Source organism: Thamnophis sirtalis, unplaced genomic scaffold (assembly GCF_051295495.1).
Source record: "Thamnophis sirtalis isolate CommonGarterSnake01/CBP01778 unplaced genomic scaffold, rThaSir2_p1.2 scaffold_3, whole genome shotgun sequence".
NCBI lineage: Eukaryota > Metazoa > Chordata > Lepidosauria > Squamata > Natricidae > Thamnophis > Thamnophis sirtalis.
Genome location: NW_028261383.1, coordinates 22,005,512 through 22,066,459, shown reverse-complemented (window position 1 = coordinate 22,066,459; position 60,948 = coordinate 22,005,512). Strand labels below are relative to the sequence as shown.

Genomic DNA, 60,948 nt, shown 5'->3' with positions numbered 1-60,948 from the left:
GCTTTCTAGGGTGAAGAAGACAAAGATTGCGGCTAAGGTCCTTTTGGATCATAACCCAGTTTGGATGGAATTGGGAAGGGTAGTGCAGGCAAGAAGGTCTTGGAGATTGAATGAAAACTTATTTAGATATGAAAAGTATAGTAATGATTGTAAAAAATTGTTATCTGAATACTTTGTTTTTAATATGAATAAGGGTACACCTATGGAATTCGTATGGGATGCAAGCAAAGTTTATATGAGAGGAGTGCTGATGAATATAAAATTTCCCAAGCTTCTTGAGTTGTTTTCCCCTTGAAGATTCTCATCCATGGAATTCTTCCCAAGCTCTCTCTAAGTTTATTGAAATTAGCGCTCTCAAAGTCCAAGACACTAGTTTGACTTTGTTCTACTACTTGTGTTTGCATAATGTTGAATTCCAATATTGCATGGTCACTTGCCCCCAGGGTTCCTGTGGCTTCAACACCTTCTATCATTTCCTCTCTGTTAGTGAGAATTAAGTCCAATATGGCTGATTCCCTTGTTCCCTTCTCTAATTTTTGGGAAACAAAGTTGTCTACTAGGTTTGTTAGGAACCTGTTGGATCTTCCACGGTACAGAGTTTGTTTCCCAGGGTAGTTAAAATCTCCCATTATTATTGTGGTGTGCTTCCTACATATCTTAGTTAGCTGGCTAGCAAAAAGTTCATCTACTTCCTCTGCTTGTTTGGGTGGCCTGTAGTATAGACCTATGGCAATGTCATTTCCCCCACCCAACCTTTAATATTGACCCAAATGCATTCAAGATAGTTCTCATCATTGTTGTGCTCTATTTCTGTAGAGATGTAGTTATTTCTTATATATACTCCACCTCCTCTTTTGTTTGGTCTATTTCTTTTAAATAATTTAAATCCTTCTAGCTGTATGTTCCATTTGTGGGTTTCATCCCACCAAGTTTCTGTAATGGCAACAATATCGTATCTGCCCTCATTTACTTGAATTTCTAATTCACCCTGTTTATTCCTCATACTCTGTGCATTGGTGTATAGACGTTTGAGTCCATTCTGATTGACCCTGTGTTTACTGTCTACATAACCTGTGTTGTGCCTGACTGCTCCTATTTTCTTGCTACTTGTATGATTCATGCGCCTGGTATGGCACTCACTATTAAATGCTTGGTTTTGCTTGACCCGCACAAACATCTATGTTACATGCACTGATAACCCTATGAATTTTAGATTTAGTATTGGTAAAGTCTGAAAGAGAAATGCATCTTTGGTAATTAGGGTTCTGGAGGCTAATGCATAAAAAGAATGGTTACAGGAATTGGGTATATCTAGTCTAATGAAAAGGACTAGCGGAGACATGACAATAGTGTTCCAGTGTATGAGGGGCTTCTATGAAGCCAAAGAAAAGTCAAACTATTTTCCAAATGGATGGAAACTAACCAAAGAGAGAAGCAACCCATAACTAAAAAGAAAATTCCTAATGATTATAGCAATCAATCAATGGAATAGCTTGCCTTCAGAAGTTTAGGTGCTCCATCACTGGAGGCTTCCAAAAAGAGATTCGAAGTCCACTTCTGAAGTGGTAGAGCAGAGGGTTGGAGTAGAAGACCCTTAAGGTCCTTTCCCACTCTATTATTCTGTTATATATTGCATTCATCTTAATTACAGCAATTCTATCCAATAATTGCTATACTAAGAATTTGCATTGATCCAAGTCAACAAGATAGCAATATAGCAATAGCAGTAGACTTATATACCGCTTCATAGGCCTTTCAGGCCTCTCTAAGCGGTTTACAGAGAGTCAGCATATTGCCCCCAACAATCTCATTTTACCCACCTCGGAAGGATGGAAGGCTGAGTCAACCCTGAGCCGGTGAGATTTGAACCGCTGAACTGCTGATCTAGCAGTAGCCTGCAGTGCTGCATTTAACCACTGCACCACCTTGGCTCTTGGCTAAGATAATTTCATGGTTGAATGCAAATGTGAATTTGGATCTCTGTAATCTTCAATGTGTCAAATAAATCATAAACAATCTAAGGTAATTTTAACATTGTGGAATATTTTCTTTTTACCTTTCATATATATAGTGTTGTTTTTTTTACATCTTCTGCAACCATTTTATAAGCGATTTCTTTGAATCTTACAGGCAAAGAGGATGCCAATAAGAGAACTCTGGACAACTGAGAATAACAAGCAGTGTTAAAAAGAAAAGCAAATCAAGCCAGAAATCAAAACATTTCCGTTTCCTTCAGAAAACCCCAAACTTCTCCTTCTTCCCCAGCAGGCAATGAAGAACAGATTTCGAACTGGAAAAAGTAGAGTATGCAGAACACAAGGATACATTACAGGTAGTCCTCGACTTATAATAATTTGTTTAGTAGCTATTTGAAGTGACAATGCCACTGAAAAACCTGACTGATGACCATTTTTCAAACTTATGACTATTGTAGCAGCCCCATGGTCACATGATTTATTTTTGAATCCTTGGCAGCTAACTCACATTTATGGTGGTTGCCCTGATTTAGGGCCACATGATCCCCTTTTGCAGACATGGCTATTGTGGGCAAAGTGCATATTTCAAATCATAACTGGGTGTGCACGAAATGATCCACATTGGAGAAAAGCAATATTAATGTGGCCAAAGCTTTAGTCAGAACTGCTCCTTGTGGTTGGTTCATGGAAGGACCCACATAGGGAAGGAGCCCTACATGTGCTCCCAATGAAGTGAGCTTGGCAACTTGGTGATACATTAGAGAACTCACACCAAGGAGAATCCTGATTGTGGGAAAAGTTTCAGTCTGAACTCCAGCCTGGTGATACACTAGATGATGCTCACAAAAAAGAAATCATATGAGTGTCCTGATTGCGGGAAATGTTTCACTGCAAATTCCCTCCTTCTTATGCACCAGAGAACTCACATAGGGGAGAAACCTTTTGAATGTCCAGATTGTCAAAAAAGTTTCAGTACAAAATACAACTTCACCTGTCACCAGAGAACACATACAGGAGAGAAACCTTTCGAATGTCCTGACTGTGGGAAAGGTTTCAGTAAGAATTCCCACCTAGTGATACACCAGAGGACTCACACAGGAGAGAAACCCTTTGAATGTCCTGACTGTGGGAAAGGTTTCAGTCAGAATTCCCACCTAGTCATACACCAGAGGATTCACACAGGAGAGAAACCCTTTGAATGCCCTGACTGTGGGACAGGTTTCAATCAGAATTCCCACCTAGTGAAACACCAGAGGACTCACACAGGAGAGAAACCCTTTGAATGTCCTGACTGTGGGAAAGGTTTCAGTAATAATTTCCACCTAGTGATACACCAGAGGACTCACACAGGAGAGAAACCCTTTGAATGTCCTGTTTGTGGGAAAGGTTTCAGTCAGAATTCCTACCTAATGATACACCAGAGGACTCACACAGGAGAGAAACCCTTTGAATGTCCTGACTGTGGGAAAGGTTTCAGTCAGAATTCTCACCTGAAGACACACCAGAGGACTCACACAGGAGAGAAACCGTATAAGTGTCCTGTTTGTGGCAAAAGTTACAGTTGCAATTCCAACATGATGATACACCAGAGGACTCACACAGGAGAGAAACCGTATAAGTGTCCTGTTTGTGGCAAAAGTTGCAGTCACAGTTCCAGCCTGGTGACACACCAGAGGACTCACACAGGAGAGAAACCATATAAGTGTCCTGTTTGTGGCAAAAGTTTCAGTCAGAATTCCAACATGATGATACACCAGAGGACTCACACAGGAGAGAAACCATATGAGTGTCCTGTTTGTGGCAAAAGTTTCAGTCAGAATTTCAACATGATGATACACCAGAGGACTCACATAGAGTAACCATGTTAGTGTTCTATTTCTGGCAAATTTTTCAGTCAAAATTCCAATATGGTGTTACAGCAGTGGATTCACAGGAAACACTTTGAATGCCCTGACTATGGCAAAAAGTCATTAGAAATGGCCAATCGTGAGACACCATAGGATATACACAGAAGAGAAACTCTTTGAATGTCCTATTTGTGGGAAAGGTTTCAGTCAGAATTCCCACTTAATAGTCATCCCTTAAATTTTATATAAAGTCACATATTGTCAATCAAGTATATTTGTATACATTATTATAATACTTCATTTGTTTGAGTGTCACTATTATTTCTTCATTTTAAAAAGGTATTCTAAATATGATTTCATTTATATTATAATAATTTGTTACATCATCTTCAACATGTCCAATAAGTGGTTTTTTAAATCATTCTATTATTTTGGTGTTGGTAACATTGTCTAATAAATTTTCAATTCCATATCATCTTTTTTTAATCTAACCACTAATTAAATAGATCCATGTCCTATAAAATTGTTTATCTTCTTCTAACCAGGGAGCCGAGGTGGCGCAGTGGTTAGAGTGCAGCACTGCAGGCTACTTCAGCTGACTGCAGTTCTGCAGTTCGGCTGTTCAAATCTCACCGGGTCAAGGTTGACTCAGCCTTCCATCCTTCCGAGGTGGGTAAAATGAGGACCCGGATTGTTGGGGGCAATTAGCTGACTCTGTAAACTGCTTAGAGAGGGCTGAAAGCCCTATGAAGCGGTATATAAGTCTAACTGCTATTGCTATTGCTATTCTTGTTCTCTAATTTCATATGTTAACTTACTCATTTTCACACATTCCATTGCTCATATAATCAATCTAATATATATGCATACAATTATTATGATTATTAAACATTCATTGCATGTAGCTATTATTACATCCTTTTTATGTGAAGCAAACTAAATTTAAAGTAAATTTATATTATGACATTTTATTATATCATCCTAGACTTATCCAATGGTGTTTGTATTCTGTTAGAAGATAGAAGTTAGATAGAGCAGCCCATTAACTTGCTTCTCGTAATGTGGCTTATATATATATATCTTATCTATGTTATATTTGTGCTGATAAATAAATAAAGGGAGACTAGTGTAGATCTATTTCAAGCTATTTAGCTCTCATCAGCTAGCCATACTCTTGCTGGGAATCGAACCTGTGCTCTATTGCCTCTCTTGCCTCATATTTGGGCATACCAGGGGTTGTGACTTTAAATATATATCTTATCTATCTATCTATCTATCTATCTATCTATCATCTATCTATCATCTTTCTTTCTTTCTTTCTTTCTTTCTATCTATCTATCTATCTATCTATCTATCTATCTATCTATCTATCTATCTATCTATCTATCTATCTCCCCCTCGTTTGCTAAAATTTGCATTTTGTGTTCCTGTGGAGTTAAAGACTACATTTAAGATATCTGACTGAAAAAATCAAGAAGCGGAGTCACCTACCAGAAAGAAGAAATTGTCAAAACAAAACTTGAAGAGCTGATTTTGACAGTGAGAATCTTGGAACTTTGGATTTGGCACAGACTGTTTGACTATGTCCTTTTACAACGAAATTTCTTTCCTTTTCTTTTTGAGGGGGAACATTTGAACTGGATTGGAGTTGGTGGATAAGAAGAAAGTGTGAGCGTTGAATTGTAAAGAATTGAGAGATGATTTGAAGAGGGAAAATAGCAAATCGGACGGTGGGAATTTAAAGAAATATGCGAAATTTTGAAAAACACATGCGAATCATTCGGGTTGAGAAAGGACGATAGGCAGGATATTAAAATGGAAGGAAGCGGAAATGAGAGCCAAAAAATAGAAAAAGCAAGAGAAGGTGAGGGAAACAATAAGCTCAGACAAATGATTTCATTGGATTTAATAGTGGCACAAAGAAAAGGGAGGAGAGTGTCCCAACAATAAAAGGGGGAGTAAAAAAGAAGGGAAGAGAATCGAGCACACAGGCACCAAGAAGAAAAAAGGAAGTTCACTACAGGGGGAAAATATAATAAAAAAAGAAAAAAGGGAAAATAGGGTGAGGAGACAAAAGGAAATCCTGAAGAGGGTACAACTAATGGCACAGCAAAAAGTCACAAAAAAGATTGGGAAGAAAGGATATATAGAGAGAAAGAGAAAGAAGAAGTTCAGAGATTGGGATAAAAGGCTCTCTAAAAATAAGTGAAAAGGATCAGGAAAGAACAAAAATTGGTAGGTGAGAGGAAGAAGGGAAATACACACATATATAATAATAATTAGGAGGGAAAGGTGGAGAATGTGAACGTTATTGTATGTTTTAATTAACTGTAACACTGAAATGTAACATGTATGTATGGTATAGAAAGGATTGTAAGTAAAAGTGAATTAAAGGTAGATTAATTAAGGTGAATAAGGATAGTAGGCCAGCTGATATGTATCAATAGTGGAATGTGAAACGATTATACTGGATTACAGATAAGAAAAATATCAGTTGGAAAAGTTACCAGGGGCCAAAAAAGAGGCTTGGGGGGGGGGGGAACCAATGGAACTCGTATATAGGTAGACCTTTAAAAGGAGAAGGTATGTAAAATTAGTAATAAGGAAAATAGTTTTTTTGAATATAATTATTAATGCCATTGATATTGAATGGGGTTTGCTCAAACGCTGAAATACACCATGCAAAATAGAGACTGGAAGGGAAAAAGAGAGAGGGAAAGCGAGAGAGAGGAAACAAGAGAGAGGGAAGCAGAAGGGAGGAAGGAGAGAAGGAAGGTGTGGAAAGAGGGCAAAGGAAGAGAGCAAGGGGAAGTAGAGAAGAGAGAGATCAGGGGAAGAAAGGAGATAGGGAGGAGGAGAGAGGAGAAAGGGTTGAAGATGAAATAGACTATAATATGGTGTATGGAAAGCAGAAGAGCAAATAAAATTGATGGGGCTTGATGGCAAGAGAAATTGATATATCACTGATTTTTTTAAAAATGTTTGTTAATATGTAATGGTATACTTTGGATTATGTGTATGTTAAAAAAGAAAAAGAAAAAAACTTTTTTGGACAAAAAAAATATTCAGAAAATTAATTTAAATTACAAACTCCCCAAAAAAGAAAGAAATTTTTAAAAACAAAAGAAGGAGAGAAACAACATTTAAATAGAAGGGAAAATGTGGCTCAAGAAGACAAAAACAGATTTACATATGTAATCCCCCCCCCCCGGTTGAGTATTAATAAATATATTGGAACAATATTAGTTTCCTCTCCTTGTAAAGCAAGCCCAAAATTTAAAAAGTAGCAAACAAATGTGACAGGAAAGTTAAAACATCAAAGCATTAACAATCTAGTTTTGTTTTAATTTTTATAAAGTCTAGAATGGCTTTTTATTTACCATGAATCACCATAAACATTGTCTCAGATCTGTCCGGGATGAAATATCTTTGTTTGATTCTTACGAATAAAACTTTTTCTTAATATTTTGGCTGAGAACAATAAAACAACTATTGTGCCTTATTCCTCAAAATCATAAACCTCTGTTGTCTCTTCATTTTCACCACAGTCCAGTCCAAATAGTTTTCCAGTTTGATATAGCAAGTCCATTTCCCAGCGACAACCAACTTCACTTCAAAGTGGTTCATCACACATCTAATCTGTTCACTCCAAATCTGTAGAATCCACATCTCCTTCAGCCTTCTCCAGCCAACCAGGAGTTTCCAAACCATGGCGAGGAATCTCTTAAGAAGTGGCTGATAGCACATAATCAGTGAGAGGATCTGGCCAATGCCATAGTTAGATAGGACAAGCCTGTTTTTCAGCCTCCTATCAGGAAATGGCAGCATTTGTGACTGAAGAGCCAACAGTAAAATTGCGGCCTCTCCAGTTGACTTTAAAGGAGTTAAAAACAACGAGTATTGTATTGCTAGAAAGGATGGGAAAAAAGGAGCACAGAGGAACTTCTTCCGAAACGGAAGACGAGAGGGGAGAGTGACATGCAGAGAGGCTCTGGTGCCTCTTCCAAGGATCAAAGCAGCAATCTGGTAAACCAACCTCCTCTTTCCTTAGCGGAATAATTTATATGTAATTCTAGGTTTCATCCCTTGTAATATAAACTCAGAGATCTCCATCTGCAATTGTCCAAATGGAGTATCACTTACAAGTATTTGTAAAGTCTAAAACAGAAAATGTATTTTTGTTAATTAGGGTGCTGGAGGTTAAAACGTACAAAGAATGGTTATAGGAATTGGGCATGTCTAGTCTAGTGAGAAGGACTAGGGGAGACATGACAACAGTGTTTCAATATTTGAGGGGCTCCTATGAAGATAAAGACGTCCATTTATTTTCCAAACTAACAAAAGAAACGATGGATGGAAACTAACCAAAGAGAGATGCAACCTATAACTAAAAAGAAAATTCCAAGTAGAATGGTGGTCTTATTTACAGATACAACCAAGGTTTGCACAGGATAGGAAGAAGAAAGGTATTACCAAAGATTACACAATATTAGATAAAGCTTTGATGCAGACAGAAAACAGGTTGATCAAAGTGTTATATAGATTTTTCTTGGAACATAAGCTAGAGGAGGAACATGTCAAAGAAACTATGGTCGCCTGGGTGAAATTTTTTGATTATAATGGGGAATCAGTTAAGTGGGAAAAACTTTGGATACGTAATCGGAAACTAACATTGGCTACGTCGTATAAAGAAAATTTTTATAAGATGTTCTACAGATGGCATCTCCCCCCAACACGACTCTCCAAAATGTTTAAAAACTGGCCCCAAATTGTTGGAAGTGTAAAAAAACACCAGGCAGTTTTTATCATATGTGGTGGACATGCAAGGAGGCAAAAAAATATTGGAAAATCATGGTTCAATCATGGTTAGAACAAATGATGGGATACCATATTCTGTTTAAACCAGAAATTTTTCTCCTAGGTATAATAGCGGAAGGGTTTAAGGAAGATACACTTTATCTAATTATACATGTACTAACTGCGGTGCGCATAACATGCATAATATTTGAAAAAAGAAAATATGCCATTTAAGCTAGATATAATCAGAAAAGTGTTCGCCTGTGCGGAAGCAGATAGGCTCACTCTTGAACTTAAAAATAAAGGGGAATCAGAATATTTTGAAGTCTGGAACAGATTTTATGACTGGTATAAAACAAGGTGACAAGACTGGAACAATGTATATATTGTGATTGGACAGAAGGATAGACAATGTATTAAATTGGCTAATTGTTAATGGTTGAGACTAGTTGTATATAATGTGAATGTATGTTCACTTCGACTTTGCAGTACTGCATTGTTTTAAATGTAAAAATAATAAAAATATACTCCAAAAAAAAATCCTAACGATTACTGCAATCAACCAATGGAATAGCTTGCCTTCAGAGGTTTTGGGTGCTCCATCACTGGAAGCTTTCAAAAAGAGATTTGACGGCCATTTCTGAAATGGTAGAGCAGAGGGTTGGACTAGAAGACCTTTAAGGTTCTTTCCCACTCTATTATTCTGTTATATACTGTAGTCATTTTAATTACAGTGATTCTAGCCAATAATTGCTATACTAAGAATTCGTATTGACCCAAGTCAACAAGAGAATTTCATGGTTGAATGCAAATGCGAACTTGGATCTCCCTAATCTTCAATGTGTCAAATAAATCATAATTAATCTAAGGTTATTTTAGCATTGTGGAATATTTCCTTTTTACCTTTAATGTATATAATTTTCTTTTTACGTCTTCTGCAACAATTTTATAAACAATTTCTTTGAATCTTACAGGCAAAGCGGATGCCAATAAGAGAACTCCGGATATCTGAGAATAACAAGCAACGTTAAAAAGGAAATTCAATCAAGCCAGAAATCAAAACATTTCCATCTCCTTCAGAAACCCACAAAATTCTCCTGCTTCCCCAGCAGGTAATCAAGCAAAGATTTCGAACTGGAAAATGTAGAGTATGCAGAACACAAGTATACATTACAGGTAATCCTCGACTTATAACAGTTCATTTAGTAACTATTCAAAGTGACAGTGGCACTAAAAAACCTGACTTATGACCCTTTTTCACACTTATGACTATTGCTGCAGCCCCATGGTCACGTGATCTATATTTGAATTCTTGGCAGCTAACTCAGATTTATGACGGTTGTCCTGTTCCAGGGTCACGTGATCCCCTTTTGCAGCTCCACAGATGTGGCTATTGTGGGCAAAATGTGTATTTCAAATCATAACTGGGTGTGCACGAAATGATCCACATTGGAGAAAAGCAATACTAATGTGGCCAAAGCTTTAGTCAGAACTGCTCCTTGTGGTTGGTTCCTGGAAGGACCCACATAGGGAAGGAGCCCTACATGTGCTCCCAAGGAAGTGAGCTTGGCAACTTGGTGATACATTACAGAACTCACACCAGGGAGAATCCTGATTGTGAGAAAGGTTTCAGTCAGAACTCCAGCCTGGTAATATATTAGAGGATGCACACAAAAAAGAAATCATATGAATGTTCTGATTGCGGGAAATGTTTCAGCAAGAATTCCAACCTGTTGAGACACCAGAGGACTCACACAGGAGAGAAACCCTTTGAATGTCCTGACTGTGGGAAAGGTTTCAGTCAGAATTCTGACCTAGTGATACACCAGAGGACTCACACAGGAGAGAAACCCTTTGAATGTCCTGTTTGTGGCAAAAGTTTCAGTCACAATTCCCAATTGGTGGTACACCAGTGGCTTCACACAGGAGAGAAACCCTTTGAATGTCCTGACTGTAGGAAATGTTTCAGTCACAAGTCCACCCTGTTGAGACACCAGAGGACTCACACAGGAGAAAAACCCTTTGAATGTCCTGACTGTGGGAAAGGTTTCAGTCAGAATTTCGAGCTGTTGAGACACCAGAGGACTCACACAGGAGAGAAACTCTTTGAATGTCCTGACTGTGGGAAAGGTTTCAGTCAGAATTCCAACCTAGTGATACACGAGAGGACACACACAGGAGAGAAACCCTTTGAATGTCCTGACTGTGGGAAAGGTTTCAGTCAGAATTCCTACCTAGTGATACACCAGAGGACTCACACAGGGGAGAAACCCTTTGAATGTCCTGACTGTGGGAAAGGTTTCAGTCAGAATTCCAACCTAGTGAAACACCAGAGGACTCACAGAGGAGAGAGACCCTTTGAATGTCCTGACTGTGGGAAAGCTTTCAGTCAGAATTCCTATCTAGTGAAACACCAGAGGACTCACACAGGAGAGAAACCCTTTGAATGTCCTGACTGTGAGAAAAGTTTCAGTAACAGGTCCAACCTGGTGATGCACCAGAGGACTCACACAGGAGAGAAACCTTTCGAATGTCCTGAGTGTGGGAAAAGTTTCAGTCAGACTTCCGACCTAGTGATACACCAGAGGACTCACACAGGAGAGAAACCTTTCAAATGTCCTGATTGTGGGAAAAGTTTCAGTAAGAGGTCCAACCTGGTGATGCACCAGAGGACTCACACAGGAGAGAAACCCTTTGAATGTCCTGTTTGTGGGAAAAGTTTCAGCAAGAATTCTCCCCTGGTGATACACCAGAGGACTCACACGGGAGAGAAACCCTTTGAATGTCCTGACTGTGGGAAATGTTTCAGTAACAAGTCCACCCTGTTGAGACACCAGAGGACTCACACAGGAGAGAAACCGTACGAGTGTGCGATTTGTGGGACAAGTTTCAGTTCCAATTTCTGCCTGGTGCAACACCAGAGGACTCACACAGGAGAGAAACCTTTCGAATGTCCTGACTGTGGGAAAGGTTTCAGTCGGAATTCCGACCTAGTGATACACCAGAGGACTCACACAGGAGAGAAACCTTTCGGATGTCCTGACTGTGGGAAATGTTTCAGTCACAAGTCCAGCTTGTTGATACACCAGAGGACTCACACAGGAGAGAAACCCTTTGAATGTCCTATCTGTGGGAAAGGTTTTAGTGATAATTCCAGCCTGGTGACACACCAGAGGACTCACACAGGAGAAAAACCCTTTGAATGTCCTGACTGTGGGAAAGGTTTCAGTCAGAATTCCAGCCTAGTGATACACCAGAGGACTCACACAGGAGAGAAACCCTTTGAATGTCCTGCCTGTGGTAAAGGTTTCAGCAGCAATTCCCACCTAGTGATACACCAGAGGACTCACACAGGAGAGAAACCCTTTGAATGTCCTGACTGTGGGAAAGCTTTCAGCAGCAATTCCCACCTAGTGATACACCAGAGGACTCACACAGGAGAGAAACCCTTTGAATGTCCTGATTGTGGGAAAGGTTTCAATCGGAATTCCCACCTAGTGATACACCAGAGGACTCACACAGGAGAGAAACCGTAGGAGTGTCCTGTTTGTGGGACAAGTTTCAGTTCCAGTTTCCGCCTGGTGCAACACCAGAGGATAGAAATCATGTCAGTGTCCATATTGTGGGGAATGTTTCATTAGAAAATTCTACCTCATGAGTCACCAGAGAACTCATATAGGAGCAAAATCGTATGAGTGTCCTGTTTGTGACAAAGGTTTCACTCAGAATTCTAACTTGATGAAACATCAGAGGTCTCACACGGGAGAGAAACCCTTTGAATGTCTTGACTGTGGAAAAGGTTTCACTACAAAATTACAGCTCACAAATCACCAGATGATACACACAGGAGATAATGCTTTTGAATGTGCTGACTGTGGGAAAAGTTTCACCAAGAATTCCAGTTTGGTTAAACACCAGAGGACACACAGAGGAGAAACCGTGTCCTCTTTGTGGCAAAAGTTTCAGTCAGAATTCCAACATGGTGATACATCAGAGGTCACATGAAAAACACGGAATGCCCTATTTAGGAAAAAGTTTTCAATGCAATTCCAACCTAGTGAAACACCAGAGGACTCACATGGGAGCGCCTTTCAAATGACCAGTCTGTGGATTGTCCTTTTGGCCAAAATGACTCCTTATCGCAGGGTTGTCAAACTAGATTTTATTGAGGGCTGCATCATGGTTCTGTTTGACCTGGGTGGAGGGCTGTGGTGGAAGTGGACAGGGGGGCATAGCTAACTTGACGTCACTTGTGTTGCATGCGCCTGTGGAAGCCCGAGTGCTTTACCAAGAAAAATGGGATTTCCAGCTCCATTTTCAGCTGCAGTGGTCTCCTGCAACCCTCTATCAATAAAAACGGAGCTCGGGAGGGTCCCCTGCGTCCCCCGCAACCTCCATTTTTAGTTGGAATGGCCTCCTGCAATCCTCTGCCAATGCAAATGCTGACAGAGGCACCATGGGCCAGTCCGATGTTTTCACGACAGCCCTGCGGCATGGATTTAACCACCCTGCGGCCCGCATCTGACCCTGGGCCTTGAGTTTGACACCCCTTCCTTATTGCATACAACTAAATATATAAGAGGCAAAAGTTGATGAGTTTGGAGAAGGTTTGAATTTCATTTTGAACTGCCGTTGAGAGTGTAGGTGAGAACACTGAATATTGGCCTCATCTGAATACTGGCTGATCATTTTGCTGCTCTTCCTGATGAAGCCGTCAAATGAACGGGCAAATTGTTAAGCTCAACAGTGGCTACTTCAGAGTTTGGAGAATCCCACCCTTGGGTCCTCCTAGCCCTTTCCCTTCCTCACAGGTCCCAATAGGTCAGTCGTCCCCCATAGGCTCCCCACATGGTTCCTTAGTCCTCCCACCCCCCCACAAACACAAAGAGGATCTCCACTTCTACTGGATCCCTGCAGTCCTTAGGCCTGACTCACAGCCTCCTCCATACCTTTTGAAGATCTCTGAATCTCATGAGGGGAAAGGGGACAGGGCATGTATCTCTGGGCTGTGTGACTGCCTAATAGAAAGAGCCATTCCTTTGACTGTGCCCGGGATTCATCCGTAGGCCATGCAGTGAACTTGTGGAAGCAGCTGTCATTTTGCCATGGCTGCCTGTGTCAATATGGTGGCTGCTTCTTGATCACTGGGAGTGGGACAAATTGTTCTGTTTTGCTACCTTAACACTTTGTAGACTATGTTAAGGAATTGTGGGTGCAATGAAAATGGTGTCTGCCTCTGGGAGATCTCCAAAAGGGCAGGCCATGTATCCCTGGGGTGCCTGATGAGTGGACAAGTACCTCTTGGCCAGCATTGTGCTGCAGTTGCCAATAACAGCCAATGTAGTCCTAGGTGGCATCAAGAGAGGAATAATGTCAAGACAACAAGAAAATATAGAATTGCTTTATGCAATACAACATTTAGAATACATAGTTGAGTGCTGGTCACCATGATATAAAAACGTTGAGACACTGAAAAATGTGCACAGAAGAGCAACCAAGGGGGACAAGATAGTTGTTTTCAAGTACTTATGCATCTGACACAAAGAAGAGCAGATTGACTTATCCTCTAGGGCACCAGATGGCAGGATAAGTAATTGGGGGAAGCTATTTAAAATGAGGCCCAACCTAGAAGATATGTATATCTTAAGAGCCAAGGTGGCACAGTGGTTAAATGCATCACTGCAGGCTACTGCTAGATCAGCAGGTCAGCGGTTCAAATCTCACCGGCTCAGGGTTGACTCAGCCTTCCATCCTTCCGAGGTGGGTAAAATGAGGACCCAGATTGTTGGGGGCAATATGCTGACTCTCTGTAAACCGCTTAGAGAGACCTGAAGGCCTATGAAGCGGTATATAAGTCTACTGCTATTGCTATTGCTATATGTATTTTTCCAGAGCAATTAATCAGTTTGCCTCCTGGTTTTGTGGGTCACTGGAGGTTTTCAAGAGTAGACTGGACAACCATTTGAGAGGGATGGTTTAAGTGTCCTGCCTTGAAGAGCAGGTTGGACCAGAAGACCTCCGATGTCCCTTCCAAGCCTATAATGCAACGTTTCCATGAATTTGGAGGCAGTTTAGAAGATAGGTAAAGAGCAGCCACATGAACTTCCTTGTGGATTTTTCGGGGGAAAAATTATTCAGAAAATTAATATAAATAAAATTCCAAAAAACCCCACAAAGCTTTTAAAGCAAAGCAAAAATAGACACAAGGTTTAAAAAGAAAGCAAAAAAATGTGCAAAAACAGATTTACATACACTATCCCCTCCCCTTGAGTATTCATACGTATGTCGGACCAATATGAGTTACCTCCCCTTGTGAAGCAGGCCCAAAATTTATAAAGTTCTGCCTCTATTTACAAACAATTTGACTTTCATCAATCTACTACACAGAGAGGCAAAGTGGTTAACAGGTGAATAAACAGCAAAATTAAAATCGCATTAACAATTTAGTTTTGCATTTAATTTGTATAAATCCAGAATGGCTTTTTATTTACCATAATCATTGTCTGTGATCTGTCCGGGATGAAATATCTTTGTTTGATTCTTATGAATAAAACTTTTTCTTAATATTTTGGTTGACTACAATAAAACAAGTATTGTGTTTTATTCCTCAAAATCATAAATCTTTGTTGTCGATCCATTTTCACCACAGTCCAGTCCAAATAGTTTTCCAGTTGGATATGGCAAGTCCATTTCCCAGCGACAACCAACTTCCCTTCAAAGTCCAGTTCATCACACATCTAATCTGTTCACTCCAAATCTGTAGAATCCACATCTCCTTCAGCCTTCTCCAGCCAACCAGCAGTTTCCAAACCATGGCGAGGAATCTCTTAAGAAGTGGCTGTGCTCCCTATGGAAGCTTCTTGGGAAGAGCTCGTGCTCACAAAGGGATTCATTTCTGTGCGCTCATAATCCCAAACGCTTCCATCAGTTTTTCAGGCCATTTCCAGGCTCTTTTTGGAGCCATTTTTGTGCTGTTTTTGTTTATTTTGGGGTTGTTTTTAGGGAGTTCCTGGGGTGTATTTTGGCCCATTTTTCAGGCCATTTACGGGCTTTTGGGGGGCTTTCTTTTGGCTGTTTTTGGCCATTTTTTCAGGCCCTTTTGGGGCATTTTCTGGGCTTTTGTCAGGCAGTAATTTGGGCTGTATTTTGGGATGTTTTGGGCCATTTTTGGCCTGTTATGGATTGCTTTTGGCCCAGTTTTGGGGTTGTTCTTAGGCAGTTTCTAGAGTGTTTTGGGGCCATTTTCAGGCCATTTACTGGCTGGTTTTGGGCCATTTTGGGGGCTGCTTTTTGGGCAACATTTGGACAATTTGTGGGTCATTTACCACCACGTTTTTGGGCCATTTTCAGACTGTTGTCAGATTGTATTCTGGGCGATATTTGGGGCTGTTTTTCAGGGTGTTTCCAGGGTGGTTTTTGGCCCATTTTTGGGCTATTCATAGCCATTTTGTGTGCTGTATTTTGGGATGTTTAGCTGTTTTCTGGGGTGGGTTTTGATTCTTTTTCAGCCTGTTTCTGGGATGTTTTTGGGGCCGTTTTTTGGCCATTTTTAGACATTTTCAGGGCTGTTTTTTGGACCATTTGTTTTGCCATTTCCAGGCCATTTTCAAGGTGTTTCTGGGAGGGTTTTGGGGGGCATTTTTAGCTGTTTTTCAGGCCCCAAAAATGTGTGGTGGTGGGACCAGCCAATGGTGGGATTAGCCGGTTCACTGAACCGAGCCGAATTTTAACAACTGGCTTGCCGAAACCGATCCAAACTGGCTGAATCCCACCTCTGCCCAGAGGCCACCTTGGACTCAATGGGATCTGATGAGCTCCCCTAGGCACTGGTCACTGCCGTGCCAGAGGTGGGCTGCCCTGCCGAGGGGGCATCCATTGTTTTCTACTATTAAAAAGTCTTGTTGCCTCACCTTGGTTTTGGCCAGAGCTTCTGCCAAACTCTGTCAAGGAGGGGCCTGGTCCCAGGTCCCCTCACCACTTGCGTCTCCTGAGATCTGCCATGACCATCATCTAGCCGGAGTTTCAGGCTGGCCAGGCAGAACTGGGTGGATGGACCCGCTGGCTTGACTGAACTGCAACAGGGCCCTCAGTGTGGCTGCTGCCTCCCCCCATTCAACTCCCCACGCTGCCAGGACCAACGTCGCAAAAATGGCCTCACCAAACCGCTCCCAAAGCAGCACCATTGTTTGACTGCCAGGCTCGGTGAAAAAACTCCACCCCCCATCATCATCACCTGCAGACAGGCAACTCTCCCGCCACCACGTCAAATAGCTGCCAGACAGAATCGATGTCAGTAGCAGGGTCCCAAACCACCAGCTGCCAATGAACTCCACCACCATTCTCCGGTGGGTCCCATCTCTTGTCCTGCATCCTGGACTGATGTAACGTGGGCCAGCTGTACATGTCCAAGGGCCTCAGACTCCTTGGGGCATATATCTAACTGGGAAGCCCCATCGTCCTGCCTGGAAGGACTGCCACTAGGGACAGGTCCACCCCCACTCCGTCAGTGGTCTCCATCACTGTTCCCTCAGCATTTCCCATGATACTCCCCTGCCTTCTTATACCCTGCAGGGAAAAGGTAGGAAACCAGCTGGAGACAAGGAGGGGGAGGAGGGAACACTGACTTACAGTCATGTTCCAAGCCTCCCGCACCAGAAAACAGCAAGTGACATAGTTCTTGGCATGAGATGTGTTTTAATGCAGGCTTGAAAACTCAGCACAAAGTATCTGCAAAGTTATCGCTAGCTGCTGCTGCTGCTTCACATCTGGTTTTAACAGCCCTGTATGCCCCTCTCCTCCCCAGCAGCTTCTGGATGCTAAGAATGGCGGAGAAGCTTTGGACCAGGGGTGGGTTCCGGCAGTTACAGCTCCTCTGTGCTCTCTTCTTTTTGGAAATTGATTGGCAGCCGTGGTGGAGGCTTCCTTTCGGTCGGCCCTCCTCCCCTTCCTCCTCTCGCAAGGGGGTGGCTGGCTGTGGGAAAGCCGGGGGGGTGCACGCAGGAGCAGGGAGATGACCCCCCCCCTTAAGCCAGTGCCAAAGGGCAGCAAAGGTGCCAGCGGGGCCACTGGCTGCTTGCTTAAGGAGGATCCTAGCAGGACGCAAAAGAACGTGGCTTCTCTCCTGCATTAAGGCCCCAGCCTTGCCGTGTCCCCCAGCTGCTAAGCCGAGCGCGGAGGGCGCAAGCGGGCGGCTAACGCTGCGTTACACGCAAATGTGGCGTGACATGATGTACGGGACCGTTTCTCTCGTGCGCTAAGGCTAAAGTGACCTTCCTCCTCCTCTCGTGGGGGGGGGGGAGGAATAACAGGGCAAGGCGATGGCTGGAGCCTTAGTGCAGGAGAGAAGCCGCGTCCTTTTGCATCCTGTTAAGATCCTCCTTAAGCGATCCTTTGCTGTTCTTTGGTGCATGCTTGAGGGGCGTCCCGGCTACAGAAAGCAGCTAGATGGGGAGGGGGTGTCTACCTGCTTTGTGCGATTTGTGTTTGTTGGGGGAGGGGCATGGATTGTTCGGCACTGAGAGAGAAGCAGCTGCGGCAGCGGGAAAACGAGGCTTCTTTGCCAGCCTTCCAGCTGAGAAAACAGAAATATTCGCCGGTTCTGTGGGCGTGGCTAGGTGGGAGGGCATATAACTGTGTGCTTGAGTGCCCCCAACTAGCCACGCCCACAGAGCCTTTAGCTTTAAAAAAAATTGAAATCCACCCCGTGACTGTTTCAGAAGAGGAAGTTCCTCTGGGCTTCTCGCCTGCTCCTATCCTTTCTAGCAAAGCAGTTCTCGATGGTTTTAACTCCTTTAAACTCAGCCACAAAGGCCGCATTTGTACTGTTGGCTCTTCAGTCACAGATGCTGCCATCTCTTGATAGGAGGCCGAAAAACAGAGTTGAGTCTTGCTGTGTGGTGGTAACGAAGGGGCTTTGGGCATTATGGCTTAAAGACTTTGTCCTTGTTTGGATCTGAATGAGGAGGGCTAATCCCATCACCCTGGAGCTGAAGATAGTTTGTGTTGCAGATGAGATGTCTTTCTGGAGCTATTAACAAAGGTGGGGGCTGCTTTCCAATAGAATGTGTCTCCTTTTCTCATCCAGGGAGGTATAATATTCTGCCTTTTTAATATTTCCTGCATTTCATTTTTCTAGGAGAGGGTGGGGGCTGTCTTTCTACCCCCCTTTCGCATCAACTGAGTTACATGTCCCCCAAGTTTAAAATTGAATTAGGCACAGGAGACATGGGACACCATAACAAAGCTCTACATCACAATGCCAACCTAACTGACGACATTTCATGCAAGCTTCTTTCCTAACTGATATCAGCATTTGCAATATTTTTTTCAAAAACAGATTCAAGAGGGATCTTGAAAATCAAGGGGAAGGCATAAGGTACAGTGTTTCCTTCCTGTTTGATTGGCAGCAACATATTTACCTGTTTGGTGCTTAGGGAAGTTTCAATCAGCTGTTACTTATTTTCATCTCTGTACCTGTTGGCACCTCTATTTGGTTGCTAATTGACACTGCACTGAAGCTCCCTACTGTTTGGAGTCTCAGGAAGACAAGTCTTGGGAGAAGCACACAGTCCTCAGGATTTCTGTTGATACCTTGGTGGTAAAAGTTTGGAACTCTACTCCTACAAAACGTGGGTTTTGAAAAGCATCTTTGGGACAGCAGCTTGAGCGCTAGAATATCCAGTTTGTTCAAACATGACTTAGATGAAGAGATTGGAAGAGAACTCATCAAATTTGCAGGTGACATTCAGTTGCAGGGAACAGCCAATGCTTTAAACCAGTGATGGCGAACCTATAGCACATGTACAAATGCAGAACCATGTTGGCTGGCACATGCAGCATCGCCCATTCCTCTTCTGGATTTCTGGCACACGTGCACTTGTGACAATCAGCTTTTCTTAACGTGTGTGGCAGTTCCGGAAACTGGAAGTGCTGGTCTTCTGGTTTCTATTGTGGCATGTGCAAAGGCCAGATGATTGTTGTGCATGAATGCACGCCAGTAACCGGAAGAAAAGCTTGCTGGTGCACATGCGTGTGTCAGAAACAGGAAGTTCATTTCCCAGTGCTTGTATGCCCACTTGGCACCTTCTGTTCCGGGTCACGTCCCTGAAAAGGTCTGCCCTCACTGCTTTAGAGGATAAGCCCAAGATACAGAAGGATCTTGACACATGTGAGCACTGGTCCCTTTCCAGTAAAATGCAATTCAGTGGTGAGAAACTAACACTTAGGCAAGAAAATCTAAATGCACATCTATGGAAGAGGTTGTACTTGGCTCAAGAGCAGAAATTGTGTCTGGGACCTAGAAACAATCACAGTGCGCTCTAATTGCCGAAAAAATCAATTCAGTCGTCCTCTGCAACATCACAGGGATAGTATCAAGATCATATAAAGTGTTAGTACTGTGTTATACTGTAGTAAGGCTACACTTTCAATCCTGCATCCAGTTTTGGTCACCAGAATACCAAAGTCTTGAGGCTGCAGAAAGAGTGCAGAGAAGAAGAACATAGTCATGTAGGGGACTGGAGGGTAAAACATACGATGAACAGTTGTAGGATTTGGGTAACAGAGAGAAGGAGCGGAGTGATATGATAGCAGTTTTTCAGTACTTATTATATTTCTCTTGACTCAGGTACAAATACAGGTTGCTAGGAGTCTGAACATGACTGATAGCACATAATCAGTGACAGGATCTGGCCAATGCCATAGTTAGATAGGACAAGCCTGTTTTTCAGCCTCCTGTCAGGAGATGGCAGCATCTGTGACTGAAGAGCCAACAATAAAATTGCGGCCCCTCCAGTTGACCTTAAAGGAGTTAAAACCATCGAGTACTGAATTGCTAGAAAGAATGGGGAAAAAGAAGCACAGAGGAACTTCTCCCGAAACACTCACGGAAGACGAGAGGGGAGAGTGACGCGCAGAGAGACTCTGGCGCCTCTTCCAAGGATCGAAGCAGCAATCTGGTAAACCAACCTCCTCGTTCCTTAGCGTCTTGGAATAATTTATATGTAACCCTTTGTTTCATCCCTTGTAATATAAACTCAGATATCTCCATCTGCAATTGTTTAAATGGAGTATCACTTACAAGTATTTGTAAAGACTAAAACAGAAAATGTATTTTTGGTAATTTGGGTGCTGGAGGTTAAAACGTACAAAGAATGGTTATAGGAATTGGGCATTTCTAGTCTAATGAGAAGGACTAAGGGAGACATGACAACAATGTTCCAATATTTGAGGGGCTCCTATGAAGACAAAGACGACTATTTATTTTCCAAAGTACCAAAAGGATGTAAACTAACCAAAGAGAGATACAACCTATAACTAAATAGAAAATTCCAAGTAGAATGGTGGTCTTATTTACAGATACAACCAAGGTTTGCACAGGATAGAAAAAAGGAAGATATTACCAAAGATTACACAATGTTAGATAAACCTTTGATACAGACAGAAAAGAGATCGATCAAAGTGTTACATAGATTTTGGTTGGAATATAAGCTAGAGGAGGAACATGTCCCCTGGGTGAAAAAAATTGGTTATTATGTGGAATTGGCTAAGTGGGAAAAACTTTGGATACTTAATCGGAAACTAACATTGGCTACGGCGTATAAAGAAAAATTTTATAAGATGTTCTACAGATGGCATCTCCCCCCAACATGGCTCTCCAAAATGTTTAAAAATCTGGCCCCAAATTGTCGGAAGACACTTTTTATCGTATGTGGTGGATAGGCAATGAGGCCAAAAATACATAGGAAAATGATTCAATCATGGTTAGAACAAATGGTGGGAGACAAAATTCTGTTTAAACCAGAAATTTTTCTCCTAGGTATAATACCGGAAGGGTTTAAGAAAGATACACTTTATCTAATTATATCAGTGACATGCAGTCAGGGGGAGGCAGAGCCTCACCACTGTCATCATGAAAAGAAAGGAAAAAGGCTGAGGTAGTTGCTTCCAGAGTCACAGTGGATGACTCTGCTTAGTGCTTAACTGTTTAAAAAAGCCTCTAAAAAAGTGCCCACTACAGGAGGAGGCGGGAGAACCACGTGCCTCATTTAGTCTGACTTTATGTTCACTCGAGCAGAGTTAAGCAAGGGTTGAAAGCCGAAAAATTCCTTATGTAGATGAGGTACGTGGTTCTCTTGCCTCCTCCTGTAGAGGGAGTTTTTTTTAGAGGCTTTTTTAAACACTTAAGCAGAGTCATCCATTGGGGACTCTGGCGGCCACTAACCCAGCCTGACCTCAGCAGCTCTTGCCTTTTTCCTTTTATATTTTTACATTTTCATGATGGCAGGCAAGAGCAGAGTTGAAATCCTCTGTGATTGTGAAATAGCTGGAAAAGGTATGTGGGTCGGAGGGAGGGGGAGGAATTCAAAATTAATGTAATTTTTTAAGTCATATGTCTGTTTGTGTGTGTGTGTGTGTGTGTGTGTGTGCGTGTGTTTGTTTCTTCACTCAAACAAACTCTCAATTTGAGAGAGAGTTTGTTTGAGAAGAGAGGGAAGGTGGTAGAAGAGGCAGGGAGAGCAGCTGGCCAGCTTTCTTTCTCTGTGTCGGGGCAGCCCGCCAGCAGAGGTGGGTCTTTTACCCACCTCTGCTGCCGGGCTGGCACTTTCTTTCTTTTGCCCAGAGGCGGGCAAAACAAATTAATCCCAAATGAAGATGAAATAATAAGAAAGATTATGGACTGTGGCGAAATGGACAAACTAACTAAAGAAATCCAGGGAAAGGAAGAATCAAGAATTCTACCAGATATGGGATAAATGGCATAGGTGGATGGAGGAAAGAAACAAAAATCAGTGGAAGAATATAACAAAACTCAAAAATAATAGTTCTGAGTAAAATAAGAGGGTTAAGAATGATGAAATCTAAATGAAATACAATACAAGGGGAAATAATATAAGGTGAGCGGTATCGATTGATGATTGCTATTATAAAAAACAGGAAGTTCCCGTTCATACTGTATTGTATAAATGTGGTGTACGTCTAATTTTTGTGTTTGTGTATTTTACATGTTTGTTAATAAAAACATTTTTTTTTAAAAGCGGTTTTTGCCCGACCCGCCGCTATGTCCGACATAGAGTTGGGACACTTCTATGTCAGACGTAGAAAGAAAACGGCTTTTTCCCACCCCGCCTCTATATCAGACATAGTGGTGGGGCGGGCAAAAGCCGCTTTTTTCTTTTGCCGCACTGGCAGCTTTCAAAAAGAGATTTGACGGCCACTTCTGAAATGGTAGAGCAGAGGGATGGACTAGAAGACCTTTAAGGTCCCTTCCCGCTCTATTATTCTGTTATATATTGTATTCATCTTAATTACAGTGATTCTAGCCAATAATTGCTATACTAAGAATTTGTATTGACCCAAGTCATGGTTGAATGCAAATGTGAACCTGGATCTCCGTAATCTTCAATATGTCAAATAAATCATAATTAATCGAAGGTTATTTTAGCATTGTGGAATATTTCCTTTTTACCTTTAATGTATATAGTGTTTTTTTTTACATATAGGAATTGGGCATGTCTAGTCTAATGAGAAGGACTAGCGGAGACATAACAACAGTGTTCCAATATTTGAGGGGCTCCTATGAAGACAAAGACGTCCATTTATTTTCCAAAGTACCAAAAGAAACGATGGATGGAAACTAACCAAAGAGAGATGCAACCTATAACTAAAAAGAAAATTCCAAGTAGAATGGTGCTCTTATTTACAGAAGAAGAAAGGTATTACCAAAGATTACACAATATTAGATAAAGCTTTGATACAGACAGAAAACAGGTTGATCAAAGTGTTATATAGATTTTTCTTGGAACATAAGCTAGAGGAGGAACATGTCAAAGAAATTATGGTCTCCTGGGTGAAAAAATTTGATTATAATGGGGAATTGGCTAAGTGGTAAAAACTTTGGATACTTAATCGGAAACTAACATTGGCTACGTCGTATAAAGAAAAATTTTATAAGATGTTCTACAGATGGCATCTCCCCCCAACACGGCTATATAATGTGAATGTATGTTCACTTTGACTTTGCGGTACTGCATTGTTTTAAATGAAAAAATAATAAAAATATACTCAAAAAAAAAATCCTACCAATTACAGCAATCAACCAATGGAATAGCTTGCCTTCAGAAGTTTTGGGTGCTCCATCACTGGAAACTTTCAAAAAGAGATTTGACGGCCACTTCTGAGGGGTGGACTAGAAGACCGTTAAGGTGCCTTCCCACTCTATTATTCTGTTATATACTGTAGTCATCTTAATTACAGTGATTCTAGCCAATAATTGCTATTCTAAGAATTTGTATTGACCCAAGTCAACCAGAGAATTCCATGGTTGCATACCAATGTGAACTTGTGTCTCTGTAATCTTCAATGTGTCAAATAAATCATAATTAATCTAAGGTTATTTTAGCATTGTGGGATATTTCCTTTTTACCTTTAATGTATATGGTATTATTTTTTAATATGTATGTCTTCTGCAACCATTTTATAAGCAATTTCTTTGAATCTTACAGGCAAAGAGGATGCCAATAAGAGAACTCCGGATACCTGAGAATAACAAGCAACGTTAAAAAGGAAAGTTAATCAAGCCAGAAATCAAAACATTTCCATCTCCTACAGAAATCCACAAAATTCTCCTTCTTCCCCAGCAGGTAATCAAGAAGAGATTTCGAACTGGAAAACGTAGAGTATGCAGAACACAAGGATACATTACACGTAGTTCTCGACTTATAACAGTTCATTTAGTAACTATTCAAAGTGACAGGGCCACTGAAAAACCTGACTGATGACCATTTTTCACACTTATGACTATTGCAGAAGCCTCATGGTAACGTGATCTATATTTGAATCCTTGGCAGCTAACTCACATTTATGACAGTTGCCATGATTTACGGTCACATGATCCCCTTTTGCAGCTCCACAGATGTGGCTATTGTGGGCAAAGTTCGTATTTCAAATCACAACTGAGTGTGCATGAAATGATCCACATTGGAGAAAAGCAATATTAATGTGGCCAAAGCTTTAGTCAGAACTGCTCCTTGTGGTTGGTTCATGGAAGGGCCCACATAGGGGAGGAGCCCTACATGTGCTCCCAAGGAAGTGGGCTTGGCAACTTGGTGATACATTAGAGAACTCCCACCAGGGAGAATCCTGACTATGAGAAAAGTTTCAGTCTGAACTCCAGCCTGGTAATATATTAAAGGATGGATACAAAAAAGAAATCATATGAATGTTCTGATTGCGGGGAATGTTTCAGCAAGAATTCCAACCTGTTGAGACACCAGAGGACTCACAAAGGAGAAAAACCCTTTGAATGTCCTGAGTGTGGGAAAGGTTTCAGGTACAAGTCCATCCTGTTGAGGCACCAGAGGACTCACACAGGAGAGAAACCCTTTGAATGTCCTGTCTGTGGGAAAGGTTTCAGTTACAAGTCCATCCTGTTGGCACACCAGAGGACTCACACAGGGGAGAAACCCTTTAAATGTCCTGACTGTGGGAAAGGTTTCAGTCAGAATTCCCACCTGGTGATGCACCAGAGGACTCACACAGGGGAGAAACCTTTCGAATGTCCTGATTGTGGGAAAAGTTTCAGTAACAGGTCCGTCCTGTTGATACACCAGAGGACTCACACAGGAGAGAAACCCTTTAAATGTCCTGTTTGTGGGAAAGGTTTTAGTGCTAATTCCAGCGTGGTGACACACCAGAGGACTCACACAGGAGAGAAACCTTTCGAATGTCCTGATTGTGGGAAAAGTTTCAGTAAAAGGTCCGTCCTGTTGATACACCAGAGGACTCACACAGGAGAGAAACCCTTTGAATGTTCTGACTGTGGGAAAGGTTTCAGTCAGAATTCCCACCTGGTGATGCACCAGAGGACTCACACAGGGGAGAAACCTTTTGAATGTCCTGACTGTGGGAAAGGTTTCAATCACAATTACCAACTGGTGGTACACCAGAGTACTCACACGGGAGAGAAACCCTTTAAATGTCCTGTTTGTGGGAAAGGTTTTAGTGCTAATTCCAGCGTGGTGACACACCAGAGGACTCACACAGGAGAGAAACCTTTCGAATGTCCTGATTGTGGGAAAAGTTTCAGTAAAAGGTCCGTCCTGTTGATACACCAGAGGACTCACACAGGAGAGAAACCCTTTGAATGTTCTGACTGTGGGAAAGGTTTCAGTCAGAATTCCCACCTGGTGATGCACCAGAGGACTCACACAGGGGAGAAACCTTTTGAATGTCCTGACTGTGGGAAAGGTTTCAATCACAATTACCAACTGGTGGTACACCAGAGTACTCACACGGGAGAGAAACCCTTTGAATGTCCTGACTGTAGGAAATGTTTCAGTCACAAGTCCATCCTGTTGAGACACCAGAGGACTCACACAGGAGAGAAACCCTTTGAATGTCCTGACTGTGGGAAAGCTTTCAGTCAGAATTCCAGCCTAGTAATACACCAGAGGACTCATACAGGAGAGAAACCCTTTAAATGTCCTATTTGTGGGAAAGGTTTCAGTCAGAATTCCGACCTAGTGTCACACCAGAGGACTCACACAGGAGAGAAACCTTTCGAATGTCCTGATTGTGGGAAAAGTTTCAGTAACAGGTCCGTCCTGTTGATACACCAGAGGACTCACACAGGAGAGAAACCGTACGAGTGTCCTGACTGTGGGAAAGGTTTCAGTCAGAATTCCATCCTGATGAGACACCAGAGGACTCACACAGGAGATAAACCCTTTGAATGTCCTGACTGTGGGAAAGCTTTCAGTCAGAATTCCTTCCTAGTGATACACCAGAGGACTCACACAGGAGAGAAACCCTTTGAATGTCCTGACTGTGGGAAAGGTTTCAGTCAGAATTCCCACCTAGTGCAACACCAGAGGACTCACACAGGAGAGAAACCCTTTGAATGTCCTGTTTGTGGGAAATGTTTCAATCAGAGTTCCAGCCTAGTGCAACACCAGAGGACTCATGCAGAAGAGAAACCCTTTGAATGTCCTGTTTGTGGGAAATGTTTCAATCAGAGTTCCAACCTAGTGCACCACCAGAGCACTCACGCAGAAGAGAAACCCTTTGAATGTTCTGACTGTGGGAAAAGTTTCAGTCGGAATTCCTACCTAGTGACACACCAGAGGATTCACACAGCAGAGAAACCCTTTGAATGTCCTGATTGTGGGAAAGGTTTCAGTTGGAATTCCCAATTAGTGAGACACCAGAGGACTCACGCAGAAGAGAAACCCTTTGAATGTCCTGACTGTGGGAAAAGTTTCAGTCAGAATTCCTACCTAGTGACACACCAGAGGATTCACAAAGGAGAGAAACCCTTTGAATGTCCTGATTGTGGGAGAGGTTTCCGTTGGAATTACCAATTAGTGACACATCAGAGGACTCACACAGGAGAGAAACCCTTTGAATGTCCTGACTGTGGGAAAGATTTCAGTGACAAGTATACCCTGTTGAGTCACCAGAGGACTCACACAGGAGAGAAACCCTTTGAATGTCCTCTTTGTGGGAAAAGTTTCATTCGGAATTCCGACCTAGTGACACACCAGAGGACTCACACAGGAGAGAAACCCTTTAAATGTCCTGTTTGTGGGAAAAGTTTCAGTCGCAATTCCCAGCTGGTGGTACACCAGAGGACTCACACAGGAGAGAAACCCTTTGAATGTCCTGACTGTGGGAAAAGTTTCAGTCGGAATTCCCACCTAGTGACACACCAGTGGACTCACACAGGAGAGAAACTGTAGGAGTGTCCGATTTGTGGAACAAGTTTCAGTTCCAATTTCCACCTGGTGCAACACCAGAGGACTCGCACAGGAGAGAAATCATATCCTTGTCCATATTGTGGGGAATGTTTCATTACAAAATTGTACCTCATGAGTCACGAGAAAACCCATATAGGAGCGAAACCGTATGAGTGTACTGTTTGTGGCAAAGAATTCAGAACTCAGAATTTAGCTTAATGAAACATCAGAGGTCTCACACGGGAGAGAACCCCTTTGAATGTCTTGACTGTGGAAAAGGTTTCATTACAAAATTACAGCTCACAAATCACCAGATGATACACACAGGAGAAAATGCTTTTGAATGTGCTGACTGTGGGAAACGTTTCACCAAGAATTCCAGTCTGGTTAAACACCAGAGGACACACAGAGGAGAAACCGTATCATTGTCCTCTTTGTGGCAAAAGTTTCAGTTAGAATTCTAACATGGTGATACACTGGAGGTCACATGAAAAACATGGAATGCCCTATTTAGGAAAAAGTTTTCATTTCAATTCGAACCTAGTGAAACACCAGAGGTCTCATATGGGAGCGCCTTTCAAATGGCCAGTCTGTGGATAGTACTTTTGGCCGAAATGACTCCTTATCACAGGGTTGTCAAACTAGATTTCATTGAGGGCTGCATCATGGTTCTGTTTGACCTGGGTGGAGGGCTCTGGTGGAAGTGGACAGGGGGGCATAGCTATCTTGACGTCACTTCTGTTGGGGGTGCCTGTGGAAGCCCAAGTGCTTTGCCAACAAAAATGGGATTTCGAGCTCCATTTTCAGGTACAGTGGCCTCTTGCAATCCTCTGCCCTTGCAAATGCTGGCAGAGGCACCATGGACCAGTCCGCTGTTTTCACGACAGCCCTGCTGGCTGGATTTAACCACCCTGCGGCCCGCATCTGACCCTGGGCCTTGACTTTGAAACCCCTTCCTCAATGCATACAACTCAATATATATGAGGCAAAAGTTGATGAGTTTGGAGAAGGTTTGAATTTCAGTTCTGAACTCCCGCTGAGAGTGTAGGTGAGAACACTGAATATTGGCCTCATCTGAATACTGGCTTTTCATTTTGCTGAATTACCCTCACCGCTTGCTCTTCCTTATGAAGCCGTTACATGAATGTGCAAATTGTTAAGCTCAACAGTGGCTACTTCAGACTTTGGAGAATCCCACCCTTGGGTCCTCCTAGGCCACTCCCTTCCTCACAGGTCCCAATAGGTCCGTCGTCCCCCTTAGGCTCCCCACATGGTTACATAGCCCCACCACCACCCTCACAAACACAAACAGGATCTCCACTTCTACTGGATCCCTGCAGTCATTAGGCCTGACTCCCACCCTACCAGGCATTACAGCTACCTTAACACTTTGTAGACTGTCTTAAGGAATTGCGGGTGCAATGAAAATGGTGTCTGCCTCTGGGAGATCTCCAAAAGGGCAGGCCATGTATCCCTGGGGTGCCTGATGAGTGGACAAGTACCTCTTGGCCACCATTGTGCTGTAGTTGCCAATAACAGCCAATGTAGTCCTAGGTTGCATCAAGAGAGGAATAATGCAAGACAACAAGAAAATATAGAAATGCTTTACGCAATATCGTACTTAGAATACATAGTTGAGTGCTGGTCACCATGATATAAAAACGTTGAGACACTGGAAAATGTGCACAGAAGAGCAACCAAGGGGGACAAGATAGCTGTTTTCAAGTACTTATGCATCTGACACAAAGAAGAGCAGATTGACTTATCCTCTAGGGCACCAGATGGCAGGATAAGAAGCAATGGGCGGAAGCTAGTTAAAATGAGGCCCAAACTAGAAGATATTTTTTTTTGTCAAAGCAATTAATCAGTGGAATAGTTTGCCTCCCGGTTTTGTGGGTCACTGCAGGTTTTCAAGAGTACACTGGACGACCATTTGAGAGGGATGGTTAAGTGTCCTGTCTTGAAGAGCAGGTTGGACCAGAAGACCTCCGAGGTCTCTTCCAAGCCTATAATTCAATGTTTCCATGAATTTGGAGGCAGTTTAGAAGATAGGTAAAGAGCAGCCACATGAACTTCCTTGTGGATTTTTTTGGGGAAAAAATTATTCAGAAAATTAATATAAATAAAACTCCCAAAAACCCCACAAAGCTTTAAAAGCAAAGCAAAAATAGACACAAGGTTTAAAAAGAATGCAAAAAAATGTGCAAAAACAGATTTACATATACTATCCCCTCCCCTTGAGTATTCATACGTATGTCGGAGCAATATTACTTACCTCCCCTTGTGAAGCAGGCCCAGAATTTATAAAGTTCTACTTCTATTTACAAACAATTTGACTTTCATCAATCTACTACACAGAGAGGCAAAGTGGTTAATAGGTGAATAAACAGCAAAATTAAAATAGCATTAACAATTTAGTTTTGCATTTAATTTGTATAAAGTCCAGAATGGCTTTTTATTTACCATAATCATTGTCTGTTATCTGTCCGGGATGAAATATCTTTGTTTGATTCTTATGAATAAAACTTTTTCTTAATATTTTGGTTGAGAACAATAAAACCAGTATTGTGTTTTATTCCTCAAAATCATAAATCTATGTTGTCGATCCATTTTCACCACAGTCCAGTCCAAATAGTTTTCCAGTTGGATATGGCAACTTCCCTTCAAAGTCCGGTTCATCACACATCGAATCTGTTCACTTCAAATCTGTAGAATCCACATCTCCTTCAGCCTTCTCCAGCCAACCAGCAGTTTCCAAACCATGGCGAGGAATCTTTTAAGAAGAGGCTGTGCTCCCTATGGAAGCTTCTTGGGAAGAGCTCAGGCTCACTAAGGGATTCATTTCTGTGCGCTCATAATCCCAAACGCTTCCATCAGTTTTTCAGGCCATTTCCAGGCTCTTTTTGGAGCCATTTTTGTGCTGTTTTTGTTTATTTTGGGGTTGTTTTTAGGCAGTTCCTGGGGTGTATTTTGGCCCATTTTTCAGGCCATTTACTGGCTGGTTTGGGGCCATTTTGGGGGCTGCTTTTGGGGGAATATTTGGACAATTTCTGGGCCATTTACCAGCCCATTTTGGGCCATTTTCAGACTGTTGTCAGATTGTATTTTGGGCGATATTTGGGGCTGTTTTTCAGGGTATGTCCAGGGTGGTTTTTGGCCCATTTTTGGGCTGTTCACAGCCATTTTGTGTGCTGTATTTTGGGATGTTTGGCCATTTTCTGGGCCATTTCCAGGTTGTTTTCTAGGGTGGGTTTTGGCTCTTTTTCGGCCTGTTTCTGGGATGGTTTTGGGGCTGTTTTTGGCCATTTTTAGACATTTTCAGGGCTGTTTTTTGGACCATTTTTTTGCCATTTCCAGGCCATTTCCAAGCTGTTTCTGAGTGGGTTTTGGGGGGCATTTTTAACTGTTTTTCAGGCCCCAAAAATGTGGGGGGGGGACCAGCCAATGGTGGGATTAGCCGGTTCACTGAACCGGGCAGAATTTTAACAACTGGCTTGCCCCAACTGATCCGAACTGGCTGAATCCCACCTCTGCCCATAGGCCACCCTGGACTCAATGGGATCTGATGATCTCACCTAGGCACTGGTCACTGCCGTGCCAGAAGTGGGCTGCCCTGCTGAGGGGGCATCCATTGGTGTCTACTATTAAAAAGTCTTGTTGCCTCACCATGGTTTTGGCCAGTGCTTCTGCCAAACTCTGTCAAGGAGGGGCCTGGTCCCAGGTCCCCTCACCACTTGGGTCTCCTGAGATCTGCCATGACCATCATCTAGCCGGAGTTTCAGGCGGGCCAAGCAGAATTGGGTGGGTGGACCCACTGGCTTGACTGAACTTCAACAGGGGCCTCGGTGTGGCTGCTGCCTCCCACCCTTCAATTCCCCATGCTGCCAGGACCAACGTTGCAAAAATAGCCTCACCAAATCACTCCAAAAGCAGTATCATTGTTTGACTGCCAGTCTCGGTGGAAAAACTCCCCCCCTCCCCCCCATCATCATCACCTTCAGACAGGCTCCTCTCCCGCCACTGCGTTAAATAGCTGCCAGACAGATTTGATGTCAGTAGCAGGGTCCCAAACCACCAGCTGCCAATGAACTCCACCACCATTCTCCGGTGGGTCCCATCTCTTGTCCTGCATCCTGGACTGATGCCATGTGGGCCAGCTATACATGCCTGAGGGCTTCACACTCCTTGGGGCATATATCTATCTGGGAAGCCCCATCGTCCTGCGCTGGATGGACTGCCAGTAGGAACAGGTCCACTGCCACTCCGGCAATGGCCTCTATCACTGTTCCCTCAGCATTTCCCATGATACTCCCCTGCCTTTTTATACCATGCAGGGAACAGGTAGGCAAACAGCTTGAGAAAAGGGGGGGGAGGAGGGAACACTGACTTACAGTCACGTTCCAAGCCTCCCGCACCAGAAAACAGCAAGTGACACAGTTCTTGGCATGAGATGTGTTTTAATGCTGGCTTGTAAACTCAACACAAAGTAACTGCAAAGTTATCGGTAGTTGCTGCTGCTTCACATCTGGTTTTAACAGCCCTGTATGCCTAAGTTGACCAGATTTTCAGATTGGTAAAGAGGGACACCATTGACCGGGGGGGGGGGGCTTGATTAAAAATTTTATATTTTGTCAAACATGACCCCATCAAAATTTTGATCACGTGACCATGAGGATGCTGCAACGGTAGCTAAATGTGAAAATGGTCGCTAAGTGTGAAAATGGTCATCGGACACTTTTTTCAATGCCATTGTAACTTTGGTCACTAAATGAACTGTTTGAAAGTTAAGGCTAGCTTGCATTATAATGCCTTATTCTAGCTTACATTTTCAAGAGAGAGAAGCTAAACTCCTTGTTAGATTTGAAATAGAAATGAGTAGAGTAGAGTAAAATAGAATAGAATAGTTTATTAACCAAGTGTGATTGAACACACAAGGAATTTGTCTTTGGTGAATATGCTCTCAGTGTACATAAAGAAAAATAAAATAGTAAGATAGTGGGATCCTTGCTGCACCAAGCCTTCACTAATCCTCTCACTTTCATCAAAAACAGTAAAAATCAGTCATGCTTTTTTATTTCTATTTATTATTTTGCTATGGCCACATATGAATATATATATGCACATTCCAAACAGATTTTCTTACTAAACAGCCACCATTCTCATCCACTAAATGCCTCACCAACCTTTTCTGTATTCTTTCGTTTCCATCCATCCATTTTATTTATTTAACACAGAGTAGATTAGGCTGTCAGCCTTAGTCATTCTTCTAACATGACAACAATTCTTACCAACAAGGACGGTATTGGCACATTTTAGCTAATGCAACCTAAACATAACCAAAGCCTATTTCACTTTAAGTATGCTAACTTTATTCTATAGAAGCTGCAATCTCTAATCTAAAGACCACTTTTCATGCCAAAATGCTGTTAACTACAATTTACTAACTGAACTGCTGATAATATTTATTCCCTTTTGAAAAGGGATCCAAATGGTTACCTCTGATCTTCTACTCCCCTCCCTAATAGAGGTCCAGTTCACCTTTTTAAAATCTTCACATAAGGAGCCTTTCTAAAATTTTGCAAGTAAATTTTGCAAGAATCTTGCCAGGGAAATATGGTCCTGTTTTCTTTTTATGTTAGCTCTTGAGCCTCACACTTTCTTCACCAGCCCAACCACACATCTTGGAAATAACCTACTCCCAAATCTCATTCAATTATACCATTAAGATGAAGAACAAAATGGTTTAGTTTTTTAAGGCTCAAATGCAGGCAGTAGTTGTGGCTGGGTGGGCTTTTGCACCGCTTCATGTTTACACCGGTTGCGCCTGTATTGGACCTGTGAGACCCTCCTGCGCATAGTCACTCCTGCCTTGATAGCCTCTCAGTTAGATTGCTGCAATGTGCTCTGCATGAGGCTATGCTTGAAGATTATTCAGAAGCTACAGCCAGTGCAGAATGCAGCGGCGCAGAGTTCTGGGGGCGCCCTAGGGTGGCACATTTAAGATTGCTGTTACATTAGTGCATGTGTGCCAGTTTGCTTCTGGGTCCAATTCAAGGTATTACAATTAAGACCCTATAATGGCATACATCCAAGGTGTCTGTGGAATTATAAGAGCCAAGGTGGCGCAGTGGTTAAATGCAGCACTGCAGGCTACTGCTAGATCAGCAGTTCAGCGGTTCAAATCTCACCGGCTCAGGGTTGACTCAGCCTTCCATCCTTCCGAGGTGGGTAAAATGAGGACCCAGATTGTTGGGGGCAATATGCTGACTCTCTGTAAACCGCTTAGAGAGGCCTGAAAGCCCTATGAAGCGGTATATAAGTCTACTGCTATTGCTATTGCTATTGCTATTGCTATTGCTAATGGACCTAGCTTGCCCCACTAGTTCCAGTGGAAGGGGCCATTGGCAGATGCCATCTGCTAAGGAATTCTGATGGGTGGAATCAAGAAGAGCCTTTTCCACTGTGATCCAGAGGTGCAACTACTCCCACCCTTCTGGCTCCCTGCTGGAGGATGGGGTTAGAAGATCTTCGCGCCCTGCGGAGTTTATCGCACACAGGACGGGCGGGGCGCGACTTGGGAGACACAGGGAAAGGCGCCCGCTCGCTAGCCAGCCCACCCTTGGGCTCCGGGGGCAGCACCTTCCCAGCGCCGCCGCTGCCGCGCTCGTTCCTTCGCGCCCTGCGGAGTTTCCCTGTGTCTCCCAGGTCGCGCCTGTCCTGTGTGCGAGAAACTCCGAAGGGCGCGAAGGAACTCTCCTCCCCAGCAGCTTCTGGGTGCTGAGAATGGCGGAGAAGCTTTGGACCAGGGGTGGGTTCCGGCAGTCACAGCTCCTCTGTGCTCTCTTCTTTTTGGAAATTGATTGGCAGCCGTGGCTACAGAAAGCAGCTAGATGGGGAGGGGGTGTCTACCTGCTTTGTGCGATGTGTGTGTTGGGGGGGGGCATGGATCGTTCGGCGCTGAGAGAGAAGCAGCTGCGGCAGCGGGAAAGCGAGGCTCCTTTGCCAGCCTTCCAGCTGAGAAAACAGAAATATTCGCCGGTTCTGTGGGCGTGGCTAGGAGGGGGGGAATACGACTGAGTGCGCGTGAGTGCCCCCATCTAGCCACGCCCACAGACCCTTTAGATTTAAAAAAATTGAAATCCACCCTGGGACTGTTTCAGAAGAGGAAGTTCCTCTGGGCTTCTCGCCTGCTCCCATCCTTTCTAGCCATGCAGTTCTCGATGGTTTTATAGCAATATAGCAATAGCAGTAGACTTATATACCGCTTCATAGGGCTTTCAGGCCTCTCTAAGCGGTTTACAGAGAGTCAGCATATTTCCCCCAACAATCTGGGTCCTCATTTTACCCACCTCGGAAGGATGGAAGGCTGAGTCAACCCTGAGCCGGTGAGATTTGAACCGCTGACCTGCTGATCTAGCAGTAGCCTGCAGTGCTGCATTTAACCACTGCGCCACCTTGGCTCTTATCTCCTTTAAACTCAGCCTCAGACGACGCAATTGTACTGTTGGCTTTCCAGTTACAAATGCTGCCATCTCTTGATAGGAGGCCGAAAAACAGGGTTGAGTCTTGCTGTGTGGGGCTTTGGGCAATTCCTATTATGGCTTAAAGACTTTGTCCTTGTTTGGATCTGAATGAGGAGGGCTAATCCCATCACCCTGGAGCTGAAGGTCGTTTGTGTTGCAGATGAGATGTCTTTTGTCTTTCTGGGGCTATTAACAAAGGTGGGGGCTGCTTTCCAAGAGCATGTTTCTCCTTTTCTCATCCAGGGAGGTATAATATTCTGTCTTTTTAATATTTCCTACATTTCATTTTTCTAGGAGAGGGTGGGTGATATCTTTCTACACCCCCTTTGCATCAACAGAATTACATGTTCCCCAAGTTTAAAATGGAATTAGGCACAGGAGACATGGGACACCACAACAAAGCTCTACATCACAATGCCAACCTAACTGAGGGCATTTCATGTAAGCTTCTTTCCTAACTGCTATCAGCATTTGCAATAATTTTTTCAAAAACAGATTCAAAAGGGAACTTGAAAATCAAGGGGAAGGCATAAGGTACAGTGTTTTCTTCGTGCTTGATTGGCAGCAACATATTTACCTGTTTGGTGCTTAGGGAAGTTTCAATCAGCTGTTACTTATTTTCATCTCTGTACCTGTTGGCACCTCTATTTGGTTGCTAATTGACACTGCACTGAAGCTCCCTACTGTTTGGAATCTCACAAAGACAAGCCTTGGGAGAAGCACACAGTCCTCAGGATTTCTGTTTATACCTTGGTGGTAAAAGTTTGGAACTCTACTCCTGCAAAACGTGGGTTTTGAAAAGCATCTTTGGGACAGCAGCTTGAGTGCTAGAATATCCAGTTTGTTCAAACATGACTTAGATGAAGAGATTGGAAGAGAACTCATCATCAAATTTGCAGGTGACATTCAGTTGCAGGGAACAGCCAATGCTTCAAACCAGTGATGGCGAACCTATAGCACATGTGCAAATGCGGAACCATGTCGGCTGGCACATGCAGCATCGCCCATTCCTCTTCTGGATTTCTGGCACACGTGCACTTGTGACAATCAGCTTTTCTTAACGTGTGTGGCAGTTCCGGAAACTGGAAGTGCTGGTCTTCTGGTTTCTATTGTGGCATGTGAAATGGTCAGCTGATTGTTGTGCACGCATGCACGCCAGTAACCGGAAGAAAAGCTGGCTGGTGCACATGGGTGTGTCAGAAACGGGATGTTCATTTCCCAGTGCTTGTATGCCCACTTGGCACCTTCTGTTCCGGGTCACGTCCCTGAAAAGGTCTGCCCTCACTGCTTTAGAGGATAAGCCCAAGATACAGAAGGATCTTGACACATGTGAGCCCTGGGCCCTTTCCAGTAAAATGCAATTCAGTGGTGAGAAACTTACACTTAGGCAAGAAAATCTAAATGCACATCTATAGAAGAGGTTGTACTTGGCTCAAGAGCAGAAATTGTGTCAGGGACCTAGAAACAATCGCAGTGCGCTGTAATTGCCGAAAAAGTCAATTCAGTCCTGCTCTGCAGCATCACAGGGATGGTATCAAGATCATATAAAGTGTTAGTATTGTGTTATACTGTAGTAAGGCTACACTTTGAATCCTGCATCCAGTTTTGGTCACCAGAATACAAAAGTGTTTAGGCTGCAAAAAGAGTGCAGAGAAGAAGAACAAAGTCATGTAGGGAACAGGAGGGTAAAACATACAATGAACAGTTGTAGGAATTGGGTAACAGAGAGAAGGACCTGAGTGATAGCAGTTTTTCAGTACATATTTCTCGTCACTCAGCTGCAAATATAGGTTGCTAGGAGTCTGAACATGACTGATAGCACATAATCAGTGAGAGGATCTGGCCAATGCCATAGTTAGATAGGACAAGCCTGTTTTTCAGCCTCCTGTCAGGAGATGGCAGCATCTGTGACTGAAGAGCCAACAGTGAAATTGCGGCCTCTCCAGTTGACCTTAAAGGAGTTAAAATCATAGAGTACTGAATTGCTAGAAAGGATGGGGAAAAAGGAGCACAGAGGAACTTCTTCCGAAACACTCACGGAAGACGAGAGGGGAGAGTGACGCGCAGAGAGGCTCTGGCGCCTCTTCCAAGGATCGAAGCAGCAATCTGGTAAACCAACCTCCTCTTTCCTTAGCGTCTTGGAATAATTTATATGTAATCCTTGGTTTCATCCCTTGTAATATAAACTTAGAGATCTCCATCTGCCATTGTCCAAATGGAATATCACTTACAAGTATTTGTAAAGACTAAAACAGAAAATGTATTTTGGGCAATTAGGGTGCTGGAGGTTAAAACCTACAAAGAATGGTTATAGGAATTGGGCATCTCTAGTCTAATGAGAAGGACTAGCGGAGACATGACAACAATGTTCCAATATTTGAGGGGCTCCTATGAAGACAAAGACGTCCATTTATTTTCCAAAGTACCAAAAGAAACGATGGATGGAAACTAGCCAAAGAAGGAAGCAACCTATAACTAAAAAGAAAAGGCTTTTTTAAACACTTAAGCAGAGTCATCCATTGGGGACTCTGGCAGCCACTAACCCAGCCTGACCTCAGCAGCTCTTGCCTTTTTCCTTTTGTATTTTTACATTTTCATGATGGCAGGCAAGAGCAGAGTTGAAATCCTCTGTGATTGTGAAACAGCTGGAAAAGGTATGTGGGTCGGAGGGAGGGGGAGGAATTCAAAATTAATGTAATTTTTTAAGTAATATGTGTGTTTTTGTGTGTGTTTGTGTGTGTGTGTGTGTGCGTGTGTTTGTTTCTTCACTCAAACAAACTCTCAATTTGAGAGAGAGTTTGTTTGAGAAGAGAGAGAAGGGGGTAGGAGAGGCAGGGAGGGCAGCTGGCCAGCTTTCTTTCTCTGTGTCGGGGCAGCCCACCAGCAGAGGTGGGTCTTTTACCCGTCTCTGCTGGCGGACTGGCACTTTCTTTCTTTTGCCCAGAGGCGGGCAAAACAAATTAATCCCAAATGAAGATGAAATAATACGAAAGATTATGGACTGTGGCGAAATGGATAAACTAACTAAAGAAATCCAGGGAAGGGAAGAATCAGAATTCTACCAGATATGGGATAAATGATATAGATGGATGGAGGAAAGAAACAAAAATCAATGGAAGAATATAACAAAACTCAAAAATAATAGTTATGAGTAAAATAAGAGGTTTAAGAATGGTGAAATCTAAATGAAATACAATAGAAGGGGAAATAATATAAGGTGAGCGGTATCGATTGATGATTGCTATTATAAAAAACAGGAAGTTCCTGTTCGTGCTGTATTGTATAAATGTGGTGTACGTCTAATTTTTGTGTTTGTGTATTTTACATGTTTGTTAATAAAAACATTTTTTTTAAAAAGCAGCTTTGCCCGCTTCGCCCCTACGTCCGACATAGAGTTGGGACGCCTCTATGTCAGATATAGCGGCGGGGCGGGCAAAAGCCTCTTTCTTTTGCCACACTGGAAGCTTTCAAAAAGAGATTTGACAGCCACTTCTGAAATGGTAGAGCAGAGGGATGGACTAGAAGACCTTTAAGGTCCCGTCCCACTCTATTATTCTGTTATATATTGTATTCATCTTAATTACAGTGATTCTAGACAATAATTGCTGTTCTAAGAATTTGTATTGACCCAAGTCAACCAGAGAATTTCATGGTTGCATACCAATGTGAACTTGGATCTCCGTAATCTTCAATATGTCAAATAAATAATAATTAATCTAAGATTATTTTAGCATTGTGGAATAGTTCCTTTTTACTTTTAATGTATATAGTTTTCTTTTTTACATCTTCTGCAACCATTTTATAAACAATTTCTTTGAATTTACAGGCAAAGAGGATGCCAATAAGAGAACTCCGGACAACTGAGAATAACAAGTAACGTTAAAAAGGAAAGTCAATCAAGCCAGAAATCAAAACATTTCCATCTCCTACAGAAACCCACAAAATTCTCCTTCTTCCCCAGCAGGTAATCGGGAAGAGATTTCGAACTGGAAAAAGTAGAGTATGCAGAACACAAGGATACATTACAGGTAGTCCTCGACTTATAACAGTTCATTTAGTAACTATTCAAAGTGACAGGGCCACTGAAAAACCTGACTGATGACCATTTTTCACACTTATGACTATTGCAGAAGCCTCATGGTAACGTGATCTATATTTGAATCCTTGGCAGCTAACTCACATTTATGACGGTTCTAGGGTCATGTGATCCCCTTTTCCAGGTCCACATATGTGACTATTGTGGGCAAAGTGCGTATTTCAAATCACAACTGAGTGTGCACGAAATTATCCACATTGGAGAAAACCAATATTAATCTGGCCAAAGCTTTAGTCAAAACTGCTCCTTGTGGTTGGTTCATGGAAGGACCCACATAGGGGAGGAGCCCTACATGTGCTCCCAAGGAAGTAGGCTTTGCCACTTGCTGATACATTAGAGAACTCAAACCAGAGTGAATCCTGATTGTAAGAAAAGTTTCAGTCTGAACTCCAGCCTGGTAATATATTTGACGATGCACACAAAAAAGGAATCATATGAATGTTCTGACTGTGGGAAATGTTTCAGTAACAGATCCAAACTGGTGATACACCAGAGGACTCATACAGGAGAGAAACCGTACGAGTGTCCGGTTTGTGGGAAAGGTTTCAGTAATTATTCCAGCCTGTTGAGACACCAGAGGACACACACAGGAGAGAAACCCTTTGAATGTCCTGACTGTGGGAAAGGTTTCAGTCGTTATTCCAGCCTAGTGATACACCAGAGGACTCACACAGGAGAGAAACCCTTTGAATGTCCTGACTGTGGGAAAGGTTTCAGTCGTTATTCCAGCCTAGTGATACACCAGAGGACTCACACAGGAGAGAAACCTTTCGAATGTCCTGACTGTGGGAAAAGTTTCAATCAGAATTCCGACGTAGTGCAACACCAGAGGACTCACACAGGAGAGAAACCCTTTGAATGTCCTGACTGTGGGAAAGGTTTCAGTCAGAATTCCCACCTAGAGGTACACCAGAGGACACACACAGGAGAGAAACCCTTTGAATGTCCTGACTGTGGGAAAGGTTTCAGTCAGAATTCCAGCCTAGTGATACACCAGAGGACTCACACAGGAGAGAAACCCTTTGAATGTCCTGACTGTGGGAAATGTTTCAGGCAGAATTCCAGCCTAGTGAAACACCAGAGGACTCACACAGGAGAGAAACCCTATGAATGTCCTGTCTGTGGGAAAGGTTTCAGTCAGAATGCCAACCTAGTGATACACCAGAGGGCTCACACAGGAGAGAAACCCTTTGAATGTCCTGACTGTGGGAAAAGTTTTAGTCAGAATTCCAACCTAGTGATACACCAGAGGACTCACACAGGAGAGAAACCCTTTGAATGCCCTGACTGTGGGACAGGTTTCAATCAGAATTCCCACCTAGTGAAACACCAGAGGACTCACACAGGAGAGAAACCCTTTGAATGTCCTGTTTGTGGGAAAAGTTTCAGTTGCAATTCCCAGCTGGTGGTACACCAGAGGACTCACACAGGAGAGAAACCCTTTGAATGTCCTGACTGTGGGAAAAGTTTCAGTCGCAATTCCCAGCTGGTGGTACACCAGAGGACTCACACAGGAGAGAAACCCTTTGAATGTCCTGACTGTGGGAAAAGTTTCAGTCGCAATTCCCAGCTGGTGGTACACCAGAGGACTCACACAGGAGAGAAACCCTTTTTATGTCCTGTTTGTGGGAAAAGTTTCAGTTGCAATTCCCAGCTGGTGGTACACCAGAGGTCTCACACAGGAGAGAAACCCTTTGAATGTCCTGTTTGTGGGAAAAGTTTCAGTTGCAATTCCCAGCTGGTGGTACACCAGAGGACTCACACAGGAGAGAAACCCTTTGAATGTCCTGACTGTGGGAAAAGTTTCAGTCGCAATTCCCAGCTGGTGGTACACCAGAGGTCTCACACAGGAGAGAAACCCTTTGAATGTCCTGTTTGTGGGAAAAGTTTCAGTTGCAATTCCCAGCTGGTGGTACACCAGAGGTCTCACACAGGAGAGAAACCCTTTGAATGTCCTGTTTGTGGGAAAAGTTTCAGTTGCAATTCCCAGCTGGTGGTACACCAGAGGACTCACACAGGAGAGAAACCCTTTGAATGTCCTGTTTGTGGGAAAAGTTTCAGTTGCAATTCCCAGCTGGTGGTACACCAGAGGACTCACACAGGAGAGAAACCCTTTGAATGTCCTGTTTGTGGGAAAAGTTTCAGTTGCAATTCCCAGCTGGTGGTACACCAGAGGTCTCACACAGGAGAGAAACCCTTTGAATGTCCTGTTTGTGGGAAAAGTTTCAGTTGCAATTCCCAGCTGGTGGTACACCAGAGGACTCACACAGGAGAGAAACCCTTTGAATGTCCTGACTGTGGGAAAAGTTTCAGTCGCAATTCCCAGCTGGTGGTACACCAGAGGACTCACACAGGAGAGAAACCGTAGGAGTGTCCGATTTGTGGGACAAGTTTCAGTTCCAATTTCCACCTGGTGCGACACCAGAGGACTCACACAGGAGAGAAATCATATCCTTGTCCATATTGTGGGGAATATTTCATTACAAAATTGTACCTCATGAGTCACGAGAGAACCCTTATAGGAGCGAAACCGAATGAGTGTACTTTTTGTGGCAAAAGTTTCACTCAGAATTTAGCTTAATGAAACATCAGAGGTCTCACACGGGAGAGAACCCCTTTGAATGTCTTGACTGTGGAAAAGGTTTCATTACAAAATTACAGCTCACAAATCACCAGATGATACACACAGAAGAGAATGCTTTTGAATGTGCTGACTGTGAGAAACGTTTCACCAAGAATTCCAGTTTGGTTAAACACCAGAGGACACGTAGGAGAAACCGTATCAGTGTCCTCTTTGTGGCAAAAGTTTCAGTCAGAATTCCAACATGGTGATACACCGGAGGTCACATGAAAAACACGGAAAAAGTTTTCATTTCAATTCGAACCTAGTGAAACACCAGAGGACTCACATGGGAGGGGCTTTCAAATGGCCAGTCTGTGGATAATACTTTTGGCCAAAATGACTCCTTATCGCAGGGTTGTCAAACTAGATTTCATTGAGGGCTGCATCATGGTTCTGTTTGACCTGGGTGGAGGGCTGTGGTGGAAGTGGACAGGAGGGCATAGCTATCTTGACGTCACTTGTGTTGGCCCCTGTGGAAGCCCGAGTGGAACTACTGGAAGCTTCTTGGGAGGAGCTCAAGCTCACAAAGGGATTCATTTCTGTGTGCTCATAATCCCAAACGCTTCCATTAGTTTTTCACACATTTTTGTGCTGTTTTTGTTTGTTTTGTGGTTGTTTTTAGGCAGTTCCTGGGGTATATTTTACAGGCCATTTATGGGCTGTTTTGGGGCCTTTCTTTTGGCTGTTTTTGGCCATTTTTCAGGCCCTTTTGGGGCATTTTCTGGCCTGTTATGGATTGTTTTTGGCCCAGTTTTGGGGTTCTTTTTAGGCAGTTTCCAGAGTGTTTGGGGGCCATTTTCAGGCCATTTACTGGCTGGTTTGGGGCCATTTGGGGGGCTGCTTTGGGGAAAATATTTGGACAATTTCTGGGCCATTTACCAGCCCATTTTTGGGCCATTTTCAGACTGTTGTCAGATTGTATTTTGGGCAATATTTGGGGCTGTTTTTCAGGGTGTTTCCAGGGTGGTTTTTGGCCAATTTTGGGGCTGTTCATAGCCATTTTGTGTGCTGTATTTTGGGATGTTTGGCTGTTTTCTGGCCATTTCCAGGCTGTTTTCTGGGGTGGGTTTTGGCTCTTTTTCGGCCTGTTTCTGGGACGTTTTGGGGGCCGTTTTGGGCCATTTTTAGACATTTTCAGGGCTGGTTTTTGGACCATTTTTTTGCCACTTCCAGGCCATTTTCAAGCTGTTTCTGAGAGGGTTTTGTGGGGCATTTTTAGCTGTTTTTCAGGCCCCAAAAATGTGTGGTGGTGGGACCAGCCAATTGTGGGATTAGCCGGTTCACTGAACCGCGGAGAATTTTAACAACTGGCTTGCCGAAACTGATCCGAACTGGCTGAATCCCACCTTTGCCCAGAGGCCACCCTGGAATCAATGGGATCTGATGAGCTCCCCTAGGCACTGGTCACTGCCGTGCCAGAGGTGGGCTGCCCTGCCGAGGGGGCATCCATTGTTTTCTACTATTAAAAAGTCTTGTTGCCTCACCTTGGTTTTGGCCAGAGCTTCTGCCAAACTCTGTCAAGGAGGGGCCTGGTCCCAGGTCCCCTCACCACTTGGGTCTCCTGAGATCTGCCATGACTGTCATCTAGCCGGAGTTTCAGGCTGGCCAGGCAGAACTGGGTGGGTGGACCCGCTGGCTTGACTGAACTGCAACAGGGCCCTCAGTGTGGCTGTTGCCTCCGCCCTTCAACTCCCCACGCTGCCAGGACCAACGTCTCAAACATGGCCTCACCAAACCGCTCCCAAAGCAGCACCATTGTTTGACTGCCAGGCTCGGTGGAAAAACTCCATCCCCCATCATCATAACCTTCAGACAGGCAACTCTCCCGCCACCACGTCAAATAGCTGCCAGACAGAATCGATGTCACTAGCAGGGTCCCAAACCACCAGCTGCCAATGAACTCCACCACTATTCTCCGGTGGGTCCCATGTCTTGTCCTGCATCCTGGACTGATGTAATGTGGGCCAGCTGTACATGTCCAAGGGCCTCAGACTCCTTGGGGCATATATCTAACTGGAAAGCCCCATCGTCCTGCGCTGGAAAGACTGCCACTAGGGACAGGTCCCCCCCCCACTTGGATCCAGTCTCCAACCTCCCCTTTGTGGGGAAGGTTGTTGAGAAGGTGGTGGCCTTCCAGCTTCAGCGTACCTTGGAGGAAGCTAACTATCTTGACCCCTTCCAGTCCGGCTTCAGGCCTGGTTACAGCACAGAAACCGCTTTGGTCGCATTGACCGATGATCTCTGGAGAGCCAGAGATGGAGGCCACGCGTCCATCCTGGTTCTCCTTGACCTCTCAGCGGCTTTCGATACCATCGACCATGGTATCCTTCTGCGACAACTGCGGGAGGTGGGGGTGGGCGGCACTGTTTTGCAGTGGTTCTCCTCCTACCTCTCGGACAGGTCGCAGTCGGTGTTGGTGGGGGGGCAGAGATCGTCCCCGAGGCCCCTAACTTATGGGGTGCCGCAGGGTTCGGTCTTATCCCCCCTGCTATGTAACATATACATGAAACCACTGGGCGAGATCATTCGGAGGCACGGGATAAAATACCATCAATACGCGGACGATACACAGTTGTATCTGTCCGCCCCGTGCCAACTCAATGAAGCGGTGGACGTGATGAACCGTGGTCTTGAGGCTGTTAAAGACTGGATGAGAGCTAGCAAACTGGTACTCAACCCGGACAAGACCGAGTGGCTGTTGTGTTTTCCTCCCAATAATTTGGCCGATGTTCCATCACTCAGGCTGGGGGGTCAAAATTTATACCCCTCAGACAGGGTCCGCAACTTGGGAGTCCTCCTGGACCCACAGCTGAGTTTCGACCATCACTTGTCAGCTGTGACCAGGGGGGCATTTGCCCAGGTTCGCCTGGTGCGCCATTTGCGGCCCTACCTGAACCGGGAGGCCCTCACAACAGTCACTCGAGCCCTTGTGATCTCTAGGCTGGAATACTGCAATGTGCTCTACATGGGGCTGCCCTTGAAGAGAATCCGGCGACTTCAGCTGGTCCAGAATGCAGCCGCGCGAGTGATTGTGGGCGCACCACGGTTCGCCCACATAACAACTATCCTCCGTGAGCTGCGCTGGCTACCTGTTGATCTCCGGGTGCACTTCAAGGTCCTACTTACCATTCATAAAGCGCTCCATGGTAGTGGATCTGGCTATTTGAGAGACCGCCTTCTGCCGATTACCTCCCTCCGTCCCATCAGATCGCATAGAGTAGGTCTCCTCCGAATTCCATCCGCCAGTCAGTGCCGACTGGCGACTACGCGGAGGAGAGCCTTCTCAGTTGCAGCCCCAATGCTATGGAACAATCTCCCCGTGGAGATCTGCACCCTCACCACCATCCAGGCCTTCCGCACAGCCCTCAAGATCTGGCTATCCCGTCAGGCCTGGGGATAAGATTTTACTCTCGCCCCTCCCGAATGTTGAATGAATGTTGTGTTTTTACTGCCAATTATTTTTACTCACATTTTCTTTTTGTGTTCTGTCCTGCACTCCCCTCCCCTATTATTGTAAGCCGCCCTGAGTCCCCTCAGGGAAAAGGGCAGCCTATAAATGTTTAATAAAACTAAAACTAAAAACTCTGGCAGTGGCCTACATCACTGTTCCCTCAGTATTTCCCATGATACTCCACTGAGGTAGAGAGGGCTGGAGAGAGGATGGCAGGGAAGGTGAGAAGGAAGGGATGGAGTGGACTGGGAGAGAGGAGTGGTAGAGTGGGAGGGGATGTAGGGTAGAGGGGAAAGATGGAGGGAAGATAGTAAGTTGGAGGGGGGCGGAAGAAAGAGGTGTAGCAGTTAGACTTATATACCGCTTCATAGGGCTTTCAGCCCTCTCTAAGCGGTTTACAGAGTCAGCATATCGCCCCCACAGTCTGGGTCCTCATTTCACCCACCCTGGAAGGATGGAAGGCTGAGTCAATCTTGAGCTGGTGAGATTAGAACCCCTGAACTGCAGATAACAGTCAGCTGAAGTGGCCTGCAGTACTGCACCCTAACCACTGCACCACCTCGGCTCGTGTATGGAGAGTGGAAGAGGTATATTGGGTTTCTATTTGAGTTTGAGTTTCATTTTATTTATATTTCTGGGGGTATTGTTGACAAGAGGAATTGCTGTGATTATTGTTTAATGTTGTATGGCCCCGGTTATGCACAGTATATATGTGACTGTATGAAAATGAAAAATAAAAACATTTTAACAGTCGATACTCCCCTCCCTTCTTATACCCTGCAGGGAACAGGTAGGCAACCAACTGGAGACAAGGAGGGGGAGGAGGATGGAACACTGACTTACAGTCATGTTCCAAGCCTCCCACACCAGAAAACAGCAAGTGACATAGTTCTTGGCATGAGATGTGTTTTAATGCAGGCTTGAAAACTCAGCACAAAGTATCAAAGTTATCGCTAACTGCTGCTGCTTCACATCTGGTTTTAAGAGCCCTGTATGCCCCTCTCCTCCCCAGCAGCTTCTGGATGCTAAGAATGGCGGAGAAGCTTTGGACCAGGGGTGGGTTCCGGCAGTTACAGCTCCTCTGTGCTCTCTTCTTTTTGGAAATTGATTGGCAGCTGTGGCGGAGGCTTCCTTTCGGTTGGCCCTCCTCCCCCTCCTCCTCTCGCAAGGGGGTGGCTGGCTGTGGGAAAGCCGGGAGGGTGCACGCAGGAGCAGGGAGATGACCCCCCCCTTAAGCCAGTGCCAAAGGGCAGCAAAGATGCCAGCGGAGCCACTGGCTGCTTGCTTAAGGAGGATCCTAGCAGGACGCAAAAGAACGTGGCTTCTCTCCTGCATCAAGGCCCCAGCCTTGCCGTGTCCCGCAGCTCCTAAGCCGAGCGCGGAGGGCGCAAGCGGGCAGCTAACGCTGCCTTACACGCAAATGTGGTGTGAAATGATGTACGGGGCCGTTTCTCTCGTGCGCTGAGGCTCCAGAGACCCTCCTCCTCCTCCTCTCGTGGGGGCGGGGGAGGAATAACAGGGCAACGGGATAGCTGGAGCCTTAGTGCAGGATAGAAGCTGCGTCCTTTTGCGAGTCTTTGCTGTGCTTTGACGCATGCTTGAGAGGCGTCCCGGCCACTGTTATCTCTAAGGTGCGCGGCTGCGTGGCCGCGCACCTTGCAAGAAAACCCCGCACAGCAGTTTCTATCTGCCACGCAGAGATTTATGTAAAGGAAACGTGTGGAAGTCCTTTGCAGGCGGCTACAACTGGATCCGGCAATGCTGTTGCCTGTTGGAGGAGGAGAAGGCGAACCAGCCTGCCACCGCCAGCCCCACCGCTCTTCCCGCCCCCTTCCCAGCCCCACAGTCCAGCAGTCGCAGCAGAAACAGCCCTGGGTCTCTGCTGCCGCTCCCCGCATTTTCTGGACGGGGATCCCTTGGAGAGGGGATTCCTTCCTGCGAGACCCCGTCCAGAAAATGCGGGGAGCGGCAGCGGAGACCCGGGGCTGTTTCTTCTGCGACCACTGGACTGCGGGGCTGGGAAGAGGGCGGGAAGAGCGGCGGGGCTGGCGGTGGCAGGCTGGTTCGCCTCCTCCTCCTCCAACAGCATTGCCGGATTTCTGCCCAACGCTGCGGGGGCGCCAGCGGGAGCTTTAGCGGCTTCATCTCAGCCGCAGCACTGGGCAGCAAATGTGTTGGTGCTGTTGGAGGAGGAGGAGGAGGAGGAGGAGGAGGTGGTGGCAGCAATAGCACCTAAGGACAGGACAAGAAGCAATGGAAACTTGTCAGAAGGAGACTCAAGCTGGAAATAAGGAGAAATCTGACAGTAAGAACAATTAAAATCAATGGAATCTTAATTCATTTGCTACAGGTTTTCAAAAGACTGGACGGCCATTTGTCTCAGATGATATAAAGACTCCTGCCTTGGACAAGGGGCTGGACTAGAAGACCTCCAGTATCCCTTCTGATTCTATGATTTTAAAAACCACAAGCTTTATACAGCTCGCTTGCAACTTTACCAAATTTAATTCAGCCATTTCCTTTTGTTATTAAATGGGTATTGCTAGTTCAATGCACATGCACTCCACTTTTAAGATGCTGAAAAAATCCCCATGACCTGCAACAAAATTCATTCTTCCACTCTTATCTTGCCCTAACTTCTGATAGGTTCCTGAAATATAGATCTATAAAATTTAGTGAAAATATTTCTATCTATTTTAATACAGATTGTAAAACAGATTGGGGAAAATGACATTAGTGCTCTGGGATAATAGCAGGTTTATTTGGATTTTCAGATAAAAGGTATCTTTTGTGCTAAGTTCTAACAATGTAGTTCTCTAATGTAACTATGAAACAGTCCAAATATATAATTCCCCTCAGGGAGGAATTCTGGGAGTTGAAGTCCACAAGTCTTAAAGGTGTCACGTTTGAAGACCCCTGAGTTTTTTCCCCCCTAAAGGGTTAGGGGTGCAAGGTTCTTGTAACAACAGCTTTAAGACTTGCGTGCCTCAAATGCCAGACTTTCTGAGCCAACATTTTGGTTGCTAAGCAGGAGCGTTGTTAAGTGATACTGATATTATATAACACTTTTAATTAAGCGGGTACCTTGAATAAACATAACTTTGAGTTTCAAATAGTACTGATTTTGTTGTTGCCTTAGGTGACATCTGAAAAAAATTCAGGTGCTCAGGCATGAAAATATGCCGCTCAAACACTATACTTTTCTGCTCACACTGAAAAAAAATTAGAGGGAACATTGGTACCGGCTACAGAAAGCAGCTAGATGGGGAGGGTGTGTCTACCTGCTTTGTGCGATGTGTGTGTTAGGGGGGGCATGGATTTTTTGGTGCTGAGAGAGAAGCAGCTGCGGCAGCGGGAAAACGAGGCTTCTTTGCCAGCCTTCCAGCTGAGAAAACAGAAATATTCGCCGGTTCTGTGGGTGTGGCTAGGTGGGGGGGGGCCATACGACTGAGTGCGCGTGAGTGACCCATCTAGCCACGCCCACAGAGCCTTTAGCTTTACAAAAATTGAAATCCACCCCGTGACTGTTTCAGAAGAGGAAGTTCCTCTGGGCTTCTCGCCTGCTCCCATCCTTTCTAGCCATGCAGTACTCGATGGTTTTATCTCCTTTAAATTCAGCCTCAGACGCCGCAATTGTACTGTTGGCTTTCCTGTTACAAATGCTGCCATCTCTTGATAGGAAGCCGAAAAACAGGGTTGAGTCTTGCTGTGTGGTGGTAACGAAGGGGCTTTGGGCAATTCCATCACCCTGGAGCTGAAGATGGTTTGTGTTGCAGATGAGATGTCTTTTGTCTTTCTGGGGCTATTAACAAAGGTGGGGGCTGTTTCTCCTTTTCTTATCCAGGGAGGTATAATATTCTGCCTTTTTAATATTTCCTAGATTTCATTTTTCTAGGAGAGGGTGGGGGCTATCTTTCTACACCCCCTTTGCATCAACAGAGTTACATGTCCCTCAAGTTTAAAATGGAATTAGGCACAGGAGACATAGGACACCACAACAAAGCTCTACATCACAATGCCAACCTAACTGAGGGCATTTCATGTAAGCTTCTTTCCTAACTGCTATCAGCATTTGCAATAATTTTTTCAAAAACAGATTCAAGAGGGATCTTGAAAATCAAGGGAAAGGCATAAGGTACAGTGTTTCCTTCCTGTTTGATTGGCAGCAACATATTTATCTGTTTGGTGCTTAGGGAAGTTTCAATCAGGTGTTACTTATTTTCATCTCTGTACCTGTTGGCACCTCTATTTGGTTGCTAATTGACACTGCACTGAAGATCCTACTGTTTGGAGTCTCAGAAAGACAAGGCTTGGGAGAAGTACGCAGTTCTCAGGATTTCTGTTGACACATTGGTGGTAAAAGTTTGAAACTCTACTCCTGCAAAACGTGGGTTTGGAAAAGCATCTTTGGGACAGCAGCTTGAGTGCTAGAATATCCAGTTTGTTCAAACATGACTTAGATGAAGAGATTGGAAGAGAACTCATCAAATTTGCAGGTGACATCCAGTTGCAGGGAACAGCCAATGCTTTAAACCAGTGATAGCGAACCTATAGCACACGTGCGCGAATGCAGAACCATGTCGGCTGGCACATGCAGCATCGCTCATTCTTCTTCTGGATTTCAGCTTTTCTTAACGTGTGTGGCAGTCCCGGAAACTGGAAAAGCTGGTCTTCTGGTTTCCGTTGTCCGCATGTGCAATGGGCAGCTGATTGTTGTGCACAAATGCACGCCAGTAACTGGAAGACAAGCTGGCTGGTGAACATACGTGTGTCAAAAACAGGAAGTTCATTTCCCGGCGCTTGCATGCACACTTGGCAGCTTCTGCTCCGGGTCATGTCCCTGAAAAGGTCTGCCCTCACTGCTTTAGAGGATAAGCCCAAGATACAGAAGGATCTTGACAGATGTGAGCACTGGGCCCTTTCCAGTAAAATGCAATTCAGTGGTGAGGAACTTATACTTAGGCAAGAAAATCTAAATGCACATCTATAGAAGAGGTTGCACTTGGCTCAAGAGCAGAAATTGTGTCAGGGACCTAGAAACAATCACAGTGCGCTGTAATTGCCGAAAAAGTCAATTCAGTCCTCCTCTGCAGCATCACAGGGATAGTATCAAGATCATATTAAGTGTTAGTACTGTGTTTTACTGAAGTAAGGCTACACTTTGAATCCTGCATCCAGTTTTGGTCACCAGAATACAAAAGTGTTTAGGCTGCAGAAAGAGTGCAGAGAAGAAGAACAAAGTCATGTAGGGAACAGGACGATGAACAGTTGTAGGAATTGGGTAACAGAGAGAAGGACCAGAGTGATGGCAGTTTTTCAGTACTTATTATATTTTACTTGGCTGAGCTGCAAATATAGGTTGCTAGGAATCTGAACATGACTGATAGCACATAATCAGTGAGAGGATCTGACCAATGCCATTGTTAGATAGGACAAGCCTGTTTTTCAGCCTCTTGTCAGGAGATGGCAGCATCTGTGACTCAAGAGCCAACAGTGAAATTGCGGCCTCTCCAGTTGACCTTAAAGTTAAACCATCGTTAAAACCATCGAGTACTGAATTGCTAGAAAGGATGGGGGAAAAGGAGCACAGAGGAACTTCTTCCGAAACACTCACGGAAGACGAGAGGGGAGAGTGACGCGCAGAGAGACTCTGGCGCCTCTTCCAAGGATCGAAGCAGCAATCTGGTAAACCCACCTCCTCTTTCCTTAGTGTGTTGGAATAATTTATATGTAATTCTTGGTTTCATCCCTTGTAGTATAAACTCAGAGATCTCCATCTGCAATTGTTTCAATGGAGTATCACTTACAAGTATTTGTAAAGTCTAAAACAGAAAATGTATTTTTGCTAATTAGGGTGCTGGAGGTTAAAACGTACAAAGAATGGTTATAGGAATTGGGCATGTCTAGTCTAGTGAGAAGGACTAGGGGAGATATGACAACAGTGTTCCAATATTTGAGGGGCTCCTATGAAGACAAAGACGTCCATTTATTTTCCAAAGTACCAAAAGAAAAGATGGATGGAAACTAACCAAAGAGAGATGCAACCTATAACTAAAAAGAAAATTCCAAGTAGAATGGTGGTCTTATTTACAGATACAACCAAGTTTGCACAGGATAGGAAGAAGGAAGGTATTACCAAAGATTACACAATATTAGATAAACCTTTGATGCAGACAGAAAACAGGTTGATCAAAGTGTTATATAGATTTTTCTTGGAACATAAGCTAGAGGAGGAACATGTCAAAGAAATTATGGTGTCCTGGGTGAAAAAATTTGATTATAATGGGGAATTGGCTAAGTGGTAAAAACTTTGGATACTTAATCGGAAACTAACATTGGCTACGTCGTATAAAGAAAAATTTTATATGTTCTACAGATGGCATCTCCCCCCAACACGGCTATATAATGTGAATGTATGTTCACTTTGACTTTGCGGTACTGCATTGTTTTAAATTTAAAAATAATAAAAATATACTAAAAAAAAATCCTACCGATTGCAGCAATCAACCAATGGAATAGCTTGCCTTCAGAGGTTTTGGGTGTTGTAACTTTCAAAAAGAGATTTGACGGCCACTTCTGAAATGGTAGAGCAGAGGGGTGGACTAGAAGACCTTTAAGGTCCCTTCCCACTCTATTATTCTGTCATATACTGTAGTCATCTTAATTACAGCGATTCTATTCAATAATTGCTATTCTAAGAATTTGTATTGACCCAAGTCAACCAGAGAATTTCATGGTTGCATACAAATGTGAACTTGGGTCTCTGTAATCTTCAATGTGTCAAATAAATCATAATTAAGGTTATTTTAGTGGGCTATTTCCTTTTTACCTTTAATGTATATGGTATTTTTTTAAAATATGTATATCTTCTGCAACCATTTTATAAGCAATTACTTTGAATCTTACAGGCAAAGAGGATGCCAATAAGAGAACTCCGGACAACTGAGAATAACAAGCAACGTTAAAAAGGAAAGTTAATCAAGCCAGAAATCAAAACATTTCCATCTCCTTCAGAAACCCACAAAATTCTCCTTCTTCCCCAGCAGGTAATCAAGAAGAGATTTCGAACTGGAAAACGTAGGATATGCAGAACACAAGGATACATTACAGGTAGTCCTCGACTTATAACAGTTCATTTAGTAACTATTCAAAGTGACAGTGCCACTGAAAAACCTGACTGATGAACATTTTTCACACTTATGACTATTGCAGAAGCCCATGGTCACATGATCTGTCTTTGAATCCTTGGCAGCTAACTCACATTTATGACAGTTGCCCTGTTTTACAGTCACATGATCCCCTTTTGCAGGTCCACAGATGTGGCTATTGTGGGCAAAATTCGTATTTCAAATCACAACTGAGTGTGCACGAAATGATCCACATTGGAGAACAGCAATATTAATGTGGCCAAAGCTTTAGTCAGAACTGCTCCTTGTGGTTGGTTCATGGAAGGAGCCACATAGGGGAGGAGCCCTACATGTGCTCCCAAGGAAGTGAGCTTGGCAACTTGGTGATACATTAGAGAAATCCTACCAGGGAGAATCCTTACTGTGAGAAAAGTTTCAGTCTGATCTCCAGCCTGGTAATATATTAGAGGATGCACACAAAAAAGAAATCATATGAATGTTCTGATCGTGGGAAATGTTTCAGCAAGAATTCCAACCTGGTGATGCACCAGAGGACTCACACAGGAGAGAAACCTTTTGAATGTCCTGACTGTGGGAAAGGTTTCAGTCACAATTCCCACCTAGTTATACACCAAAGGATTCACACAGGAGAGAAACCTTTCGAATGTCCTGATTGTGGGAAAAGTTTCAGTAAGAGGTCCAACCTGGTGATGCACCAGAGGACTCACACAGGAGAGAAACCATTTGAATGTCCTTTTTGTGGGAAAAGTTTCAGCAGGAACTCCCCTCTGGTGGTACACCAGAGGATTCACATGGGAGAGAAACCCTTTGAATGTCCTATCTGTGGGAAAAGTTTTAGTTATAATTCCAGCCTGGTGAAACACCAGAGGACTCACACAGGAGAGAAACCTTTCGAATGTCCTGACTGTGGGAAAGCTTTCAGTCAGAATTGCAGCCTAGTGATTCACCAGAGGACTCACACAGGAGAGAAACCCTTTGAATGTCCTGACTGTGGGAAAGGTTTCAGTAACAGGTCCAACCTGGTGACACACCAGAGGACTCACACAGGAGAGAATCCCTTTGAATGTCCTGTTTGTGGGAAAAGTTTCAGTCGCAATTCCCAGCTGGTGGTACACCAGAGGTCTCACACGGGAGAGAAACCCTTTGAATGTCCTGACTGTGGGAAAAGTTTCAATCAGAATTCCGACCTAGTGCAACACCAGAGGACTCACACAGGAGAGAAACCTTTCGAATGTCCTGATTGTGGGAAAAGTTTCAGTAACAGTTCCAGCCTAGTGCAACACCAGAGGACTCACACAGGAGAGAAACCCTTTGAATGTCCTGACTGTGGGAAAGGTTTCAGTCAGAATTTCCGCCTAGTGATGCACCAGACGACTCACACAGGAGAGAAACCCTTTGAATGTCCTGACTGTGGGAAAGGTTTCAGTAACAGGTCCAAACTAGTGATACACCATAGGACACACACAGGAGAGAAACCCTTTGAATGTCCTGACTGTGGGAAAGGTTTTAGTGACAAGTACACGATGTTGAGACACCAGAGGACTCACACAGGAGAGAAACCCTTTGAATGTCCTCTTTGTGGGAAAGGTTTCAGTCAGAATTCCGACCTAGTGTCACACCAGAGGACTCACACAGGAGAGAAACCCTTTGAATGTCCTGACTGTGGGAAAGGTTTCAGTAACAGGTCCAACCTGGTGACACACCAGAGGACTCACACAGGAGAGAAACCCTTTGAATGTCCTGTTTGTGGGAAAAGTTTCAGTCGCAATTCCCATCTGGTGGTACACCAGAGGTCTCACACGGGAGAGAAACCTTTTGAATGTCCTCTTTGTGGGAAAAGTTTCCGTTGGAATTCCGACCTAGTGACACACCAGAGGACTCACACTGGAGAGAAACCCTTTGAATGTCCTGTTTGTGGGAAAAGTTTTAGTTATAATTCCAGCCTGGTGGTACACCAGAGGACTCACACAGGAGAGAAACCGTAGGAGTGTCCGATTTGTGGGACAAGTTTCAGTTCTAATTTCCACCTGGTGCAACACCAGAGGACTCACACAGGATAGAAATCATATCTTTGTCCATATTGTGGGGAATGTTTCATTAAAAAATTCTACCTCATGAGTCACCAGAGAACTCATATAGGAGCGAAACCGTATGAGTGTCCCGCTTGTGGCAAAAGTTTCACTCAGAATTCTAACTTGATGAAACATCAGAGGTCTCAAATGGGAGAGAAACCCTTTGAATATCTTGACTGTGGAAGAGGTTTCATTACAAAATTACAGCTCACAAATCACCAGATGATACACACAGGAGAGAATGCTTTTGAATGTGCTGACTGTGGGAAACGTTTCACCAAGAATTCCAGTCTGGTTAAACACCAGAGGACACACAGAGGAGAAACCGTATCATTGTCCTCTTTGTGGCAAAAGTTTCAGTTAGAATTCTAACATGGTGATACACTGGAGGTCACATGAAAAACATGGAATGCCCTATTTAGGAAAAAGTTTTCATTTTAATTCGAACCTAGTGAAACACCAGAGGACTCACATGGGAGTGCCTTTCAAATGGCCAGTCTGTGGATAGTACTTTTGGCCAAAATGACTCCTTATCGCAGGCTTGTCAAACTAGATTTCATTGAGGACTGCATCATGGTTCTGTTTGACCTGGGTGGAGGGCTGTGGTGGAAGTGGATAGGGGGGCATAGCTATCTTGACGTCACTTCTGTTGGGGGCACCTGTGGTAGCCCGAGTGCTTTGCCAACAAAAATGGGATTTCGAGCGCCATTTTCAGGTGCTGTGGCCTCCTGCAACCCTCTATCAATGAAAACGGAGCTCGGGAGGTTCTCCTGCGTCCCCCGCAACCTCCATTTTTAGTTGCAATGGCCTCCTGCAATCCTCTGCCAGTGCAAATGCTGGCAGAGGCACCACGTACCAGTCCGTGGTTTCACGACAGCCCTGCTGGCCGGATTTAACCACCCTGCGACCCGCATCTGATCCTGGGCCTTGACTTTGACACCCCTTCCTTATTGCATACAACTAAATATATATGAGGCAAAAGTTGATGAGTTTGGAGAAGGTTTGAATTTCATTTCTGAACTCCCGCTGAGGGTGTAGGTGAGAACACTGAATATTGGCCTCATCTGAATACTGGCTGATCATTTTGCTGAATTAACTTCACCGCTTGCTCTTCCTGATGAAGCCGTCACATGAATGTGCAAATTGTTAAGCTCAACAGTGGCTACTTCAGAGTTTGGAGAATCCCACCCTTGGGTCCTCCTAGCCCTTTCCCTTCCTCACAGGTCCTAATAGGTCAGTTGTCCCCCATAGGCTCCCCACATGGTTCCATAGACCTCCCCCCCCCAAACACAAACAGGATCTCCACTTCTACTGGATCCCTGCAGTCCTTAGGCCTGACTCCCACCCTACCAGGCATCACAGCCTCCTGCATACCTTTTGAAGATCTCTGAATCTCATGTGGGGAAAGAGGCCAGGGCATGTATCTCTGGGCTGTGTGACTGCTTTATGGAAACAACCATTATTTTGACCGGGATTCATCCGTAGGCCATGCAGTGAACTTGTGGAAGCAGCTGTCGTTTTGCCATGGCTGCCTGTGTCAATATGGTGCCTGCTTCTTGGTCACTGGGAGTGGGACGAATTGTTCTGTTTTGCTACCTTAACACTTTGTAGACTGTGTTAAGGAATTGCAGGTGCAATGAAAATGGTGTCTGCCTCTGGGAGATCTCCAAAAGGGCAGGCCATGTATCCCTGGGGTGCCTGATAAGTGGACAAGTACCTCTTGGCCAGCCTTGTGCTGCAGTTGCCTATAACAGCCAATTTAGTCCTAGGTTGCATCAAGAGAGGAATAATGTCAAGACAACAAGAAAATATAGAATTGCTTTATACAATACAACACTTAGAATACATAGTTGAGTGCTGGTCACCATGATATAAAAATGTTGAGACACTGGAAAATGTGCACAGAAGAGCAACCAAGGGGGACAAGATAGCTGTTTTCAAGTACTTATGCATCTGACACAAAGAAGAGCAGATTGACTTACTCTCTAGGGCACCAGATGGCAGGATAAGAAGTAATAGGTGGAAGCTAGTTAAAATAAGGCCCAAACTAGAAGATATATTTTTTTTGTCAGAGCAATTAATCAGTGGAATAGAGTGGGCTGGACGACCATTTGAGAGGGATGGTTTAAGTGTCCTGCCTTGAAGAGCAGGTTGGACCAGAAGACCTCTGAGGTCCATTCCAAGCCTATAATGCAACGTTTCCATGAATTTAGTGGCTGTTTAGAAGATAGGTAAAGAGCAGCCACATGAACTTCCTTGTGGATTTTTCGGGGGGAAAATAATTCAGAAAATTAATGTAAATAAAACTCCCAAAACCCCCACAAAGCTTTTAAAGCAAAGCAAAAATAGACACAAGGTTTAAAAAGAAAGCAAAAAAATGTGCAAAAACAGATTTACATATACTATCCCCTCCCCTTGAGTATTCATACATATGTCGGACCAATATTAGTTACCTCCCCTTGTGAAGCAGGCCCAAAATTTATAAAGTTCTGCCTCTATTTACAAACAATTTGACTTTCATCAATCTACTACACAGAGAGGCAAAGTGGTTAACAGGTGAATAAACAGCAAAATTAAAATCGCATTAACAATTTAGTTTTGCATTTAATTTGTATAAAGTCCAGAATGGCTTTTTATTTACCATAATCATTGTCTATGATCTATCCGGGATGAAATATCTTTGTTTGATTCTTACGAATAAAACTTTTTCTTAATATTTTGGCTGAGAACAATAAAACAACTATTGTGTCTTATTCCTCAAAATCATAAACCTCTGTTGTCTCTCCATTTTCACCACAGTCCAGTCCAAATAGTTTTCCAGTTGGATATGGCAAGTCCATTTCCCAGCGACAACCAACTTCCCTTCAAAGTCCGGTTCATCACACATCGAATCTGTTCACTCCAAATCTGTAGAATCCGCAATTCCTTCAGCCTTCTCCAACCAACCAGCAGTTTCAAACCATGGCGAGGAATCTCTTAAGAAGTGGCTGTGCTCCCTATGGAAGCTTCTTGGGAAGAGCTCGGGCTCACAAAGGGATTCATTTCTGTGCGCTCATAATCCCAAACGCTTCCATCAGTTTTTCAGGCCATTTCCAGGCTGTTTTTGGAGACATTTTTGTGCTGTTTTTGTTTGTTTTGGGGTTGTGTTTAGGTGGAATGTGAAATGATTTGCAGGCAGTATTGGACTTGGCTGGGGAGAGGATTGATAAATCTTTGAATATCCTCCCCAGTGCCACTGGCAAACTCTGTACTGCAGTGTACCAAAATCGATTGGCTCTTGATTACCTCCACGCAAGGGAAGGAGGGTCTGTGGGAAGTTCAACTTGTTTAATTGCTGCCTTCACATTGATGAGACTGAACGTGTCATTAAGCAGCTCACCACAGAAATAAGGCAACTCACTCATGTCCCAGGGCAGGAATGGAAAGGTTTTGATTTAACCTCCACTTCTAACTCCTGGTTCCCGAAATTGCCAGGGTTTCACCCCTCTTGATGGAGAAATGGGCCACTGCAAAGGTTCTGGCCCTGGTGGGACGCTCAGAAGAAGGACACTCGAGCAAATATGTTGGGCTCATGCTTCATGGAGAGGAACCTGCCATTTATGAAACTACACAGTAATCTTAGGATTGGGTGAAGTTTCAATAGGGGGGAATGATACAGCATGGGTTGCACAGGTAAACCCACCAGTGGCTGGCCAGGTTAGGTGGTCTTAATAGAATGGACCTTATAGATTCATTTTAGTTTGGCCTTTTACTCCAGTGCCCTGGAGTCCCAAAGTTGAGTTTTAACTTCCTCATATTACAAATAGGGCTGAACAGTGTGGCAAGACTCTGTAAAGGAGGGGCACAGGAAGCCATACGCGGGGGAGAGATAGAATAGAGAAGTTGCAGAAAACTGTTGGTATGAATATCTGCTTTTGTATTTTTCCAAGATGTACTTCCCTGTTCTGGACAGGGGTTTTTACGTTTTGTATGAATACGCCTCTTTAAACGCCCTCTGATTGACGAAGTTTGATTAAAGGTATAAAATCACTACCCTGGGCGTAGCCAGGCCAGTTCAGATGTTGGTGTGTGAACACACTGAACTCAATGCATCCAATAAACCTGTTTCTCTTCCTTCGTGGTCTCAAGTCCTGATCTTTCGTAAGTAGATTACAAACCACAATCTGCTGCAACAGGATTAGAAAAATATCAGTTGGAAAAGTTACCAGGGGATAGAAAAAGAAAAAGAATGGAGGGGGAATTTGGAAATACGCCTAACAAAATATATTTAAAATTACAACACGAGACCTAAAAAATATTGGTGCTTACTGATGTATAACTATGTAATAGTATTATGGGGATAGCTGGAAACCTGAATCCCTCTCACATTTCGGCCAAAAAAGAGGCTTGGGGGGGCGGGGAAACCAATTGAACTCGTATATAGGTAGACCTTTAAAAGGAGAAGGTATGTAAAATTAGTAATAAGAAAAATAGTTTTTTTGAATATAATTATTAATCCCATTGATATTGAATGGGGTTTGCTGAAATGCTGAAATACACCATGCAAAATAGAGACTGGAAGGGAGAAAAAGAGAGGGAAAGCGAGAGCGAGGAGACAGGAGAGAGGGAAGCAGAAGGGAGGAAGGAGAGAAGGAAGGTCTGGAAAGAGGGCAGAGGAACAGAGCAAGAGGAAGTAGAGAACAGAGAGATAGAGGCAGTTTTTGGCTGTTTTTCAGGCCCATTGGGGGCATTTTCTGGGCTGTTGTCAGGCAGTAATTTGGGCCATTTTTGGCCTGTTATGGATTGTTTTTTGGCCCAGTTCGGGTTGTTTTTAGGCGGTTTCTAGAGTGTTTTGGGGCCATTTACAGGCTGGTTTGGGGCCATTTGGGGGGCTGCTTTTGGGGAAATATTTGGACAATTTGTGGGCCATTTACCAGCCCTTTATGGGCCATTTTCAGACTGTTGTCAGATTGTATTTTGGGGGATATTTGGGGATGTTTTCAGGTGTTTTGTGGCCTTTTTTGAAGTTTTTTGTGGCCATTTTGGGGCTGTTTTTTAGGCTGTTTCCAGGGTGGTTTTTGGCCCATTTTGGGCTGTTCATAGCCATTTTGTGGGCTGTATTTTGGGACTTTTTTGGCCGTTTTCTGGACCATTTCCAGGCTGTTTTCTGGGGTGGGTTTTGGCTCTTTTTCAGCCTGTTTCTCGGAGGTTTTTTGCGCTGTTTTTGGCCATTTGTAGACATTTTCAGGGCTTTTTTTTTGGACCAATTTTTTGGCCATTTCCAGGCCATTTTTCAGGCTGTTTCTGAGAGGGTTTTGGGGGGCATTTTTAGCTGTTTTTCAGGCCCCAAAAATGTGTGGTGGTGGGACCAGCCAATGGTGGAATTAGCCGGTTCACTGAACCGCGGAGAATTTTAACAACTGGCTTGCCGAAACTGATCCGAACTGGCTGAATCCCACCTCTGCCCAGAGGCCACCCTGGAATCAATGGGATCTGATGAGCTCCCCTAGGCACTGGTCACTGCCGTGCCAGAGGTGGGCTGCCCTGCCGAGGGGGCATCCATTGTTTTCTACTATTAAAAAGTCTTGTTGCCTCACCTTGGTTTTGGCCAGAGCTTCTGCCAAACTCTGTCAAGGAGGGGCCTGGTCCCAGGTCCCCTCACCACTTGGGTCTCCTGAGATCTGCCATGGCCATCATCTAGCCGGAGTTTCAGGCTGGCCAAGCAGAACTGGGTGGGTGGACCCACCGGCTTGACTGAACTGCAACAGGGCCCTCGGTGTGGCTGCTGTCTCCCCCCCCCTTCAACTCCCCACGCTGCCAGGACCAACGTCTCAAAAATGGCCTCACCAAACCGCTCCCAAAGCAGCACCATTGTTTGACTGCCAGGCTCAGTGGAAAAACTCCACCCCTCATCATCATCACCTTCAGACAGGCAACTCTCCCGCCACCGCGTCGAATAGCTGCCAGACAGAATTGATGTCAGTAGCAGGGTCCCAAATCACCAGCTGCCAATGAACTCCACCACCATTCTCCGGTGGGTCCCATCTCTTGTCCTCTGTCCTGGACAGATGCCGCATGGACCAGCTGTACATGTCAGCGGGCCTCACACGTCTTGGGGCATATATCTTAACTGGGAAACCCCATCGTCCTGCGCTGGAAGGACTGCCCCTAGGGATAGATCCACCGCCACTCCAGCAGTGGCCTCCATCACTGTTCCCTCAGCATTTCCCATGATACTCCCCTGCCTTCTTATACCCTGCAGGGAACAGGTAGGCAACCAGCTGGAGACAAGGAGGGGAGGAGGAGGGAACACTGACTTAGTCATGTTCCAAGCCTCCCGCACCAGAAAACAGCAAGTGACACAGTTCTTGGCATGAGATGTGTTTTAATGCAGGCTTGAAAACTCAGCACAAAGTAACTGCAAAGTTATCACTAGCTGCTGCTGCTTCACATCTGGTTTTAAGAGCCCTGTATGCCCCTCTCCTCCCCAGCAGCTTCTGGGTGCTGAGAATGGTGGAGAAGCTTTGGACCAGGGGTGGGTTCCGGTAGCCACAGCTCCTCTGTGTTCTCTTCTTTTTGGAAATTGATTGGCAGCTGTGGCGGAGGCTTCCTTTCGGTCGGCCCTCCTCCTCCTCCTCTCGCAAGAGGGTGGCTGGCTGTGGGAAGGGCGGGAGGGTGCACGCACGCGCAGGGAGACGACCC

General features: G+C 44.2%; 3 protein-coding genes and 1 pseudogene across 3 annotated transcripts; all 4 read left to right on the top strand.

The window, feature by feature from the left end:
* Positions 1-2,338: 2,338 nt before the first annotated feature.
* On the top strand, positions 2,339-4,897 carry LOC148047534 (uncharacterized). Its single transcript, XM_087711555.1, has one exon. It carries the CDS (start codon positions 2,810-2,812, stop codon positions 3,833-3,835), a length of 1,026 nt encoding a protein of 341 aa, XP_087567681.1. The 5' UTR covers positions 2,339-2,809; the 3' UTR covers positions 3,836-4,897.
* A 383-nt stretch (positions 4,898-5,280) lies between these two features.
* Positions 5,281-28,006, top strand: LOC148047533 (uncharacterized). The gene is given in 5 exon segments (XM_087711605.1): positions 5,281-5,362; positions 9,595-12,094; positions 12,336-12,372; positions 24,897-27,567; positions 27,570-28,006. Coding segments are annotated over 4 exon segments (4,767 nt in total). The 5' UTR covers positions 5,281-5,362; positions 9,595-10,284; the 3' UTR covers positions 27,819-28,006.
* Positions 28,007-38,707: 10,701 nt separating this feature from the next.
* On the top strand, positions 38,708-41,869 carry LOC148047532 (uncharacterized). The gene is given in 2 exon segments (XM_087711433.1): positions 38,708-41,463; positions 41,550-41,869. Coding segments are annotated over 2 exon segments (2,334 nt in total). The 5' UTR covers positions 38,708-39,385; the 3' UTR covers positions 41,806-41,869.
* An 8,012-nt stretch (positions 41,870-49,881) lies between these two features.
* On the top strand, positions 49,882-56,983 carry LOC148047531 (uncharacterized; annotated as a pseudogene).
* The last annotated feature ends 3,965 nt before the right edge of the window (positions 56,984-60,948 follow it).

Excerpts from the sequence above, each read along its gene's own strand:
- LOC148047534 (XM_087711555.1), top strand. The coding sequence starts at position 2,810 with ATGATGCTCACAAAAAAGAAATCATATGAGTGTCCTGATTGCGGGAAA.